The sequence below is a fragment of the Salvelinus namaycush genome, chromosome 38 (genome assembly GCF_016432855.1).
Source record: "Salvelinus namaycush isolate Seneca chromosome 38, SaNama_1.0, whole genome shotgun sequence".
Classification (NCBI taxonomy): domain Eukaryota; kingdom Metazoa; phylum Chordata; class Actinopteri; order Salmoniformes; family Salmonidae; genus Salvelinus; species Salvelinus namaycush.
Genome location: NC_052344.1, coordinates 10825625 through 10897713, shown reverse-complemented (window position 1 = coordinate 10897713; position 72089 = coordinate 10825625). Strand labels below are relative to the sequence as shown.

The 72089-nt window shown below is 45.5% G+C and overlaps 2 protein-coding genes across 3 annotated transcripts in view; both read right to left on the bottom strand.

The window, feature by feature from the left end:
• Nucleotides 1-31933: 31933 nt before the first annotated feature.
• LOC120031823 (cadherin-like and PC-esterase domain-containing protein 1) lies at nucleotides 31934-67442 on the bottom strand. The gene is made up of 9 exons (XM_038977643.1): nucleotides 67125-67442; nucleotides 49579-49756; nucleotides 41749-41846; nucleotides 41020-41101; nucleotides 38851-38935; nucleotides 38546-38702; nucleotides 34041-34171; nucleotides 33868-33943; nucleotides 31934-32239 (listed from the first exon to the last, which is right to left on the bottom strand). The coding sequence occupies exons 1-9, from the start codon at nucleotides 67419-67421 to the stop codon at nucleotides 32051-32053; spliced, it is 1293 nt and encodes a 430-aa protein (XP_038833571.1). The 5' UTR covers nucleotides 67422-67442; the 3' UTR covers nucleotides 31934-32050.
• Nucleotides 67443-71473: 4031 nt separating this feature from the next.
• Nucleotides 71474-72089, bottom strand: part of LOC120032051 (inhibitor of growth protein 3-like) — a 6260-nt gene continuing 5644 nt past the window's right edge. For both annotated transcript variants that reach the window (XM_038977983.1, XM_038977984.1), the window contains one exon: nucleotides 71474-72089. This exon is cut by the window's right edge and continues 341 nt beyond it. The gene's annotated coding sequence lies outside the window, so the exon portion shown is untranslated.

Sequence of the window (72089 nt, the reverse complement as noted above, 5' to 3'; positions counted from 1 at the left end):
GGCCAGTGACCCTGTTTCCCCCTAATGGGTGGTGAGGCGGCCAGTGACCCTGTTTCCCCCTAATGGGCGGTGAGGCGGTCAGTGACCCTGTTTCCCCCTAATGGGCGGTGAGGCGGCCAGTGACCCTGTTTCCCCCTAATGGGCGGTGAGGCGGTCAGTGACCCTGTTTCCCCCTAATGGGCGGTGAGGCAGCCAGTGACCCTGTTTCCCCCTAATGGGCGGTGAGGCAGCCAGTGACCCTGTTTCCCCCTAATAGGCGGTGAGGCGGCCAGTGACCCTGTTTCCCCCTAATGGGCGGTGAGGCAGCCAGTGACCCTGTTTCCCCCTAATGGGCGGTGAGGCAGCCAGTGACCCTGTTTCCCCCTAATGGGCGGTGAGGCAGCCAGTGACCCTGTTTCCCCCTAATGGGCGGTGAGGCGGCCAGTGACCCTGTTTCCCCCTAATGAGGATTCCATCTGTAGCCCTTTATACTCGTACCCGTATACAGGTTGAAAATGGCAGATTTGGGCACTGAGAAGCGCCTAAATTGGAACATTGTGGCTGTACATGATGTCAGACCTCAGGCTCTGTCCTTCAAAGCGCTGTATGGGTTTTGACTGACAGCCATTCTGAACTTGAGCACCTCATGCGACAAGAAGTTGCCCCCGTCCCTCCTGCTAAATGGGCAACTTTTGCAAATATTTTGTTGTCTGAGTGAGGGAAATGCTTTAAATTAAGAGGACTCATTGTATTTTGAAAGACTTTGAGGATTATAATAAATACCGATTTGATGTCATACAAGCCAAACACCTGTGAGTCTAAATGTGCACTTCACATTTCCATATCATAAAACTCATGTCATAACTCATGTCGATGTTTATGACCACTACGTTTGATGCACAGTTAGTTACAAGATGACCTGACGTCATACCCTGGGTTGTTCTGAACAGAATGCACGCATTCCAAAGGGCAGTGTTCCAAACAAAACAACTACAGGTGTTCTTGATCTAGTTCAGACTATTATCAGATTTCTTTATCTACAAATGTGGCCAAAAGTACAGTAAATGTAAAATGCACACACAATCAACAGTGTAATGTTTGGATTCAGTCTTGGTGAACTGTTGTGTCCTCAATTTTGGTCTAATAATTTCCCCGTAATCTCAAAACTGATCCCTTTCAATTGCTACCATGGTTATGCATATGCTTTTCATCATTCTCCCGTAAGAAACATTTACATGTAGCCATATTCATATCGGACAATTCCCACGGGTGTAAATGGCTAAAGAGCATTTCATATAACCTGTCATCAATAGGATTTGATCAGATGCTATTAGGCTGTAATCCCATATCCGTCATGCTAAACCCCCAATATTCCATAGGTCTTTCTGGTCTCCCCACCGTATCCCAACAACAGAAGGAAAATGCTGAACGGTCACGTACACTTAGACAAGTATTCTCTGGCAGACTAGTTGTTTTCTTGCCCTAAACACTGCACAACATCCATTTTTGTCTAATAGTGTGCATTGTATTGGTTTTTGTTATTCGTTTCTTGTGAGAGAGGGGTTAAGAACGAAAGGGTAGAGTATTTTCTGGCTAGAATACTGTTTTCACTTCTACCCTAGTTGAAGTATGTACGCCATTCATTTCATAAATGTTGGCATGTTAACAAGACTGCTGCCTGCCATCCGAGGAAATGTTATTTGAGTTCTTGTGGAAAATGACATTTTACTCTCCGGTGTGGGAATGAATGGGAGGAGGGAGGACGAGTGAGAGAGTGGAATATTCAACACATTAGAGAATCACACACACACACACACACACACACACACACACACACACACACACACACACACACACACACACACACACACACACACACACACACACACATCCCTGTATTGCTTACTACTTCCCTAAGCATGCATCTGATCAAACCAGCCTCTCTGATGCACCGTAGCCCTCACAAACCATTGGCTGTCCAATCAAAATGAATCACAGGTCACTATGTAACTGTTGAACACTTGGTCTTGAAGACATAAACAACTCTTGTTAGAGTGACATTGATTAGACCATAGGAGTAGACCTTACATCGCCAAGTCACCAGTGCAGACAGATAGAGTAACCAAGAACCACGCCACAGAACGTGAGAGGATGCAGGTTCCACTAGGTTCCATCCAGGGCCCTGGGTGTTCATGTCTACCTCCCTCTGAGCTTCCCAGATGTCTTCTGATCGCACTCCCAGTGGTCCAAGCGGGAGAGGGGAATCCTACCACCAGTCACTCACGGAAGAGGACTATCAAAGAATTTATGGGATGAATACCATCTAGTTTGTCATATCATGTGATTGTAATGACAGGGAAAATTGCTGTGGGACATGCTAGAGAAAAATCCGGACTTCTGAGAAGTTTGTTGTATGTACACCAGTCTCCAGCCACTCTAAACATCAAAGTCGAGCATATAAAAATATCTAGCAATATCCCAAAGGAGATATGGGATGTCACATGAATAGAGCTATAGGACTAGGAGATCATCACGCACGCACGCGCGCACACACACACACACACACACACACACACACACACACACACACACACACAGACACAGACACAGACACAGACACAGACACAGACACAGACACAGACACAGACACACACACACACACACACACACACACACACACACACTGCAGTATAACAGTCTTTCAGAATGGATGTGGTTAGCCATCAGATAAGAGATCCTTATTACACACAGAGGAAATGAGAAGAGTTCTGAACTGACAGCTCTAACGCTCAGACGTCTACCCAGAACCACAGAGTAGCCGCCGCAACATGATACACACACACACATTTATTACCACACACACATCCTTATCAATCAGTGACCCGCTAACCCACACACACACACACACACACACACACACACACACACACACACACACACACACACACACACACACACACACACACACACACACACACACACACACACACACACACCCCTGTATTGCTTACTACTTCCCTAAGCATGCATCTGATCAAACCAGCCTCTCTGATGCACCGTAGCCCTCACAAACCATTGGCTGTCCAATCAAAATGAATCACAGGTCACTATGTAACTGTTGAACACTTGGTCTTGAAGACATAAACAACTCTTGTTAGAGTGACATTGATTAGACCATAGGAGTAGACCTTACATCGCCAAGTCACCAGTGCAGACAGATAGAGTAACCAAGAACCACGCCACAGAACGTGAGAGGATGCAGGTTCCACTAGGTTCCATCCAGGGCCCTGGGTGTTCATGTCTACCTCCCTCTGAGCTTCCCAGATGTCTTCTGATCGCACTCCCAGTGGTCCAAGCGGGAGAGGGGAATCCTACCACCAGTCACTCACGGAAGAGGACTATCAAAGAATTTATGGGATGAATACCATCTAGTTTGTCATATCATGTGATTGTAATGACAGGGAAAATTGCTGTGGGACATGCTAGAGAAAAATCCGGACTTCTGAGAAGTTTGTTGTATGTACACCAGTCTCCAGCCACTCTAAACATCAAAGTCGAGCATATAAAAATATCTAGCAATATCCCAAAGGAGATATGGGATGTCACATGAATAGAGCTATAGGACTAGGAGATCATCACGCACGCACACACACACACACACACACACACACACACACACACACACACACACACACACACACACACACACACACACACACACACACACACACACACACACACACACACACACACACACACACACACACATACACACACACACACACACTGCAGTATAACAGTCTTTCAGAATGGATGTGGTTAGCCATCAGATAAGAGATCCTTATTACACACAGAGGAAATGAGAAGAGTTCTGAACTGACAGCTCTAACGCTCAGACGTCTACCCAGAACCACAGAGTAGCCGCCGCAACATGATACACACACACACATTTATTACCACACACACATCCTTATCAATCAGTGACCCGCTAACCCACACACACACACACACACACACACACACACACACACACACACACACACACACACACACTGCAGTATAACAGTCTTTCAGAATGGATGTGGTTAGCCATCAGATAAGAGATCCTTATTACACACAGAGGAAATGAGAAGAGTTCTGAACTGACAGCTCTAACGCTCAGACGTCTACCCAGAACCACAGAGTAGCCGCCGCAACATGATACACACACACACATTTATTACCACACACACATCCTTATCAATCAGTGACCCGCTAACACACACACACACACACACACACACACACACACACACACACACACACACACACACACACACACACACACACACACACACACACACACACACACACACACACACACACACACACACACACACACACACACACACACACACACACACACACACACACACACACACAGTTCTCCTGCTCTCCTCCTCTCACCAAGGGGCAGAGTAAAACCTGTACAATGCATCACACTGGAATGTATGAACAAACGTATACAACAAAATCATTATAAAGACATGAAGACCTTTTGGTAGGATGTCCTTTGATGGCACTATGAAGTACATGAGACAGAGTGCCAAGTCAAAAGGGGAAAGAAACCCAGCTCGATCCCAGAGGAAACAATGGTCAGCCAATCTGGAATGGTCTACCACACAGCGATATCCACACTGCCAAATGTTCAATCACTTGCAGCTCACAAGGACTTTTCCCAGCCTCTCAGCGCAGTCAGTGTAAGATATGTACGCAGATTCCTAGAAGTACAATCACAAGTGCGCAAGAATGTTACAGATTTAAATTCAGGAAATTTGAAGGGGGATAAAAAACTGTTTCAATTCCAAACTGTTTCAAATTCCATGCCTTCTGTTTCTATGGGAAAACATAGAACATAGGTTATTAATCTATATCAATTCCCAACTCTCAGCCTGAAAGCTCTCTGCTATATAGAGGAAATTTGAACCTTCAGAGCCACCATATGGCCATCAGGAGACTTTACTACCAATCACATAAACGAATACATCTTCTAATAATGATTATGTGGTCAATTAAAGTAAATTCTAACCACACAATCTTTCCTCTACATCCACAACAACAACCATGATGTAACCTGGCAACAGAGTGACCTCGGGAAACCGCAGGCTGAGAGGACCAGTCCCTATGACTGTGTAAAGATCATCAGAGTTAACATGAGCGTTAGCCGCAAGCACTAGCTCGTACTAAGTGAAATGGAGCCACGAGAGCACTATTGATCCACTGCAGTGAGGACCAGAACTGGAGAACCTGGGAAACAGTCCAGGACTGAGTCATCCCAACCCAGAGGTTCAACAAGGGTTTGTTTGTGTCAGGTATTAAACTTCATCTGGTATTGTACTGGTTTTCTGGGACTCAGATCTGGCCAATGGTTAGGCAGTCCAGTTCTTATGGGCAGCCCATTGCAAGCTTTGTTATGGTTAGGAGTGTGCAGAAAAAGACACAGAGAGACAAAGACAGGAACAAAGAGACATAGAAATCGAGATGGAGAGACAGGAATAAAGACAGAGAGGAAGAGGATTAAAGTGAGAGAGAGAAGTCTTGGTAAGTCTTAGTGAGCCAGTCAGTCAGTAGTAGACAGCCCAAACTCAGAGAAGGACATTCAAATCGGTGCGTTGTAATGGCGGGAGAACCAAATGAACAGTGACTGGTGTGGATAATGGTACAGTTATTTCAACATGCACCCATAATTGGGCTGCCGCAACCACAAACGAGAGACGAAGGGCCGTGATTAGGAGTCCCATAGGGCGGCCGGGGTAGGCCGTCATTGTAAATAAGAATTTGTTCTTAACTGACTTGCCAAGTTAAAGGTTAAATTAAAAAAATGATTAAAAAAAATTACTTAAATGAAACCCCTGATTGGGCGCGAGCGTAGAGCTGCATTTACTAGATCATACACCCCCTTTTCTCTTAAACAGAGCCAGCTACTAATGCCAGCAGCTGGATAAAGTCCCAAACACATCTGTAAAGGTTTAACAGCAGTAGGATTCTATGTTTTTACCGTTCCAAATCAATGTTTACAGATCTGCACTTAACAGAGTCGGGAGTGTATATGGGAAATATTTCCCATAAGGTTGAGTTACTACACTGATTGAGTGATGATTATATCCTATAAGGTTGAGTTACTACACTGATTAGTGGTGATTAAAGGTGGAAACAGAGACTTGTGGAGAATTGGAGGGAATATGTAGCGCTGTTATTCATATTTGGGTGATTCTCGGTGTGATTGCCAGGGATATGCCTGCTGCTGAACAGTATTCCACAGTCCACACCGCCACATTGGACATGCTTGGCGTTACCATAGAGACGTGTAAAAGCAAAAGAGCGATATTTACGCTTTGGTGAGAGGGAGGATTTTCTTGGCACACGCAGGGCCTAAACATTCCATCACTGTCTAAGACCTCAGATATTCCATTATAAGCAAAAGTTCTGAGATGTGTACTGTTATTTTTTGTGATTTAAATTGTATTTTGTCATTTTTACCGATTTGTGTACCTGATAGACATTGAAGCTTGTGTATGTTCATTGTAACGAGAGCTATAGGTTTTGGCTAGTCAAAGTGAGATAATTCATACGTAAGTTATTGACTGGTTAAATTAGGTTGTCATGGGCTCCATTTACATTGGGATAGAACACACACAGAAACAAATGCACACATTTCCGATAACCAGTTTAAAACATCGTTTATAGGGCCTTTGGAGGAACCGCAGAACCCCGCTCTGGGTGGGGGGGGGGGGGGGGGGACGGGGACGCCCAGACATCCACCCTCTGATCAGAACAACAGTACACAGCTCATTACCAGTTTACAATACCACCCAGAAACAATGTCTAATGAGGAAACAGACGCATACAGGACCATATGCAGAGGTGTGTGTGCTCAGTGTGAATGAGAGAGCGAGAGCGAGCGAGAGAGAGAGGCAGACAGAATCGCAGAGAAACAAGGGGGAGTCAGATGGAGAGAGAGGGGGTTAGCAGAAAGAGAGAGTGAGATGGATGCTGAACAAGAGGCTAGAGGCTAAGGGAAGAGGGTATGAAGTAAAGATTGAGAGTCTGTGAGTGTTATGTCAGCTAATGTACAAGTGACCTCAAGTACTACTGTATAATCAAACTGCAAGGTAAAACAAAATGCATAGCACAGCTGGAAATCCAATCATGTGATAGCCTACCCTCTGTGTGTGTGTGTGTGTGTGTGTGTGTGTGTGTGTGTGTGTGTGTGTGTGTGTGTGTGTGTGTGTGTGTGTGTGTGTGTGTGTGTGTGTGTGTGTGTGTGCCCACATTTGTGTGCGAACATACATGCATGTGTGTTTATATGCTTGTTAATGTGCCTTAAAACTCAAGTGTGTTTTCCTATGTGATAATGTGCATTACACTGTACAAGTCACTCTCCCTGCCAACACAATCCACACACACATCTTATCATTATGGTTTCCCTCCACTAAGAGCTGGCCTCGCTTCTTCTCAGACGACATTCCCATTTCCCTGGGCCAGGAACGCTGCCGGGGACACCACCAGGAATAACAGAGCTCCAGGAGGGACGCCATAAAGCCTAACTGCTCCATCATGACCGGAGATCTGTCATGTCCTCATGACAACCAGGACAACCATCCCCGTAAAATAAAAAAACAGTATTTAACTGTGTAACAGCAAGGAGGTCCATGCATTGATCCAGAGGGGAAACAGGGGAAACATGGGAAAGAGAAATAGTGAGAGAGTGATGGAGCGAGAGAAAGACAGAGGGTGAGAGGAACAGAGGGGTGAGAGAAGAGGGAAGACAGAGGGTTGTGTTCGTTCCTGGATGATGATGTTAGGAAAGTTCCGGTTTTGGGAATCCTGTGGTTGCCAGGTAAGCGATATTCCCAAGTTAGGATATTCCCTCATAGACAGGTGCTGGGAGAGTTGGAGGAGCGGAAAATTAAGTCAGGACAGTGGGAATGTGGGCGTTGCCAAGTTTACATAAGTCTTGCTCTCTGGACCTCAATGTGCCCCCCAGTCACGAGGAAACACACCGTTACAACGATGACCTTCATGGACCAGACAACCTATTGCCTGTGTGTGTGCGTGCATACGTGAGGTAGTAGGTACAGAACCAGTCAAAAGTTTGGCCACACCTACTCATTACAGGGTTTTTCTTTATTTGTACTATTTTCTACATTGTAGAATAATAGTGAAGTCTTTAAAACTATGAAATAACACATATGCAAATCATGTAGTAACCACAAAAGTCTACTATATTTTATATTTGCGATTGTTCAAAGTAGCCACCCTTTGACTTAATGACAGCTTCGCACACCCTTGACATTCTCCCAACCAGCTTCATGAGGTAGTCACCTGGAATGTATTTCAATTAACAGGTGTGCCTTGTTAAAAGTTAATTTGTGGAATTTCTTTCCTTCTTAATGCGTTTGAGTGAATCAGTTGTGTTGTGACAAGCTCGTTGAAATGAGTAGACCAAGGCGCAGCGTGAATAGAGTTCCACATATTTTTTATAAACTGAAACTCACCAAAACAAAACAATAAAGCATAAACGAAACGTGAAGCTACTGGTGTGCACTCAGGCAACTCAATGTAGACAAGATCCCCCCCAAAAAAATTAGGAAAGATGGCTACCTAAATATGATCCCCAATCAGAGACAACGATAAACAGCTGCCTCTGATTGGGAACCATATCAGGCCACCATAGAAATACAAAACACCTAGATGACCCACCCAAGTCACTATCACGCCCCAACCAACACAGAAAATAAACAGCTTACTATGGTCAGAGCGTGACAGTAGGGTTGGTATACAGAAGATAGCCCTATTTGGTAGAAGACCAAGTCCATATTATGGCAAGAACAGCTCAAATAAGCAAAGAGAAATGACAGTCCATCATTACTTTAAGACATGAAGGTCAGTCAATCTGGGAAATGTCAAGAACTTTGAAAGTGTCTTCAAGTGCAGTTGCAAAAACCATCAAGTGCTATGATGAAACTGGCTCTCATGAGAACCACCACAGGAAAGGAAGACCCAGAGTTACCTCTGATGCAGAGGATAAGTTAGAGTTACCAGCCTCAGAAATTGCAGCCCAAATAAATGCTTCAGAGTTCAAGTAACAGACACATCTCAACATCAACTGTTCAGAGGAGACTACGTGAATCAGGCCTTCATGGTCAAATTGCTGCAAAGAAACCACTACTAAACGACACAAATAAGAAAAGACTTGCTAGGCCCAAGAGACACGAGCAATGGACATTGGACCGGTGGAAATCTGTCCTTTGGTCTGATGAGTCCAAATTCTAGATTTTTGGTTCCAAACTCTGTGTCTTTGTGAGACGCAGAGTAGGTGAACAGATGATCTCTGCATGTGTAGTTCCCACCATGAAGCATGGAGGAGGAGGTGTGATGGTGCTTTGCTGGTGACACTGTGATTTATTTAGAATTCAAGGTACACTTAAACAGCATGACTAGCACAGCATACTACAGCGATACGCCATCCCATCTGGTTTGCGGATAGTGGAACTATCATTTGTTTTTCAACTGGACAATGACCCAACCCACCTCCAGGCTGTGTAAGGGCTATTTGACCAATAAGGAGAGTGATGGAGTGCTGCATCAGATGACCTGGCCTCCACAATCACCCGACAGTTTGGGAATAGTTGGACCCCAGAATGAAGGAAAACAGCTCAGCATATGTGGGAACTCCTTCAAGACTGTTGGAAAAACATGCCAGATGAAGCTGGTTGAGAGAATGCCAAGAGTGAGCAAAGCTGTCATTAAGGCAAAGGGTACAATGCAGAAAATAGTAAAAATAAAGAAAAACCCTTGAATGAGTTGGTGTGTCCAAACTTTTGACTGGTACTGTACCTCTAGTTGCTTCAATCTTTCTCTGTATCTTCTAAATATCTTTACGTACTAATAGGTTAGAGCAGCTGTAGGGCTCTATGAGGGGATGACCGTGGGTGTTAACCCCTCGCCCTGAATCACAGACCCCTAAATCATCCCACCCAGACTGGCCCTGTCAACGGCAACGAAACACAGCCCTGACACACACACACACACACACACACACACACACACACACACACACACACACACACACACACACACACACACACACACACACACACACACACACACACACACACACACACACACACACACACACACACACACACACACACACACACACACACACAGAGAGAGAGAGAAGCTAGAAAGGCAAGTGGTAGAGACAGAGAGGAGGGTTTCAACATACACAGGGTAACAGGGGGCAAGAGTGGGGGAGTCCTCTAACCCAACAAAGTTATTTACCCCCTAAAAGATAAAAGGACCAAACCATTTAATGAATGTTTCTTAGAATGTCTATCACCCCTCACCCTCTCTGACTGATCAAACCAGATCAAACGCAGCAGCAGCGATTATTTTTATTGGACTGAGGGAGTTTTAATGAGAAGACCCGTCTCCCCCTCTTCCCTCCGTCTCCCCCCTCCCTCCCTCAGCTCCCGTATGAGAACACGGCGGGGCGCATAAAGTCAGCCATTGTCTGAGTGAAGTGGCACACTCCTGGGTTGAGCGAGGGAGGAGAGGGGTGGAGGGGGGGGGGTAACAGAGCCAGCTTCTGTGGATCAGCTCTGGGACTGGGCCTCGGTGGAATTCACAGCTGCAGCACATCAAAGAGCCAGACTCCCACCAAGACCCCCTGACAACAACACCAGGAAATCAATGCTTAGTTTCCCTCTATGCGACGGGATACGGATAGGTGTGGAGACCAGGGTTGGGAAACTGGGACAGAGCCGTGATCTCGCCTGTGTTGATGGAATGGGAAGTGGAGGGTTGAATGAGACGGTAATGGAATAAACTGAACACGTGTCCAGCCATAACAGTGGACATATAAAGATATAAAACTATGTGTGGAAGGGCAGTCCTCCTTCTGTAGTAACAGAAAGTGCTCCTGGTTGGACTTTCTCACTGGTGAGTGCACCAGTCCTAATAAGTGAGGCATGGCTGGTCATAGAACACCAGCGTTGTGAAGTCAATACAGACGGAGGATAGGATACGAGACAAGGAAGCTACTCTAGACTATTGAGATCCACCCTCAGCCAGTTACCCATTCCCACCTGTGGCTATCAACATAGCTAGATAACCAAGCAGCATCAGACAGCCAGACAGCCTGCTGAACACTGAAGCCCTGAGCCTTCACATGATAGCACTTCAAAAGCCCCACACGCCACATCAATAGAGGCCCTGTTCTAGGGCCCAATTCTCCTGTCCCCCATGTAGGATGAGTGGACACTATCTCTCTCATTCTCTCTCACTGACCCACAGAGGAAGAGAGTGAACGACTAGAATTTGAGCGGAAGAGGGGAGCAGATGAGATAGTAGTTGTTATCAGAGCGTGGTTGCCAGTGACATGGAAAGGGAAAGGGGGGATACCTAGTCAGTAGTACAACTGAATGCATTCAACTGAAATGTGTCTTCCGCACCGCATTTAACCCAGAGAGGTACGGGGGGCTTCCCTTATCGACATTCACGTCTTCGGCGCCCGGGGAACAGTGGGTTAACTGCCTCGCTCATGGGCAGAACAATATAATTTTTACCTTGTCAGCTCGGGGATTCGACACTGGCCAACGCTCTAATGCATGGCAGATCGATGGACAGGGCAGGTTGCAGAGCAGAGAAACCTGTGTCGGAGGTCAACGAAAACACCATCACCTCAGAGAAAGTGTAAAATACAAAAAGGCACATGAAAACAGCAGGACAAGACAAAGTGCAACATTGCACAAAGCAGAGAACCACATATCGGTCTTTCGGAGTTCCACACACGTTGACAACCCCTCAGTTGAAACACTATTTTGCACAGCGTATGTGTTGTGCAACTCTGAGTGGCGCATTGGAGGGTTACATCAGCTTAAGAGGATGAGCAACCACATCTGAAATATCCCTCAGTAAGAACATAATACTATGGATTTCCTGTCCTATGGGTGGAACACATAAATGTGGGGACTTGTGGTACGGAGAGGGAGTTTATACTGGGTTTGCCCTGGGGTCACATTGCTAACGACTACACCAGGCCCTCTCACCAATTAGCCCTCGTTATTCCCAAAACACGACATAAGGCTTTGTCCGATGTGATTTAAATCATGGTTTTGTACGTTTGACACTAAATACATTCCATCACTGTCTTCATGATATCCCCTCTTTAAATCATCTATTTTATAAGAGCAACATCAAGCAAGAACCAAAACACTCCTCAATATGGTGAACACGAAGGCCCTTTTCTCACTGCTGTGCCTCAGCTGGTCTAATTGACAGGTGATGCATTCAGGTCACTTTGATTTGGAAAGTCCCTAACCTGTGTTTCAAAATAAATAAAGAGAGGGGCAGGATGGTGATATTAGAGAGGGTGGGGCCAGGGGTACTGGGAGAGAATGAGGGAAATGGGAACGTGCTCCGGCATTAAAATAATTCCTCTCCTTTGCCACTCTCCTCTCTGATCCCTTAATGGTTTCCACACCATGGCTCACATGAGGGGGTGTGGTGGTGGTGTGAAACTGCCTGATTTGTGAATATATGTCTGAGCATGAATGTATGTGTGTGTGCGCGCGAGTGTGTGTGTGTGGTGAAGCACAGAGCTGTGAGAGCACTCTCATGGTCTCTGGGTGTTTCTCACACTGACTTCAGGACAGAAGGAAAGCATGAAGCCTCTAGCCTTGTTATCCCCCAGACCACCCGGACTGGCCCAAGTCTTCCTATCTATACTCTGCCACAATCTCTCAGTGTGAGTGAGTGAGTGAGTGAGTGAGTGAGTGAGTGAGTGAGTGAGTGAGTGAGTGAGTGAGTGAGTGAGTGAGTGAGTGAGTGAGTGAGAGAGTGAGAGAGAGAGTGAGAGAGAGAGAGAGAGAGAGAGAGGACAAATCAAATCATCCTAACACAGATAAACAGAGGTCTTAAGTCACAAAGACAGATCAAGCGGTCTGCCCAGGAAGGATGCTGAGAAGACTCCATCACATGAAGGATGAGAGGAATGGAGGGATGAGGGAGGAAGAGAGGGGATACAGGGAGGAAGGGGTTCTAGGAGCCTCTGAACCTCTATCCAAATGGGGTGTCCTACAGGACAGAGAGAGGGAACTTACTGTAGCTCACCTTCCATTCATATACAGTCACCTACTAAATTATTGGCACCCTTGATAAAGATGAGCAAAAAATAAATAATAGAAATCCGGAGCTATATTATATGTTCGGGGAAAAAATGGCACACATGTTGACCCACACCCTTCCTTTCATCCCAGTGCAAGATGATACAGCTGGGTGTAGGAGTAGGATGGGTTGGGGTCACAGGGTTATGTGTGATGTGTGTCAGCAGCATTCCATTCGTTCATACACCCTGTCCCAAATCAGCCTCGAGCATGTCTGATAGTAACCCTTCCTGACTGGTGGCTGTTGGATGAGATAGAAGAATTGGACGGTGGTTGTGATTCCCTTTAGGCTCTGAGTCAAAACAGATTACATTCATTACAATGATGATGATTAATATATCTAATGTGGATATTACAGTCACCTCCAAAATGATTGGCATTCTTGATAAAGACGATCAAAAACAATACTGTATTAAATAAATAATACAAATACTGAGCTATATTGAATGCTAAAAAACACACTTTGGAAAATTAGAGGTATATTATTTTATACTAATCCAATTGCTCAGAGTAAAGGATTTTGTTTAAAAAGTAATAAAACAAATTCTCAAAAAGAATTCCTGAAGATTATTATAAATACATGTTTTATTTTTAAAAAATGTTTAAAGATCATCTCAGTTTAAGGAACTGTATTGTGGCCTTCCATGGCTTCCTGTTTCACTGGGGTATAAAAATTAGGAAATACGCAAATAAAATCCATTTGTAATCCATCACCATGTTTCATAAATCAGGCAATGGGTACAAAAATAGCTACAGTTGAAGTTGGATGTTTACATACATTTAGGTTGGAGTCATTAAAACAAATTTTTCAACCACTCAACACATTTCTTGTTAACAAACTACAGTTTTGCCAAATCGGTTAGGACATCTAATTTGACAAAAGTAATTTTTTCAAGAATTGCTTACAGACAGATTATTTAACTTATATTTCACTGTATCACAATTCCAGTGGGTCATAAGTTTACATACACTAGGTTGACTGTGCCTTTAAACAGCTTGGAAAATTCCAGAAAATGGTGTCATGGCTTTAGAAGCTTCTGATAGGCTAATTGACATCATTTGAGTCAATTGGAGGTGTACCTGTGGATGTAATTCAAGGCCTACCTTCAAACTCAGTGCCTCTTTGCTTGACATCATGGGAAAATCAAAAGAAATCAGCCAAGACCTCAGAAAAAAAATGGTAGACCTCCACAAGTCTGGTTCATCCTTGGGAGCAATTTCCAAACGCCTGAAGGTACCACATTCATCTGTACAAACAATAGTACGCAAGTATAAACACCATGGGACCACGCAGCCGTCATACCGCTCAGGAAGGAGACGCGTTTTGTCTCCTAGAGATGAATGTACTTTGGTGCGAAAAGTGCAAATAAATCCCAGAACAACAGGACCTTGTGACGATGCTGGAGGAAACTGGTACAAAAGTATCTATATCCACAGTGAAACGAGTCCTATATCGACATAACCTGAAAGGCCACTCAGCAAGGAAGAAGCCACTGCTCCAAACCCGCCATCAAAAAGCCAGACTACGGTTTGCAACTGCACATGGGGACAAAGATCGTACTTTTTGGAGAAATGTCCTCTGGTCTGATGAAACAAAAATAGAACTGTTTGGCCATAATGACCATCGTTATGTTTGGAGGAAAAAGGGGTAGGCTTGCAAGCCGAAGAACACCATCTCAACCTTGAAGCACGGAGGTGGCAGCATCATGTTGTGGTGGTTCTTTGCTGCAAGAGGGACTGGTGCACTTCACAAAATAGATGGCATCATGAGGCAGGAAAATTATATATTGAAGCAACATCTCAAGACATCAGTCAGGAAGTTAAAGCTTGGTCGCAAATGGTTCTTCCAACTGGACAATGACCCTAAGCATACTTCCAAAGTTGTGGCAAAATGGCCTAAGGACAACAAAGTCAAGGTATTGGAGTGGCCATCACAAAGCCCTGACCTCAATCCTATAGAAAATGTGTGGGCAGAACTGAAAAAGCGTGTGCGAGCAAGGAGGCCTACAAACCTGACTCAGTTACACCAGCCCTGTCAGGAGGAATGGGCCAAAATCCACCCAACTTATTGTAGGAAGCTTTTGTAAGGCTACCCGAAACGTTTGACCCAAGTTAAACAATTTAAAGGCAATGCTACCAAATACTAATTGAGTGTATGTAAACTTCTGACATACTGGGAATGTGATGAAAGAAATAAAAGCTGAAATAAATAATTCTCTCTATTATTATTCTGACATTTCACATTCTTAAAATAAAGTGGTGATCCTAACTGACCTAAGACAGGGAATTTTTAATAGGATTAAATGTCAGGAATTGTGAAAAACTGAGTTTAAATGTATTTGGCTAAGGTGTATGTAAACTTCCGACTTCAACTGTATTTATTTACCACTTACCACTATTAGGACAATAATTAATACGTTTAAAACCACTGGAAATGAAGTGTTGCTCGCAACTTGGGGTCACCAAGTATCCAAATCCACAATTAGACTCAAGTTTGCTAAACGGCATTGGCACTTGGATTGGAACCAGGTGCTATGGTCAGATGAGAGGACAATAGAGGAATTTGGCCACAGAAACCAATGGTGATGTATATGCAGAATTTATTTATTAATTTATTTTTATTTCACCTTTATTTAACCAGGTAGGCAAGTTGAGAACAAGTTCTCATTTACAATTGCGACCTGGCCAAGATAAAGCAAAGCAGTTCGACACATACAACAACACAGAGTTGCACATGGAATAAAACAAACATACAGTGAATAATACAGTAGAAAAATAAGTCTATATACAATGTGAGCAAATGAGATGAGATAAGGGAGGTAAAGGCAAAAAAGGCCATGGTGGCAAAGTAAATACAATATAGCAAGTAAAACACTGGAATGGTAGATTTGCAGTGAAAGAATGTGCAAAGTAGAAATAGAAATAATGGGGTGCAAAGGAGCAAAATAAATAAATAAATACAGTAGGGGAAGAGGTAGTTGTTTGGGCTAAATTATAGATGGGCTATGTACAGGTGCAGTAATCTGTGAGCTGCTTTGACAGCTGTTGCCTAAAGCTAGTGAGGGAGTTAAGTGTTTCCAGTTTCAGAGATTTTTGTAGTTCGTTCCAGTCATTGGCAGCAGAGAACTGGAAGGAGAGGCGGCCAAAGGAGGAATTGGTTTTGGGGGTGACCAGAGAGATATACCTGCTGGAGCGCGTGCTACAGGTGGGTGCTGCTATGGTGACCAGTGAGCTGAGATAAGGGGGGACTTTACCTAGCAGGGTCTTGTAGATGACCTGGAGCCAGTGGGTTTGGCGACGAGTATGAAGCGAGGGTCAGCCAACGAGAGCGTACAGGCCGCATTGGTGGGTAGTATATGGGGCTTTGGTGACAAAACGGATGGCACTGTGATAGACTGCATCCAATTTATTGAGTAGGGTATTGGAGGCTATTTTGTAAATGACATCGCTGAAGTCGAGGATCGGTAGGATGGTCAGTTTTACGAGGGTATGTTTGGCAGCATGAGTGAAGGATGCTTTGTTGCGAAATAGGAAGCCAATTCTAGAAGCCAATTCTAGGAAACCAATTCTACTTTGGATTGGAGATGTTTGATGTGAGTCTGGAAGGAGAGTTTACAGTCTAACCAGACACCTAGGTATTTGTAGTTGTCCACATATTCAAGTCAGAACCGTCCAGAGTAGTGATGCTGGACGGGCGGGCAGGTGCAGGCAGCGATCGGTTGAATAGCATGCATTTAGTTTTACTTGTATTGAAGAGCAGTTGGAGGCCACGGAAGGAGAGTTGTATGGCATTGAAGCTCGTCTGGAGGGTTGTTAACACAGTGTCCAAAGAAGGGCCAGAAGTATACAGAATGGTGTCGTCTGCGTAGAGTTGTATCAGAGACTCACCAGCAGCAAGAGCGACATCATTGATGTACTGTATACAGAGAAGAGAGTCGGCCCAAGAATTGAACCCTGTGGCACTCCCATAGAGACTGCCAGAGGCCCGGACAACAGGCCCTCTGATTTGACACACTGAACTCTATCAGAGAAGTAGTTGGTGAACCAGGCGAGGCAATAATTTGAGAAACCAAGGCTATCGAGTCTGCCGATGAGGATGTGGGGATTGACAGAGTCGAAAGCCTTGGCCAGGTCAATGAATACGGCTGCACAGTATTGTTTCTTATCGATGGCGGTTAAGATATCGTTTAGGACCTTCAGCGTGGCTGAGGTACACCCATGACCAGCTCTGAAACCAGATTGCATAGCGGAGAAGGTGCGGTGGGATTCGAAATGGTGGGTAATCTGTTTGTTGACTTGTCTTTCGAAGACCTTAGAAAGGCAGGGTAGGATAGATATAGGTCTGTAGCAGTTTGGGTCAAGAGTGTCGCCCCCTTTGAAGAGGGGGATGACCGCAGCTGCTTTCCAATCTTTGGGAATCTCAGACGACACAAAAGAGAGTTTGAACAGGCTAGTAATAGGGGTTGCAACAATTTCGGCAGATAATTTTAGAAAGAAAGGGTCCAGATTGTCTAGCCCGGCTGATTTGTAGGGGTCCAGATTTTGCAGCTCTTTCAGAACATCAGCTGACTGGATTTGGGAGAAGGAGAAATAGGGAAGGCTTGGGCGAGTTGCTGTGGGGGGTGCAGTGCTGTTGACCGGGGTAGGGGTAGCGAGGTGGAAAGCATGGCCAGCCGTAGAAAAATGCTTATTGAAATTCTCAATTATAGTGGATTTATGGGTGGTGACAGAGTTTCCTATCCTCAGTGCATTGGGCAGCTGGGAGGAGGTGTTCTTATTCTCCATGGACTTTACAGTGTCCCAGAACTTTTTTGAGTTTGTGTTGCAGTAAGCAAATTTCTGCTTGAAAAAGCTAGCCTTGGCTTTTCTAACTGCCTGTGTATATTGGTTTCTAACTTCCCTGAAAAGTTGCATATCACGGGGGCTGTTCGATGCTAATGCAGAACGCCATAGGATGTTTTTATCTTGGTTAAGGGCAGTCAGGTCTAGGGAGAACCAAGGGCTATATCTGTTCCTGGTTCTAAATTTCTTGAATGGGGCATGCTTGTTTAAGATGGTGAGGGAGGCATTTTTTTAAATAACCAGGCATCCTCTACTGACGGGATGAGGTCAATATCCTTCCAGGATACCTGGGCCAGGTCGATTAGAAAAGGCCTGCTCGCTGAAGTGTTTCAGGGAGCGTTTGACAGTGATGAGTGGAGGTCGTTTGACCGCTGACCCATTACGGATGCAGGGAATGAGGCAGTAATCGCTGAGATCTTGGTTGAAAACAGCAGAGGTGTATTTAGAGTGCAAGTTGGTTAGGATGATATCTATGAGGGTGCCCGTGTTTACGGCTTTGGGGTGGTACCTGGTAGGTTCATTGATAATTTGTGTGAGATTGAGGGCATCAAGCTTAGATTGTAGGATGGCTGGGGTGTTAATGCAACCGCTGTGTCAGATTTCAAAAAAACTTTATGGAAAAAGCAAACCATGCAATAATCTGAGTACGGCGCTCAGACGATAAATCAAGCCAAACAGATATCTGCCATGTTGGAGTCAACAGAAGTCAGAAATAGCATTATAAATATTCACTTACCTTTGATGATCTTCATCAGAATGCACTCCCAGGAATCACAGTTCCACAATAAATGTTTGATTTGTTCGATAAAGGTCATCATTTATGTCCAAATAGCTCCTTTTTGTTAGCACGTTTAGCCCAGTATTCCAAATTCATGAGGCGCGAGCACTAGGTCCAGACAAAAAGTCAAAAAGTTCCGTTACAGTCCGTAGAAACATGTCAAACGAAGTATAAAATCAATCTTTAGGATGTTTTTAACATAAATCTTCAACAATGTTCCAACCGGAGAATTCCTTTGTCTGTAGAAATGCAATGGAACGCAAGCTAACTATCACATGAACGTGCACGGTCAGCTCGTGGCACTCTGGGAGAGACCTTACTCAATCCCCTCTCATTCGCCCCCACTTCACAGTAGAAGCATCAAACAAGGTTCTAAAGACTGTTGACATCTAGTGGAAGCCTTAGGAAGTGCAATATGACCCTATTTCCACTGTATCTTCGATAAGCAAAGAGTTGAAAAACTACAAATCTCAGATTTCCCACTTCCTGGTTGGATTTCTTCTCAGGTTTTTGCCTGCCATATGAGTTCTCTTATACTCACAGACATCATTCAAACCGTTTTAGAAACTTCAGAATGTGTTCTATCCAAATCTACCAATACTATGCATATCCTAGCATCTGGGCCTGAGTAGTAGCAGGCAGTTTACTCTGGGCACGCTTTTCATCCGGACGTGAAAATACTGCCCCTACCCCAAAGAAGTTAAGCATGTCCAAGTTTAGGTCACGTAGCAGCACGAGCTCGGAAGATAGATGGGGGGCAATCAGTTCACATATGGTGTCCAGAGCACAGCATTATGAAATCTACCAAGTACCAGGACATTTTTGCAAAGAACCTGGTTGCCTCTGCCAGGAGGCTGAAACTTGGCCGTAAGTGGATCTTCCAGCAAGACAATAACCCCAAGCACACATCAAAATCCACAAAGAAAGCTCCCTCCCAATGTGTTTCATAAACATTTTAGAAAAAGGGGGTGGTCTATAGCAGGCGGCAACGGTGAGAGACTTGTTTTTAGAGAGGTGGATTTAAAAAAAAGTAGAATTCAAATTGTTTGTGTACAGACCTGGATAGTAGGACAGAACTCTGCAGGCTATCTCTGCAGTAGATTGCAACACCACCCCCTTTGGCCGTTCTATCTTGTCTGAAAATGTTGTAGTTAGGGATGGAGATTTCAGAGTTTTTGGTGGTCTTCCTAAGCCAGGATTCAGACACGGCTAGGACATCCGGGTTGGCAGAGAGTGCTAAAGCAGTGAATAAAACAAACTTAGGGAGGAGGCTTCTAATGTTAACATCCATGAAACCAAGGCTATTACGGTTACAGAAGTCATCAAAAGAGAGCGCCTGGGGAATAGGAGTGGAGCTAGGCACTGCAGGGCCTGGATTCACCTCTACATCACCAGAGGAACAGAGGAGTAGAATAAGGGTACGGCTAAAAGCTATGAGAATTGGTCGTCTAGGACATCTGGAACAGAGAGTAAAAGGAGCAGGTTTCTGGGGGCGATAAAATAGCTTCAAGGTATAATGCACAGACAAAGGTATGGTAGGATGTGAATACAGTGGAGGTAAACCTAGGCATTGAGTGATGATGAGAGAGATGTTGTCTCTAGAAACATCATTGAAACCAGGTGATGTCATCGCATGTGTGGGTGGTGGAACTGAAAGGTCAGATAAGGTATAATGAGCAGGGCTAGAGGCTCTACAGTGAAATAAGGCAACAAACACTAACCAGAACAGCAATGGACAAGGCATATTGACATTAAGGAGAGGCATGCTTAGCCGAGTGATCATAAAGGTCTAGTGAGTAGTGAGGTTGGTTGGGGTCACAACAATTCAGACAGCTAGCCGGGCCATGGGTAGCAAGCTGGCAGAGGATGGAGGTCTGTTTTTAGCCACCTTGTGCATTTCCGTCGGTAGATTAGTGGGGTTCCGTGTGGTAGAGGGGACCAATCCAATTGGCAAAATAGATATAGTTATAGTGACCCAAGAAAATGGTCCGATAGACCTATTCAGATAGCAGCCGACGATTAGCGGGCCGCAGATGGGCGTTCAGGTTACGCCGCGACGGAGGGTGCCAGTTGGATAACTCCCACGGGCAGATAACGTCGGTAGTACAGTCGTGAAGGCCCGGTGGGGCTCCGTATCGGCAGTAAAACGGGTCCGGATAGGTGATTGTAGCCCAGGAGTGGCTGATGGATCTCTTCAGCTGGTTAGCTCCGGAATAATTGATGTTTGCTCCGGACCGACGTCAGCCAATAGTCACTCGGATAGCAGCTAGCTAGCTGCAAGATCCAGGTGTAAATGTCCACAGCTTGCGGTAGAAATCCGGGGATATGGAGAGAAAATAGGTCCGGTATGCTCTGGTCTGAGTCGCGTTGTACAAAACTGGCGATAGCTTTTCGAGCTAAAGGATAGCTGATGACCGCCAAAGGAATAACCTCATACCTACTGTAAAATATGGTGGTGCATCGTTGATGTTATGGGGATATTTTTCTTCACTGGTCCTGGGGCATCTGTTAAGCATTATGAAATCTACCAAGTACCAGGACATTTTTGCAAAGAACCTGGTTGCCTCTGCCAGGAGGCTGAAACTTGGCCGTAAGTGGATCTTCCAGCAAGACAATAACCCCAAGCACACATCAAAATCCACAAAGAAAGCTCCCTCCCAATGTGTTTCATAAACATTTTAGAAAAAGGCTCAGTGCCATTATCCTCGCAAGGGGAGGGTGAATAAAGCATTGAAAACTGGGGTGTCAATAATTTTGATACCTTTCTTTTTAGAAGAAAAAAAGATTACTTGCAAAAAAATTATCTCTGAGTAATTGTATTACTATAACATAATAGTATTATTACTAAAAAATAATACTATAAAATATTAATCCCAAATGTTTTTGAGGATTCAATATAGCTTTTATACATGGTATTAGACATAGTATTAGACATACACACACACACACACACACACACACACACACACACACACACACACACACACACACACACACACACACACACACACACACACACACACACACACACACACACACACACACACACACACACACACACACACACACACACACACAACCCTGTGACCCCAACCCATCATACGCCTACACCCAGCAGTATCACACTGAGATGAAAGGAGGACGAAGGGTGTGTGTCTATTCCTCCGCAACGACCTTGTTCCCAAGACGAGTAAAACACCTGTAACCTTTACCCCCCTCGCACCCCCCACCGAAGGGGTCACCAGCTGTGTGGGTGTGCATATGTGTTTAAGTGAGGGTATCAGCTGTGGTGGGGTATGATCAATGAGTTAGAATGAGGTACAGTGGACAATGTAGGGCGGTTCACACAGTGTGTTTGCCCAGACCCAGACACCTTGTAGTAACCCTGAGGAAGCATGGGGAGGACAACCGTAGCAACACTCCCAACACCAAGGACACAAAGCTGGCATACCAGCCCCACACACACAATTACAAAGGGACAAATTCTATCCTATATATAATACAGTGTGAGGATGTGCATGTGTCAATGAGAGAGAGAGAGAGAAAGAAGGAGAGAAAGAAAGAAAGAAAGAAAGAAAGAAAGAAAGAAAGAAAGAAAGAAAGAAGAAAGAAAGTAGAGAGAAAGTAGGAAACAGAGAGGGTGTCAGATGTTTACCAACACTCATGAGGAATTAGTGACAGTTAGACACATAATTAACATTAATCTCACAGGCCTACAGCAAATAGCACCAGGAAAGTATTGGTGAACAATTTGTCAAGGATTCAGTATGTTTTTCCTCTTTTCTCTCGTTTGCTTCTGACCATAAACAGGACCACATGTTCTATGGGAGAGGATGGTTTATGCCTGCTGGGATGTGAGGACTGCTCGGTGACCACAATAACAATTTGGGAGACAGTCAGCTCTTCCCAATGGACCATAACAACCCCAGCCCTCACACTACCAGCAGGGGAGAACCATCAGGAGCTGTTATGAGCTGTGTGTGTGTATTTATATAGTATGTGTGTGTCCATATGAGGCTCAGAGGTGGTTGCCCGTGTGTGTAAGTATGTATGCATGTTTGAAGCATCATAGGGGAGAGTGGGGTAAATTGAGCCAAAGGGGTAAGTTAAGCCACCCTTGTTTCTAGGAAACCATACACAAAATTAATAATTTCACCAAATATTTAGGAAGAGGTCATCATTTCATGGAGTCTGAAGGGAAAAACCAGATGGGAAAAGAGGTAAGCAAGTTAGGTAAAAAAAAAAAACTGATTTTCACCAAATTAAAATAATTTATCATGTTGGCCGTTCCATGACGCTTTTATTTAAGCCAAAGTAGATAATTTTAAGATTGCTCTATACATCAGTTTGGTTCTCTATAAGCTTCAATACGAGATCCTAAACCTAGCATGAAAGTGCATCCTTGTATTTGTGTGGGCTAATATAGTCCAAATGTTTGCCTTAGGGTAAGTTGAGCCAATGGCCATGGGGTCAGTTGAGCCAATGGTTGAGCCAATGGCAAGTAGAGCACATTTACCTATTTTCTTGTAATGGAAGGCATTATCACTGGGATATGAGGTAACACCAGGGCCTATGTTAAACGTGTATTTTAGGTGTGTTAAAAGATGGTTAAAATGATTAAAAGACAAAGTGATTGTGATTCAGTACAGAGATTTGTAGGCGGCTTAATTTACCCTGCCCCGCGGCTCAATTTGCCCCATAAGTTGTACCAAGAGACCACTTTTTGGGGACAAGCTATGTTTTCAAAACTGTAATGTTAACATGAATTTGTAATATTTCCAGGGAGACACAACATCCTAAAATCTATGTAGATATCATTGTTAGAAATAATACTGAACATAAATAATTGACTTAACTTACCCCACTGTCCCCAACTATTTCTATCACTGTAATGTCCAGAAATGCTCCTCCTCTTAACGGCTCATATCCCTGCATTGATTGGTCAGTTAAGGGTCCGCTCCATCAACCCTGCCCCGCCCCGGGACACTGCCCCATCGCCACCCTCATACCCAAGACACATCAGGAGATAGGGAGGGAGGTTTGGAGAAGAGTTAAAGGAGGGGGGGTCAGGTGAGGGGGAGACAGAGCGTCCTGGACCACATCCCAAATCAAACTCTTACTGGGGTGTGAAAGCTCAAATATAGCCCCTGACACAGGAACTCATGGGAACATCAGACCCTCTCAATCCCTTTACGGCTCCCGCCGACCCCGCTCCTCCACATTCCAACGGTAATCTGGAAAATACCGGCTTCGAAATATCAACCAACCGTATCTCGACACGGCTGCTGCTCCACTGCCTCCCGACGCCATTCGCGGCCGTAACCGACACTAAACTTTACACAGACCAGCCACGAAGGCTCCCTCGGCGAAACCCAACCGCCGACATGACAAATGCTGTAAAAACAAAGGAACCGCACCGTTCCTTCTCCACCGAATGAATTGATTTTCCTTTGTTTACATGCTATGAAACTTGTGTTGGGTGCCAGACCAACATTGCTCATAAAAGGAAACACTTCACATGCTCTGGGAATTGAAACCATGGCTCTGTAAAAGTCAATAGTGCGTCTCATTTGAATATGGTATGGGATAATAGGGAAATTGTATTTTGTGTTCCTCTGACGTGGTCCTCCAGTAAAGTCAGTGAACCCCAGACAGGAAGTCACTCTTGGTTAACTTGATGGGGAACATGAAGTCCCACTAACCTTACATTTTTACCTTGTTTTACTCATAATGGAGAAGGAAACAAAACACATCTTAGAGTGCTGATCTAGGATCAGTTCCCCCCTATCCATATACAGTTATTCATTATAATCTCAAACTAAACACTGATCCTCTATCAGCACTCCTACTCTGAGACTTTGTGAATATGGGCCCAGGTCTCTGACAGTGCTTGTCCATCTGTGAGTGTATGGTAGTGCGTTACAAGCGTGTAGAAACACCCTGTCCGCACCACGTACCTGCACGAAGCCACACATCACATGCTCCCCAAACATGGGCAGGCTGGGCCGGCTCTCGCGGTACATGTGCAGAGTGTATATTGTCATGACGACGGGCTCGGGCTCTGTGGCGGTCGACTCGTCCGTCACTAGGATGTTGATTATGCTGTTGCCCAGGCCGACCGGGTAGTTTGCCGTTCTGTGGAAAAACAGAAGCAGAGCTTCTCAGAAACAATGTCCAGGGAGGTCCAGGGAGACGAAACACACATAAGTACAAGCACACACACAGAGCGGAGAGATGAAAACACACACACACAGGATGGTGAGAGAGAGGACAGGGGGCTGAGGGAGATTATACAATCATTCCTAAATGTCACATTTAGCGCTATCTGTGTGTGTGTGTCTGTCTGTCTGTCTGTCTGTTTGTCTGTTTGTCTGTGTGTGTGTGTGTGTGTGTGCGTCTGTCTGTCAGAGGTCAATCCTCTGACCCCAGTGCTACTGAGTCTAATGGGTGCTATTCAGGGATTGGCTGCCGAGATCAAAGCTGCAGACATAAGAAACAGAGTTCTACAATCACACAGAGTAGAACTCAGAATGACATGGAAACATCCCCTGACCAAAACACCACGGACTGAAAACACACATACCCAGAATTCAGATGCTATAACTAACTTACATCTATATTATAGACCTGAAGACTGGGCAGGTGTAAGTGTAACTGATGTGAAATGGCTAGCTAGTTAGCGGTGGTGCGCGCTAGCAGCCTTTCAGTCGGTGACGTCACTTGCTCTGAGACCTTGAAGTAGTGGTTCCCCTTGCTCTGCAAGGGCCGCAGCCTCTGTGGATCGATGGGTAACGATGCTTCGTGGGTACCTTCAGTATGAAAGGGCTTGTTGGAGATCTAACTATATGACTGCTAACACCTACCATCTCACCGAATGTGACCCACGATACATTTGAAAGCCCAGCTTGTGACTCACAGGGTGAAAGGTCATGGCTGGGAGGGTCTCACCTAGGTCCTCTGTGCTCGTCCAGGTGTATGTGACAGGCTGGGCTGATGGGCTCAGGGCGGAGGCGTAGGGTCACCACGTCAAAGGGGACCTCAGCACGGTAGTCCTTCACCCAGGGACTGAAGGGGGGGCTGAGGGTCAGAGGGGGGTCTGTGTACAGTTGTCTGAGGTGGGGGTCCACACAACGCTCTGATACACACCACAGGGAGAGAGAGAGAGAGAGAGAGAACGGATTATACACAGGTAAAAAGGCTTGCACACGTCACACCGTACGTGGACCTAGCGTTCATCTGCCGATCGTTCAGCGCGCTGTGTTTTAGGGACCACCCTCTGTAGTTTTCATGCGACTGTACATGCAAAATTGGAGCGCACTCTAAATTACGTTCAGAGGTGTTAAGTACTCTCGGCCAGCAAACGCCATTGGTGTGTCTGAGCCCAAAGATATTCAGAATACTGTTCATATTTAACCATCAGAAGGAGCATCAAAGAACAAAGATGGTTATCTAAAACATGCATGCTCAGTGTGTGTGTGTGTGTGTGTGTGTGTGTGTGTGTGTGTGTGTGTGTGTGTGTGTGTGTGTGTGTGTGTGTGTGTGTGTGTGTGTGTGTGTGTGTGTGTGTACGCGCTTATTATCCCCATTCAAAGGGATTAAAGTTAAAGACATTCACACCAAAACACACACACACACAATAATGTAATGGGAGGATAAAATGTTAATACACATAGGGGAATGTTAATAACAAGGCCACACGTGTTGAGCACAAGCCCAGAGAATGCTCTCTTTCTGTGGAGGCAATTGACTCTGGTGTGTGCCAACCTCAAGCAGTTTGCACATTCAGGGGGCACAGTATAGGGCCACCTACCCACCCTACCAGCCCAAATTAATATTTTACCTCGAACACTGCAGCAGCGTAATATTTTACCTCGAACACTGCAGCAGAAGCAAGCTCCTTCTCTGCTCTTGTTTGCGTGAGGCTACATCAAGTTTCCCAGGGAAGCTGTGAAGCGAGGGTGAAGCTGTGAACCCAGCTGTAGCCAATTGCATGATTGTGTTCATGAGTCTGTTATTACAGAATGTGAAACAATGTTGTGTATGTTAACTATTGCTAACTATTGCATGATTGTGTTCATGAGGTGTATGTTTACTGCTTTCATTAAATCATGTATGGCTAAAAATATTGTTATGGCCTAAAATACATGTTGATCATATGGGCAGAATATTGTAGCCTAGGCCTATTTAAATTCGTTAATATGGGTATATAAAGTGTGGTGCCTTGAAAGCGCCTCAGCTATAGCATTTGTTTGTCTGAAATGGTACAGTATGGCTTTTTAAATGCCGCCACTAAACCTTCTCTGGAGATAGTTTCAAGCGCCACTGAACGGCCATACTTGTCGGTAGGGGAATGCCGCTTCTGAAGCGGGGCTAAAGTCCATCACTAGGCAACCAAAACTGTCAATCAAATTGCCTCGAGCTCCCTGCAAGCAGCCTGCCTCTCTGCTGACTGCGCGCAGACCACTCACTCATAAAAAGTACTTTGAAATTCGTTAAATACAATGACTTTTAGCGGAAAGAAAACACATCTACCCTACCATTATTCCGCCATACAAAGCAAAAAGGCAGTAACTGCTCATTTGGTTGAAAATTAGTTAATGTAATTTTTTATACATTAAATACATGCTTAATATTGTGGACACGTATACTCCCTCTATTGTATTGCGTTTGGGAGAAAATGTGGGTCATATTAAGAGTAACTGCATAAAGTTACTGTGAAACTAAGGTAAATAAAGCAATTTTTCTCAGTTCCACGATATGCTAGGTAGAGCAATATTGTTGTCAGGCAAACAATACCGAACATTGTATGCCCGAGGAAAATTTTACTACCTGAAAAGGTACAGGATGCTTCTGATGCGGCACTGTTTTTTTATATTGTCTGAAAGGTTATAAATTGTTGCGATCGACCCGTTACTGTAAAGGCGTCATATGTATGAAAATTGTTCGGTTAACTTGGAGATAATGCCGTCAGTGAGGGTTATGCGATAAGGATTTATTTGCGGTCTGTTGTTCCAGTTTGTTGGTGTAGCTTTCATGCGCCGGGATATCTTTTCCACGTGCAGAGGATAACTTCGGATTCCATTGCCTTGTTCTGCTCCTCTGAGAATATGAATAATGAGGGTAGCAGTGAAAGATTATTTTAAGCAGAATATTTGGATTATTAGCATAAGAAAGACTTGCAATTCGATTGCTGGACTGTCATAGCCATCCATCCAATCTTTTTTTAATTGAAATGTCGGCCTTTTACGAGATCAATTTTTTCTGCATTAAATGTTTTATTTTCATAACTGAACAAAATGAGTTATGCTATAACCTACAGATAACATTCTGCTCATATGAACACATTTATTTTAGGCCATATAAAGAAAAGCTATGCATGATGTAATGGCAAGGATCAAACAGAAACATTGTTTCACATTCTTTAATAAAATACTCGAACAGAAATAGGCTATATAGCTGGCTTAACAGTTTCCCTGCCAAATAGGCCTATAAGGAAACTAGATGTATATCGACAACGTTGAGTGAGCGAGAGGGTCTGTGCTCGGGGTAGTACCTTCCACAAACAGTTTTGCTCAGCAAAAAGACATGTAAGCCTCCCAGGTGTGGAGCTCTGGTGAACTCAGAGCGTCACATTTCCAACCATTGAGATATACAGCATTCTAATTCCAATCCATTTCTATGCATCCTGTTGGTGAGGTGCTCCAGAGCCAATCAATTAGCCGACACCTGAGCAGCACCTCACCTCTGTCTCCAGGGAGGTCCTGGGAGCCTGAGTGTTGGTCCCACCCGGTCTGTGTCTCTGCCTCGTTGGTCCTATGGGAAACATGGAAGACTGTCATTATTTAGAAAATAAATGTCCCATTGGAACAGGGATTGATTGACATCCACTCAGTCATTCTGAGGACTTTCCTTGCAATAAAAAAAAACAAGAGTGATGACAGACTTTAAGCCCTCTAATAAAATGACCTTTTTATAAGTATTTCAAGCACATTCACAGTCTCACACAAACCAACTGCACAAATATGGATATAGTAAAAACACACATATGGTGATCACACACACACACACACACACACACACACACACACACACACACACACACACACACACACACTTTCCTGGCCAGCGTCAACATTCCAATTGGTTTCCTTCTGGCCTATACGAGGTCCAGAGGTGATTATCAACACTTGTTCTAACCCTCACCCAATCAAAGTAAACTATACTGGCTGTTCTCCAGACACTCCCTTTTCTCTAGCCTGATAAACTCTCAATTTTCTTCTTCTCTAGGACGTCATTGTAAATAAGAATTTGTTCTTAACTGACTTGCCTAGTTAAATAAAGGTTAAATAAAAAATGTATCCTCCACCCCTGTTTCCTCCATTTCCCACATCCAGCACCCTGTTCCCCCTTCCAGTCCTCTTCCAAACCCTTCCATCACCAACCCTTCCTCTACCCCTTACCATCCCCATTCCTCTACTACCTCCCATTCTTTCTTCCCATCATCCTCATCATTTCACCTGGTTCCCTGCCCCTGAGCGTGCTACATGCTCCTAGCTCCGTGCTCAGCACCAGAAGTCCACCCAGCCCGAGGGCAGAGGGAGGCTGTGTTCTGAGTTCCAGCAGCCCAGCTCCGTTCCACAGCCATGGGAAGGATGGGAGGCCGGATGGGGCCCGCCAGTGGAGCCAGCACCCAGCCAAGCAGGGATTTAACCTAATTATGTTCCAGTCCGAGTGGAATGGGCATGAAGCTCCTCTCTCCCGCTACAGCCAGACTAACGTACATGTGCCAGGGGCTTAATGAAGGGATGCTTAGGGGAGGTTGGGGAACGAAAAAGATCCTTAAATTCAGCCAAGCTTTATTCCCCCCAAGACCAGTCATTTGTCTGTTCAATTGTTTGGTCTATCCTTTCCAAATATACGGAGAGTAAGACAACACCAAGGGGGTAGAGCAAGGTAACAGAACCTCATGTGAACTGATTGACGTGTGTGTGTGTGTGTGTGTGTGTGTGTGTGTGTGTGTGTGTGTGCGCACGCTTGTGCTCACCTGTAAGTCTGGTTCCTCTGCTCTGTATAATGAGAACAGATTCTGTCCAACAATGCTGAGAAATGTCGCCCACTCCCAGACTCCTCTGCTCTAGGGAACGATCGAAACAGAAAGTCTTGGATAGGAGAGCGCTGTGGAGAAGCTGCGGGATAAAGCTGGATATAGACAGGTTTTCAGTTAATGGGAATACAGACACTCTAAATAACATGATTACAATCTGGAACCACTAAGTGTTCTGTAGCATTGACTACATTATGCTTTACAATTAGTCTGGTTATATTCTATACAGTGCATTCAGAAAGGTCTCAGACTCCTTCCCCTTTTCCACATTTTATTACGTTACAGCCTTATTCCAAAATGGATTAAATCAATGTTTCCCCTCATCAATCTACACACAATACCCCATAATGACAAAGCGAAAACAGGTTTTTAGAAATGTTTGCAAATGTATTACAAATAAAAAACTGAAAAACCTTATTTACATAAGTATTTAGACCCTTTGCTATGAGACTCAAAATTGAGCTCAGGTGCATCCTGTTTCCATTGATCATCCTTGAGATGTTTCTACAACTTGATTGGAGTCCACCTGTGGTAAATTCAATTGATTGGACATGATTTGGAAAGGCACACACAGATGTCTATATAAGGTCCCACAGTTACCAGTGCATATCAGAGCAAAAACCAAGCCATGAACTCGAAGGAATTGTCCGTAGAGTTCCGAGACAGGATTGTGTCGAGGCACAGATCTGGGGAAGGGTACCAAAACATGTCTGCATCATTGAAGGTCTTCAAGAACACAGTGGCCTCCACCATTCTTTAATGGAATAAGTTTTGAACCACCAAGACTCTTCCTAGAGCTGGACACCTGGCTAAACTGAGCAATCAGGGGAGAAGTGCCTTGGTCAGGGAGGTGACCAAGAACCCGATGGTCACTCTGACAGAACTCCGGAGTTCCTCTGTGGAGATGGGAGAACCTTCCAGAAGGACAACCATCTCTGCAGCACTCCACCAATCAGGCCTTTATGGTAGTGGCTAGACGGAAGCCACTCCTCAGTAAAAGGCACATGACAGCCCGCTTGGAGTTTGCCAAAAGGCACCTAACGGACTCAGACCATGAGAAATAAGATTCTCTGGTCTGATGAAACAAAAATTGAACTCTTTGGCCTGAATGACAAGCGTTACATCTGGAGGAAACCAGGCACCGCTCATCACCTGGCCAATACCATCCCTACAGTGAAGCATGGTGGTGGCAGCATCATGCTGTGGAGATGTTTTTCAGCGGCAGGGACTGGGAGACTCTTCAGGATCGAGGGAAAGATGAACAAAGCAAAGTACAGAGAGATCCTTGATGAAAACCTGCTCCAGAGCGCTTAGGACCTCAGACTGGGGCAAAGATTTACCTTCTAACAGGACAACGACCCTTCCAACAGGACCGTACGCACACAGCCAAGACAACACAGGACTGGCTTTGGGACAAGTCTCTGAATGTCATTTGATTGGCCCAGCCAGAGCGCGGACTTGAACCCGATCAAACATCTCTGGAAAGACCAGAAAATAGCTGTGCAGCGACGCTCCCCATCCAACCTGACAGAGCTTGAGAGGATCTGCAGAGAAGAATGGGAGAAACTCCCCAAATACAGGTGTGCCAAGCTTGTAGCGTCATACCCAAGAAGACTCGAGGCTGTAATCGCTGCCAAAGGTGCTTCAACAAAGTACAGAGTAAAGGGTCTGAATACTTATGTAAATGTGATATTTCAGTTTTAAATGTTTAATACATTTGCACAAATTTCTAAAAACCTGTTTTTGCTTTGTCATTATGGGGTATTGTGTGTAGATTGATGAGGGGAAAAAACTATTTAATCCATTTTCGAATAAGGCTGTAACATAACAAAATGTTGAAGTGAAGGGGTCTGAATACTTTCCGAATGCACTGTAACAGAGACTAATGTGGAATAGAGGTTTACGAGTTCAAATGGCCCTGGTGTCCTCAGCTGACGGAGGAACTGGAGGAGGAGGAGAGTCTGGTGTGCTGGCAGACAGAGACCGTATATCCCCCCACATCCACCATACTGACCAGAAACACACAAAACAAATTGTGAAGGTTAATGGAATTACGATATCCATACAACTTTCTCTCTCAAATTGTCATGTTAAAAGGAGTCCATCGTCATTGCCCTCATAGTATTGTGTGCTTTATTAAGTTAAACAGTTGTTTAGTACCCTCTGTTCATCGTCTGTCTCGGTGTGTGAAGGGCTCTTCCGTCTGGCCTGTCCACTGTGTGCTGGGAGCAGGAAGAGAAGAGCATCTTCCAGGATGAACTCTTTTGTGATCTGTCCGTCAAACACTGGGTCCCTCAGCCCATCAAAGTGCAGGTCAGTCTCAGCCTTTCAGACAGAGATTAAGGGAAACTTTTAGCAATGGCTTTCATTAAAGGAACTGTACTGAAAGTAAGCACGTTCTGCCACCTAGTGGATATATGAGTTATCTTAATACTGTAGGAAACGTATAAATGGGTGACAACACAATGACCTGCTCCCTTCCCTCTACCCTGACTCACACTTAGAGGTATGAACGTATTGGAGAGGTGTAAGCACTGAGGGGAATTCAAGGAAGGAATTAGTCACATTGAACCGAGACATGTTGGTCTTCCTAAGATCAGTACATGGAACAGGCTATACAGCCGACAGAAGGAAATATCATCATGTGTATTGATGGCTTGGGTTATAAGAGTGGAACCAATGGACACCATGTTTGGAATCTGGAAAAAGGGGAAGGAATCTTTGGGTCAAACCAATTACAACACTTCAAGGGAGGCCCTTTAAGTGTAATGGTTTTTATAACTGTGACTAGTTGTATCACTCAGCAGTGTGCATGCATGGGTATGTGCGTGTGTGAGTGCACATGTGTGTTTGTATGCAACCCACATATATGCAGCACAACAGCTAAAATACTGACTCTCTCTTCTCTGCTCAACTCGGAAGTTACACTACATGACCGAACGTATGTGGACACCTGCCCTGAGGTCAGGGCTTTGTGCATGCCAGTCAAGTTCTTCCACACCGATCTCAACAAACCATTTCTGTATGGACCTCGCTTTGTGCACATTGTCATGCTGAAACAGGAAAGGGCCTTCCCCAAACCGTTGCCACAAAGTTAGAAGCACAGAATCGTCTAGAATGTCATTGTATGCTGTAGTGTTAAGATTTCACTTCACTGGAACTAAGGGGCCTAACCCAAACCATGAAAAGCAGCCCCAGTCCATTATTCCTCCTCCACCAAACTTTACAGTTGGCACTATGCATTGGGGCATGTAGCGTTCTCCTGGCATCCGCCAAACCCAGATTCGTTCGTCGGACTGCCAGATGGTAAAGCGTGATTCATCACTCCAATGGCGGCGAGCTTTACACCACCCAGCCAACGGGGTAAACTTAGGCTTGTGTGCTTTTTCTCGGCCATGGAAACCCATTTGTTTCCAGAGGCCGTTTGGAACTCAGTAGTGAGTGTCGCAAATGAGGACAGACGATTTTTACGCGCTACGCGCTTCAGCACTCGACGGCCCCGTTCTGTGAGCTTGTGTGACCTACCACTTCGCGGCTGAGCCGTTGTTGCTCTTAGGAGTTTCCACTTCACAATAACAGCACTTACAGTTGACTGGGGCAGCTCTAGCAGGGCAGACATTTGACGAACTGACTTGTTGGAAAGGTGGCATCCTATGACGGTGCCAAATTGAAAGTCACTGAGCTCTTCAGTAAGGCCATTCTACTGCCAATGTTTGTCTATGGAGATTGCATGGCGGTGTGCTCAACCTGTCAGAAACGTGTGTGGCTGAAATACCCAAATCCACTCATTTGAAGGGGTGTCCATGTACCTTTTTATATATTTTGTATGTTGCTGTCTTTGAATGTTGCTAGTATCACAGTCTTATGGCGCCACCTAGTGACTACTCCAAAAAAACATCAGTAGAGAGCGGCTACAGTAGCAATGTGCCGACCCAGCAATAACCCCCTCTTACCTTCACTATGACAGGTAGAAGGGAACCATTGAACTGGAGAGTGAATGTCATCAGCTGGAAACACAGGAGACACCACCTACAGGAGAAACAGTCACATAGACTAGTGACAAATCAGAATGACGCACAGAGATTAATAATTGAACAGTTGTGAAGTTGATCCGAGGCTGGCTAACCTGTGCCGAGAGCTAGGCTCCTCATTGGTCAATGCTGCCGCCCTCAACACCTGACCTATGACCTCCTTCACCTGGTCCAATGCCTCGTGGGACGCAACAGGACCCAGCTGCTGGAGAAGAAAGGGCTTGAGCTGAGAGAGGGAGATGAAGAGAAGGAGAAAGCGAGGGTGAAAAAAAGAAAGACAGAAAGAGAGAGAGAGAAAAAGAGAAAAAGCGATAGAGAAAGAGAGAGGGGGGATAAAGAAGATAGAAAAGTTTTGTCAGTTAAAAAAGTCTGAAGAAGTTAAAGACTGTACCCAGCAGAGTTGGATAGATTACAACTTAATTATAACACCTCAATATCAGTCAAGGCAATAACTGATTTGCGCTCTTTTGGAGAGATTCCATGTAAATGTAATATTTAAAAGGAATTGATCACTTGCTACGCAATGCTGCGGCAAAATAAACACGTAATACTCTGTTCCAACAGGTGGCGGTAATTGTCCACATTCACTAATCCACAACCCCAGCTTTGATATGACAGAAGAAAACGCCAACCACTCTCACTCTCAGTCCCATCACATATTACATCTAATAGATCTAATCAGGTTAGATTACATTTCATCTGACAGAGACAGATTTCATTTGAGATAATCCCAATAGGGTGCCAGTGAGTGACGGTTGGACAGGGTTGGGAATCAAGTATTACAGTGCTCAAATCCGAAGCATGTGGTGTGGTTGGCTAGTCCACAACAACACATGCACTGGCATACACGCACGCACGCACGCACGAACAAACACACACACTGAACAATATTAACAGGGCCTTTTAAAAAGGGACTGGGAGTCTCCGGAGACAACAACATCATAAGGGCAGTAGGATCAGGACGTTCAGAGCTCCAGATATTTGGCATGGTTTTGGTCATCTGGTGACACAGCTAGTGTGAGTTTCAGAGACACGTAGGAGATGTCAACGAGAGGTTAACTAGTCAGAAGAGATATGAGATTGGATAAGAGTCGGTAGTACAGCCTCCCGGGTGGCGCAGTGGTCTAAGGCACTGCATTGCAGTGCTAGCTGTGCCACCAGAGATTCTGGGTTTGAGCCCAGGCTCTGTCGCAGCTGGCCGCGACCGGGAGGCCTATGGGGGGGGGCGCACAATTGGCCCAGCGTCGTCCGAGTTAGGGAGGGTTTGGCCGGCAGGGATATCCTTGTGTCATCGCGCACTAGCGACTCCTGTGGCGGGCTGGGCGCAGTGCACGCTGACCAGGTGTACGGTGTTTCCTCTGACACATTGGTGTGGCTGGCTTCCGGGTTGGATGTGCATTGTGTTAAGAAGCAGTGCGGCTTGGCTTGGTTTCGGTGGTGTTCCGGAGGATGCATGGCTCTCGACCTTCGCCTCTCCCGAGTCCGTACGGGAGTTGCAGCGATGAGACAAGACAGTAACTACCAATTGGATACCATGAAATTGAGGAGAAAAAAAAAGAGTCAGTAGTTGATTAGTATAACAGAGTGGAAAGTTGGGTTATTGGAAAGGAACACAATGGTTTACTGTGTTAATGCCAGTTCTCACAGTAGTCTTGTGTGTGTGTTTGCACATGCTCCAATATTTCAGCATGTTTACGACTAAAGAAGCACAAAAACAACATTAGGCCTGAATGTAACTTTAAGAAATAACTGGCGAAAATAAATATCAAAAACATTGTGTTCCATCATAGCTATATATCCAATCTATCCATTATACTGCATGTGTATCCACTTGGTCTGTTTGCAGCACAGTGTGAATTGAAAGCCCTATGCTCATTTAGGAGCAATATGCTAGGAACGCACTTAGCCAGCTACCAGCCTCCACTACACAGCTGTAACAGCCTAATCAACGCCACATAGAGAGAATATGCAACGCAAACATTCTGGAGAGAAGGAAGGAAGAAACACGTTTTCTAAGAGGCGTAGCTCAGTGTATAGCTTGAGATCTCTACTATGTTTACTGTAGGTCCAGCTTTATCAAGAACTCAGGGCTACATTCAATAAAATAGGTTATATATACACTACCGTTCAAAAGTTTGGGGTCACTTCAAAATGTCCTTGTTTTTGAAAGAAAGAAACCCCATTTTTGGAAGAAGTATAGAGGTTCTGAGCATATACACTACGTCTAAGATTCTGGTCGCTGGATCTGACTGGAAACAAACCTGCAAACTCTTTGCTCCATGTACAGGAGAACTGACTGCAGTGTCGTTGGGTTAACCCACATGGCAGAGGTCATTGTGATATACATTACCATTCAAAGGTTTGGGGTCACTTGCTGACCTTCTAGGCAGAGTTGCAAATTAAAAGCCATATCTCAGACTGGCCAATAAAACTAAAAGATTAAGATGGGCAAAAGAACACAGACACTGGACAGAGGAACTCTGCCTAGAAGGCCAGCATCCCGGAGTCGCCTCTTCACTGTTGACATTGAGGCTGGTGTTTTGCGGGTACTATTTAAGGAAGCTGCCAGTTGAGGACTTGTGAGGCGTCTGTTTCTCAAACTAGACACTCTAATGTACTTGTCCTCTTGCTCAGTTGTGCACCGAGCCTCCCACTCCTCTTTCTATTCTGGTTAGAGCCAGTTTGCACTGTTCTGTGAAGGGAGTAGCACACAGCGTTGTACGAGATCTTCAGTTTCTTGGCAATTTCTCGCCAAGGAATAACCTTCATTTCTCAGAACAAGAAAAGACTGACGAGTTTCAGAAGAAAGTTCTTTGTTTGTGGCCATTTTGAGCCTGTAATCAAACCCACAAATGCTGATGCTCCAGATACTCAACTAGTCTAAGAAGGCACGTTTTATTGCTTCTTTAATCAGAACAACAGTTTTCAGTTGTGCTAACATAATTGCAAAAGTGTTTTCTAATGATCAATTAGCCTTTTAAAATGATAAACATGGATTAGCTAACACAACGTGACATTGGAACACAGGAGTGATGGTAGCTGATAATGGGCCTCTGTACGCCTATGTAGATATTCTATTAAAAATCTGCTACAATAGTCATTTACAACATTAACAATGTCTACACTGTACTTCTGATCATTTTGATGTTATTTTAATGGACAAAAACGTGGTTTTCTTTCAAAAACAAGGACATTTCTAAGTGACCCCAAACTTTTGTATATATATATAGTACCAGTCAAAAGTTTGGACACACCTACTCATTCTTTATTTGTACTATTTTCTACATTGTAGAATAATAGTGAAGACATCAAAACGATGAAATAACACATATGGAATCATGTAGCAACCAAAAAAGTGATAAACCGATTCTTCAAAGTAGCCACTCTTTGCCTTGATGACAGCTTTGCACACTCTTGGCATTCTCTCAACCACCTTCATGAGGAATGCTTTATCTAACTGTCTTGAAGGAGTTCCCACATATGCTGAGCACTTGTTGGCTGCTTTTCCTTCACTCGGCGATCCAAACAATCTCAATTGGGTTAAGGTTGGGTGATTGTGGAGGCCAGGTCATCTGATGCAGCACTCCTTCATTCTCCTTGGCCAAATAGCCCTTCACAGCCTGGAGGTGTGTTTGGGTCATTGTCTTGTTGAAAAACAAATGATATTCCCACTAAGTGCAAACCAGATGGGATGGTATATCGCTGCAGAATGCTGTGGTAGCCATGCTGGTTAAGTGTGCCTTGAATTCTAAATAAATCACAGACAGTGTCACCAGCAAAGCACCCTCACACCATCCCCGCACCATCACACCTCCTCCTCCATGCTTCACGGTGGGAACCACACATGCGGAGATCATCCGTTTACCTACTCTGCGTCTCACAAAGACACGGCGGTTGGAACCAAAAATCTCAAATTTGGACTCATCAGCCCAAAGGACAGATTTCCACTGGTCTAATGTCCACTGATCGTGTTTCTTGGCCCAAGCAAGTCTCTTCTTATTATAGTTGTCGTTTAGTAGTGGTTAATTTGGACTGTCGTTTCTCTTTGCTTATTTGAGCTGTTCATGCCATAATATGGACTTGTTTTTTTAACCAAATTTGACTATCTTCGGCATACCACCCCTACCTTGTCACAACACAACTGATTGGCTCAAACACATTACGGACAGAAATTCCATAAATACATTTTTAACAAGGCACACCTGTTAATTGAAATGCATTTCAGGTCATGAAGCTGGTTGAGAGAATGCCAAGAGTGTGCCAAGCTGTCATCAAGGCAAAAGGTGGCTACTTTGAAGAATCTCAAATATATAATACATTTTGATTTGTTAACACTTTTTCAGTTACTACTGTACATGATTCCATATGTTTTATTTCATAGTTTTGATGTCTTCACTATTATTCTAGTAGTAAAAATAAATGAGTAGGTGTGTCCCAAACTTTTGACTGGTACTGTATATATATATATATATATATATATATATATATATATATATATATATATATATATATATATATATATATATATCACATTGAATATAATGCATCTATAACCCCAGATACCTGGTGAACAAATTAGATTGAATAGGGTCCTCAGTACCTGTGTGGTGTGGCTGTCCGTGTCTTCGCTTGTCCTGACCAGGCCCGTGTGATGAAGAAAGGCTGTGAGCGGCGTTACCGAGGTGACCAGGACATAAACTGTTACCGTGGCAACGAGGCCAGGGCTCACCAAGTTAAGTGTGGTGATAGCTGGGTTCCTAAGGGAAGGGAAAACAACAACAACGATAACATTAGCTCAGAAAATCAAACCCATTTATTTCAACGAGCGAATAGAGACACTTGATCATAATTGAGCTGTAAGTTTCGACTAAGGTAAACGTGTTGTTACTGGCAGAGTTGACTGACCAATCACCCTGTGCCACATCACGAACATCTCCCAGCTTGGTGCGGGGCGATCCACAGGCAGATGGATTTATGCGTAATGCCAGCCCTGAAACAAAACACGGTAACAGAGAAACACACACACAAGTGATGACAGACATTAATCTGTACCTAGTGATGACAGAGATGGTTGAATTTAGCATCTATCCTAGACTGTCACGAGGGGTTGACATCAGGGCCGTTATCCGAGGTGGAGTAGAGCAGTTCATTTTTGCTGAGTTTGCATCCCTTGTGCTGGTTATGAGTTATGAAATAGCAGAGCAGCTGTGTGTGTGTCCTTGCCTAATAAGTGTCAACCCCTATACATGCTTCACGTTGCATATCAACAGCCCACTGGGCACAGTCAATTCAACGTCGAATCCACGTTGGTTCAACGTCATTTCATTGAAATGACCTGGAAACAACGTTGATTCAACCAGTGTTTCCCCAGTGGGAGGGAGTGAGAGCGTGTTGTCATTCTCTGGCACTGTACTGCTAATGAAATTCTCCACCGGTGGAAATGTGTAGAGAGAGGCTGTGTGCTCTAAGGCCCAAATCACTATCAGTCCTGGGCTTGATCCCAACTCCTCTCCCATCCCCCGGACTCAAATCACTGGCCAGAGAAGGATTCAAATCCGTTCTACTGGTAATCCACATCCCTCACATATGATATCTGAATCACAATCTAACGTTCAATATTTCCAAGTTCTAATGGAGCTAGACTAAATCTGAAAGACGGAGAAAACCAAACCACACAACACTGTATTCCCTGAAACCACACAACACTGTATTCCCTGAAACCACACAACACTGTATTCCCTGAAACCACACAACACTGTATTCCCTGAAACCACACAACACTGTATTCCCTGAAACCACACAACACTGTATTCCCTGAAACCACACAACACTGTATTCCCTGAAACCACACAACACTGTATTCCCTGAAACCACACAACACTGTATTCCCTGAAACCACACAAAACCCCGAATTAGGCCCAAACCAGGAAACAGACCCCCCTGCCCCTCCTCCTCTCCTCCTGTAACTGGAACATGGCAGTGATTGTTGGTTGTGCCTGCGTCAGTCAGATTCACTCTGCCTTTTGTAAGATAAATGATGTTCTCAAACAAAGGGTGGGCAGAGACCTGGGTCCTGGTCTAAGGAAGAGGGGTGGGGCAGTCAAAAGGACCTGAAGAGGGGCTGTGAGGGGGTCTGCAGAACTTCAAGGTGAAAGAGGGCAATTGAGGAGGAGACACTAGCCTTCAACTGGGACTGCACCAATGTCAACATTTGTGTTGGAGATGAGCCAAAAAGGAAGGACAATATTGTTCTAGAAGTGGGAGACAATCTGTTCTGTACAGGGAAGAGACCTCTAAACAAAGAGTAAAGAGGTAGAGGAGAACACACAGAGGGCCCTCAGTTCCTATCTAAGTCAAGCCCACTGGTTGTCATTATCTTCCTTCTGAGATATAATGAAGATAAGTGCCCTTGACGCCAACCCAAAATATATATTTTTGCCCAAAGCCCCTCTCTCTCTCTCACTCACTCAATCCATCATCTTTATTTTCACGTGGTTCGAACGGAGGACGAATATAACCTGAGATGCATTGGGTCATTATTAAGATTCTCTGAACCGATCGTTACTGTGATTATAAAAGTGCTTTCTTTATTTAGGTCTTCTCAGAAAGCCGAGTTATAGAGAGAGAGCATGTATGAAAGCCCTGCAACCCACTGAACAAAATAAACCACTTATCTTCCCCAAAATTCATCTTCAGCTAATCATCTATGGTTTCCACGGATACAACTTTTAAAAGTACTATAAGTACTTCAATTTATACAAGTTTATACAATTTATACAAGTCTAATTACGTACGGGTCATTTCCATAAAAACGCATCTGTATTTAAACGTCTGCTAGCAACGGCCCAAATCTCTACTTTAAGGAACTCAAAGAGCTCGCCTGAAAACTAAAGGTTGTCTGGAAACAGGTGATGACTCACCTAGGTCGTGTTCATTAGGGTACACAACAGAAAATGTTTTCAACGTTTCTTATTGGACAAGTCTCCACCGTTTCAGTCAGTTTTCTTCAGTTTGGTGCATAATGAGCACGGCCCAGATCTCGTGTATCACTCAGCGCTCCACCTGTAGACTCACCTGCTAGCCGGCTGTCTGTCTGGAAGCGACAGAGCCCGTCCACATCAGAGAAGGCACCCACCAGCCCAGGTATCATGTTGACCTGAGTAGATGACAGATTGGATCCAGTGGATCCAAAAGGCAACAAATTAAAGTTATTGGACTTGTTTGAAGTTGAGGCAAGAGGACAGCCAGGTCCCAGATCTGTTTGTGCTGTCTTGCCGACTCCTATAGACCATAGTACTAGCAACAAACAGACCTGGGACCAGGCTAAGGATGGTCCTATGCGGTCTGATGTTATGGGATGTTAGTGTTATAGGAGGGTGTGTAAAGGAGAGAGGGAGAAGGGAATGTGATGTTTGTTGTTGGAGTTTACTGTGTGTTTTCCTGTCGTGTTTGAACTGAGATCCACCATCTCAGGACAGAGACATTTTCACTGAATTCTTTCTTGGAAGCCGGCTTCCAAAAATATTAGTCCCGGCTTCCAAAGATATTTTCTAGAAGAATCTCTGGGTGGATCTGATAACACATGGATATTAGAAAGAAACTGTGGGTCGTTAGGGGATCAGGCTTCACTGCTGGGGTTTGAGGAGACAGTGTTACACCAATATGAAAACTACACAACCATCAAACCCATGTCGGTCAACATTCTGACATGGGGTAACATTCCCACATAGGTCACCAACGTTCCCATATGAGACGACCTTCCAGTTGAGCATTCCCGTACAGTGTGTGTGTAGCTGGTCTCACCCTCTGATGGGGCTGCAGATGGGAGAAGGACACTCTCCTCAGACAACTCTTCTCCGAACCGCTCAGACACACCAACACACTCCACTCCACACTGCCACCTGGGAGTGAGGGAGAGGGGGAAAGCAGAGGGAACGAATAACAGATCAGTAAGCATCTTGTACAAATAAATGAAGCTTTGAAACCATACCAAATACAGTGCTCCAACTGTGTGAGGTAGAGAGAGAGAGAGAGAGAGAGAGAGACAGAGAGACAGAGAGACAGAGAGGCAGAGAGAAACGGAAATAACAGAAATCGAGAGAGAGAGAGAAACATCTGGTAGCGATTGTACAGCCAGTATTTGGAGAGGAGAGGAAACGTGGTGGTGCTTTTGGCCAGAACCATGGCTGTTTTGGTCTCAGTGTTCTGAAGCATTGAGAATGGGAGGAAGTGACTTAACAGCTATTATGGCAGCCTAGAGATGAATGGATAGCAAGAACTTAACCTTTGTGTGTGTGTGTGTGTGTGTGTGTGTGTGTGTGTGTGTGTGTGTGTGTGTGTGTGTGTGTGTGTGTGTGTGTGTGTGTGTGTGTGTGTGTGTGTGTGTGTGTGTGTGTGTGTGTGTGTGTGTGTGTGTGTGTGTGTGTATATATATAGACATATACACACACCTACCTCTGTGTCTGTATACAGAGAGAGATTAAGTGTGTGTAGTGTTCTTTGTAACCTATAATCATTGCTTTCAAGTCCTGCAACAGCTCCCATATGTTTGAGTTGACCCTGATACTGCCAACACACACACACACACACACACACACACACACACCACACACACACCACACACACCACACACACCACACACACACACCACACACACACACACCACACACACACAAAACCTGGAATTTAGTGATTTTAGGGGCAAGACCATTTGGCCTTCAAGAGGTGCTCAATCTGCCAGGGCACCAAGGCCATCTGCTTGGGCACAAAGGCCATCTGCTAGGGCACCAAGGCCATCTGCTAGGGCACCAATGCCATCTGCTAGGGCACCAAGGCCATTAACCAAAATAGCCAATGACATTTATTTAAAAAAGTGTATACTTAGCCTAGGCTATTGCCTGTCATGTCCAGATTGATGCTGACATGAGGGAGGCACCTGAAAATGTAACCATACTGTAAATGAGACTTAATTATATATTGATATATATGAGTGGAGGCTCCTCAGAGGATGATGGGGAGGACCAACCTCCTCAGTGACATTTCATAAAAATAAAAATAGTGAAACATTAAAAGAGTCATCATTTGCAGGTAAAACTATACTAAATATATTAATATGTCACCAAATAATTGATTAAAATACACTGTTTTGCAATGAAGGTGTACAAGTAACTTCAACAGCAATGTCTGGGGTAGCACCATGGTGTAGCCGGGAAGACAGCTAGCTTCCATCCTCCTCTGGCTACATTGACTTCAATACAAAACCTAGGAGGCTCGTAAGCCTCACCCCCTTCCATAGACATACATGGTAATTATGACCACTTCCGGAGGACGTCCTCCAACCAATCTAAGCTTTTGCAGTATGAACTGACATGTTGTCCATTCAATCATAGGATTAGGATCAGAGAATGAACATAGTGTGTTGTATTGGGATTGTGCCACAGAGCATTATGGGGGTTCTATGTGTTAAGAAGTTTGCTGACATTGTTGGATAGAGATTAAGAGTGAAGAGTGATAGTTGAGCATTTTTTTTATATTATTCAATTCAAATTAGTTTTTTCAAATTACAGGAGACGGAGGAGGTATATTATTTAAAATATTCTTGGTTTTAGAACTTTATTTTTGTGTCCAGTTAGTGCAATTTATTTAAATTTGCCTTGTTAACTTTAGTAGCAAGTAGCAGTAGCTAGCTAGCTAGCAGCATGAGCGTGCAGTTTTCTCTGCCAGAATGAATAACGCTACCGAAAATGTTGTGGACTTTTTGTTGAAGAACCCCTTTCATTCTCTATGGTACACGGAAAAGGTGAGACTTAAAACCGAGGGTGGACCTCTGATCAGTTTCATGGCGAAGGATGAAAAGGTGAGGGTGTTCAATATCAATTGGTATCAAAAGTATAGCTGGTTAACAGGGAGCCTTTCATCAAGCCACCTGCTGGCCCTGCCTGTATTGCTGGCCCTGCCTGTATTGCTGGCCCTGCCTGTATTGCTGGCCCTGCCTGTATTGCTGGCCCTGCCTGTATTGCTGGCCCTGCCTGTATTGCTGGCCCTGCCTGTATTGCTGGCCCTGCCTGTATTGCTGGCCTTGCCTGATTTTTGGAAAGTCTGAGCCTTGGTCGAAACAGTGACCTGAAGAACATCGATCGTTCAGCTAAACAGCAAAACATAAGCAGGTAGCATATAAATGCCCATATCAGACTCAAGTTTCTGGGAAAAAGCTGCATCGATGTAATGGACATATTCATACTGTGCAACACAACGGGAAAGTAAGAAGAAACAGGGATGTATCACTGCAATTTTGGGCATGCAAGAATGAGCTTTTAGGGGACACGACGAGAGGGAAAGTTCCATTAACAAGGGCAACTACAAGGAGCTTGCAGAGGTAATACCACGTTATGATGTGTTACTTACTGAACATATGGAACTTTCTACTGTCTTTGCTTGGTTGTCGAAATCAATTCAGAATGATTTGATAGCTTCCATCGCATCATCCATTAAAAGTGAGATTAAAAGAGAGGTGGATGCAGTGCTGTTTTTTGCATGGCAAATGGACGAAACCACAGACATCAGCTGTCTTTCACAGTTGTTAGTTACCGTCAGGTATGTGAATGATCAGGGCTTTATTCAGGAACGTATCTTGGGCTACTTTGATCTGTCAAGTTGGCGAGATGCGCAGTCTGTGTTTGACTTTGTGAATTCTTTGATGTCTGAGTTCATGGAGAAACTTGATATCCAAACCTATGAAGGTGCTGCTGTAATGGCTTCTGACTTAAACGGCCTACAGGCAAACCGGCTCAATTTAATTCAGAGTCAGAGCACCAATTTCATTCCCAATGTTAAGGCTGGATGTGCATGCTTGCCAAAAAACGCACCAACATGTTGGAATTTCACTTCTAGAATTGTAAAAAGCTATGCGCAACTGAAGGACACATTCACCCATATCACAGAGCACCCTACCATGGATGATGATACTGTGTCATGTGCAGATGGGTTCAAGGCAAAGCTGGAAGATGTTGATTTTATTTTTTTACTTCTAACTTTTGAGGAGATATTTGCTCTCACAGATGTTGTGTTTGACATAGTGCAGCAGCAAGCCATGGATGTAGCCTACTGTAAGAGAATAATAGAGAATCTGTCAAGAAGAATGGAGGAGCACAAGTCTGATGTAGCATTCCGTGCCATATATGAGAAGGCAGCAAGCATGACAGGGGATCCAGAGATCATGCACAGGAGGAAGCGTCGGCAGGACACTCAGGATGTAAGGCACACCTACAAGTCACTGTATGACTCAATTCATGATCACATCAAGTCTCAGATAGGACAGAGGTACAAAAGCCTGGACATCATGTGATTCCTGGAGTTGTTAGATGGTAGTACATTTGATTCATTCAAGAGAAAATTTGGTGCTGCCATAGAGTTACATTAGAAGTGCCCATCCAAGAAGGCTCAAGGTCATTGGCCACAGATAAAATGACGTAAAATCACGATATATGTACCGTAGCTCTGATTGGATTGAGCATGTCACCATCATACTTTCAAAATCTTAGCTAGCAGTCAATATCATGAAGCAAGTTGACAACCTACTGGCAAATCCTTTTCAATCCTTGTCAAATGAAGAGAAATAATGAAGAGAAATTATATATAAAACGGATCGGTGATCATCGGCTATTGGACATAAACATTACACAACAAGTTGGAAATCGCAAATTCAACAATGAGTGGTTTGGAAGGAATCAGTGGCTAACTGCAGGCATTTCAAAGCAATCACTAGCCTGATATTCACTGGAATGGGTGCATGGTCCAAGTCTGGGTTTAAGGGTCTCTTTTTCAAGCTTAAAAGGATAAACATTCAACATTGGCCATGCTGTCAATCTAGCATGATTTCTGCCGCGCTCAAAACAACTGGAAACTTGGAACTGAGAAATCTTAGACTTCAAGACACAAGACAAAAAAACTAGCTCCGAGTGGGAAAATGTCTTTTGAATGGTCATCAAACTCCGAATTCTAAGTCAGAAACTCGGGCCTCTTTCTAGAGCTCTGACCTGAAGATCACTCACGTCATGATTCAACCTTGTTTTTTTCCGAGTTCCCAGTTGTCTTGAAAGCACCATAAATCCAGAGAATGCCACACTTTGATGATAAAAATGTGTCACAAAGGACCGCCGTGCCATCTTCCTGTTCAAGTGAGCACAGCACAACAACGTGAGTCCAAAATTATTTCTTGTATGCTGCTGCATGAATGATGTAATATGCCAGGGACATATACATAATGTAGCTAAGAAAGTAATACTAAGTGTATGTTGTGTAATAAGCTGTTAGTAGCCCATATGCCTAACTCTAATAATTTGCTCCTTTTTCCCCTCATAACTTAGTCTACTGTTCTGACTTGCTGGTGCACATTTAGCCTATAGCCTGTTTTAGAAAAATGTCATCATCAAATATTGTAAAAGCTTTCATTGTCTGCTTATATGCCCCCTTTATTTATCCTACGGTTCTGACTTGGTGAACAGGGAGAATACTGTAAGAACGGCCCATGTTCTGAATTCTGTCGCTGTACATTTCTAAAGTGCTGAACAAATAGTTATATTAACTACATCCGTCCTAGCTCGCTTATTAATGTCTTAATCGAATTTACGGATTGCCTCGTCGTCCCCTTATACCATAGTTTGTGCATCTCAATTATCAGTAGAAACCACATTTTTTTAAGCAAGTTAGCCATATCAGCTAGGTTTTTTTTAAAGGCAGTAAATGAGGCTGATTGAACTGTTTTGTTGGCAGACACGGCTCCGCTGAAAGCCAAGTGTAGCAGTGGTAAGGTGTTGGGACTGCTGTTGGGACTCTGCTGTTTGGACAGCTTTATGTAGGCCCTAACAGTTTGTGGTCACCATTTGACACCGTTATAGTGCAATTAATGTATTGTTTAGTGTTGTGTTGTGGCTTTGCTGGCATGCATCGAAAACATTTTGGGGGGAGTTTGCCCCACCAAGATGTACATGCTAAAATCGCCATTGCCAATATAATGTCAACTTTTGGACTATGGGGGATAGTAGATTGACATAGGGTAGTGTTTTTGCTGTTCCTTAGGCCTACTCATATTGTTGGCTGACGAAAAGTAACATCTTCAATATGCGCCTCGGAATTTGATAAGAAAGACGCGCTGTTGCATCCGCAAAGTGTCTGTCTTCACTTGTAGCCTACTTTGGAGCTGTGATGCCTGTGAGAAGGACCCTTTCACGGGCATTGACTAATAAGAATTGAGATATCTGAGAGAGTCATGTGAGTGAGAGGTGCTTCGGAGTAGGCTACGGCGATTGGCAGCCGGGAGAAGGGAATTCTAATTATTATATTCAGCCTAAGGGCACAACGGCCACTTTGGCCACAAGGGATACATTTTCTCCCTAACAAGGGGGCATCGACAGCCATGGCCGCCGATGCCATCAGGGAATTCAAGCCCTGACACACAAGCACGCACAGTCTGCTGGGAGACTGAAAAGGCCCTCAGAGAAAACAACAACAGTAACAGTAAAAGCCAATCTCTGTCTCTCTGTTTGGGTTGGTTTGAGTAAACAGGAAATGATTGGCTCCCTCTAATCTGATGCATTCGACCCAATAACAGACTAATACAATTAGGGCTCATCAAATTAAAGATCTGGACTCGTTCTTCCAGGAACCCTACCCTTTCATTCCAGTACGCTCCAGTTTTTAAGCCCTGATGTAGATCGGACAAATCCATTATATGGGAGACAGGGCTGGAACTTTCTGTCACACACGTAGCCTACCGTGGCAATGACACAGGCAGTGTCCCAATATTGTTAAATTGCCCCATTCCTTGTCTCCTTTATAAGCAAAGGGAAAGCAATATCCCAATACTCTTAAACATTCCCCATTCCTTGTCTCCTTTATAAGCAAAGGCCACCCCTGCTAATGACACAGGCATATCCCAATACTCTTAAACATTCCCCATTCCTTGTCTCCTCTTTCCATCATAAATACGCACACGTGCAAGGACTGAATATGACGCTTTTATAGGACACTTTTAGGACACAGTCCTAAAGACATTTACCAGGCCCATGCTATTCAGTTTCTGGGCTGGTAAAGTCATTAAGGGTGTTGCTGTTTACCTAACGACCTGCTGGGTTCTTTGATCAGGGTGACCAGAGCCCCAGTGTGGTCTACAGGCTGACCTGTCAATCATCACACTGATGGGGTGAGTGACAGCTGGGCGTTCTGACTCACAGAGCCTGACCCCTGGGACCTGGCGATACTCTCCTCTTGATAGTAAACCACAGGAGACACACACACACACACACACACACACACAGGAACATAACACACATAAATAGAGGCACATGCACACACACCGAAACACAAATGTGTGTGTGTACACACACACACACACACACACACACACACACACACACACACACACACACACACACACACACACACACACACACACACACACACACACACACACACACAGCTAATCCTTGGGACTATCCTTACTAGTAGAGCAGTGATTTATGACCCTGAATGACAAGGGTAGTTTAAACATCTGGTCTCCTATAAGTGTCCCCTCTCTATCGCTCTCCCCCCCTCTGCCTTCCAGCTGAACTATTCACATGGCACTTCTGTGCTGAGCACCAAGGATTTTCCAGTAGCATCCTTCACTGGGTCACTGGAAAACCATTCTCCTTTTCCTACTACATACACACTCACACAGAGGGAGAGATTACAGAGAAAGTAATGAAATAAGGCAAGAAGGAAATTTGGCCTTATTCCTCACAGTCTTTTTCTGCAATAAATCAACCTTATTTTGGCTGACTGGGATGGGTGTGTATAGTCGAAGGCGGTGTCGGCAGAAGGGAGGATAGTGAGCCCTACAAACAGCTCCACCCTCCAGGACAGTAAACCCAGCAGGGGGTGCAGACCAGGCCCTACAGACCAGGCTTTATAGCTGTTAACCCTTTAACCTCTTCCCACCCACCTGCCTGGCCAGAGCAGCAGGCCTTTCTCACACACACACCTCTGTTAACCCTTCTCTAATGCCTGTCTGTACGTCATCAGTGACTGGAATACGGCCATGCGCGTGTGTGTGTGTATGCGCGCAAGTCACTTGCCTGGGGACAAATAGCTAGTGAATGAAACCATTGTGTGTATACTTCCTTTCTCCTCACTTGACGAGGTGAAGCACATGTACATGGAATAAGTGAATAATTGTTTGTGTATGTGTGCAGGCACAGACTGTACCATACAGCATTCTTATGTTATTTATCTATTTATCTATCAGCTTCTACCTCTCTGGGACCCTTTCCACCCATTCCTTGCCTCTCATCCCTCTCCACGATCCCTCCCTCGCTCTCTGCTTCTCTCCGCCCATCCTTCCTCCCCCACTCCCTCCGTCTTAACTGTAAAACCTGCTCACCTCTCTTTATCTTACCCTGATCTCCCCATCCTGCATCTCTCTTTATCCTTCTTCCCCTCTTTCCTCCCTCTCCTCCCTATTTTCTTCCACCTTCTCTCTCACCACTCTCGCTCACTGCTGTCTTTTCTCAGTGTTAGCTGATGCTGTTGAAAAACCTTTCCCTTCACCCTCCATCTCTCTGTCCTTCTCTCCATCCCTCCCTCCCTCCATCTCACCGCTGTTGTGTCTCAGGGCGGTGTTGGTCTCGGCGTATCGGGACAGGCTGACCTCGTAGCCTCGCTGCTCCAGGATCCGCTGGAACAGTTGGACCTCCGTATCCGCGGCTACGTGCTGACCCGTCAACACCACGGCTTGTGTGACCCACCCAGCCTGGTTCTGATTGGACCCCTTGACCTGAGGAAGAGGAGGGAAAGATGAATGTCAACCTCAACACATAGAGAGGTCACTCCAACCACCAACAACATTGCTGTATATTTATAAGCAATACAAACAAAGACCGTACAGACAGTCCATGAAGCCAAGACTGATCATTTCCTGGCAATTCATATGGAACTTTTTCTAATTTCAATCCTATTTGTATTACCGGCACTTAAACAATGCCACCATAAACGATTGAAACGGGCATCAAAACAGTGAACAGAACAGCCCTAGAGCACTAGGGAGTAGAGCCTGAGCCAAACAAGCTTAAACCCTTAGCGAGCGAGAGAGAAACCAGTTGTGAAGGGTTAGGCTGACAGAGACACATGAAAGCTCTGTAGCTGCTCAGCTCGCTCTGTTTACACAACTCTGGGCTGGATACGCTGGATAAGGATAGCAGCAGGATCAAACTGTCATGGCTGGGGCAGGGGTGAAGGTAGGGAGGGGAGATGGAGGGTAGGAGAGAGGGAGAAAAAGTTAATCTCCTTTGGTAAGGAGAGGGAGGGCAGTTTTCACTATATCATTTCTGAAGTAGAAGGACTTTTCTTTCAGAACTGTTCATCCCTCCCTCTCCGTTGCCTGCTCATTCATTTGTATCTCTATCAAGTCTCTTCCTCTCTCTTATCCCTTGCTCCTTTTCATTTGATCTCTCTCTCTCCAGTCTTTCTATCTCTCTTGCTCTCTAGTTGTCCCCCCCGCTCTCTCTCTCTTCTCCCTTTAAATCACTCGCTCCAGTCTTTCTCTCTCCATACCATTCCTGTCCAGTCTCTCTATTTTCTCTCTTTCGTTCCTCTCGTTCTTCCGAGGCCTGTGGTGGCGTGGCCTGTAAACGTTTCCATCTGGGAGCTGCAGGACACATCAGAGGGAATGTCACAAGACCCCCATAACTACAACCAGTCTCTCTCTCTCTCCCCTCCCATCCCCCTCCAACCAGCTCCGCAGAATCCTTTCCACCCTCCAATACACCCACACCCACTCTCTCCACCCTCCAATACATACACACCCACAGTGCCCTCCTCTCTCCACCCTCCAATCAACATACACCCACACCCCCTCCTCTCTCCACCCTCCAATACACACGCTCCCTCCTCCATCCTCTCTTCCCCCAGATACTAATCTCAAACATGCAATTATTCCACAGTGCTCATCCTGCTGCCTCCCTGCCTGCCAATCCACCATGGCCCAGTTCAGACACAAACATTATTATTTCATTAGGAGATTCCCCAAATTGTTAGCCTAGGCCTAGAACTAGACCTCTTTCTGTCCTCTTCAATTTTTCTTCCTCTCCCTCGCTCCCTTTCTCCCTGAGTAATAACAAATACACTCCATCACCCCTCTCCTCTCTTCTTCCTCCAGCAAGGAAGGAGCGAGTTTACAGTTGGCCCATAACACAGAGTGAAATATTAGAATAATATTACCTTGATAAGCGGGGAATCGAATCAAGGTGTTTATACAACAGAGGCAATCCTCTGAGCAGCGCACCTTCAATATAATCTGCAGCCGAGAGGGACTCATATTAAATACACTCATAAACAGTTTATTTGGCAGAGTGAGAACCACTGCTGGGGAAATTATGTTTGTATTGATTATACTGTTTTGGTATACACAGCACACAGCCATGAGCTCAGGTTTACCGAGGAAATTGCTTCCACTTTTTCATTTGGTAACTGATTTGATGAGCAAAGAAGTTTTTAATCAATACTGCATAATGCCTCTTTGCACGTACTGAAATAGTATTGTGAATACAGACGATTGATGATTTATTAAAAGTTGAGTTTTCCAATGGTGAACAAACTATTTACTAATGGTTTCTAATGAGTTAACAAGCAGCCCTTAAAATGAAGTGTTCTCCATGTTTTCTAAAATGACCTAATCTGCCAGTGCTGACATCACCAACGAGAAAAAAACCTGACCCCGCCCCTCATCCCCATAACAACCCTGTGACAGACAGTGGAGCACCTCTAGCAGACAGAGGGGCAGTATGATTGAGTGTACAGTAGTTAGTATGTGTTGAATCCCAGTATCCCAGATTTAGTCATATATTAATAGACCTACTATCTTTAACAGTCCTGGCTGACTGGGCCCGACCTATGATCCTTCCCAACAGGTCACGCTCTCTGGTCCTTCTAGTGGTTAGAGCGTTGGGCCAGTAACCGAAAGGTAAAAATCTGTCGTTCTGCCCCTTAGCAAGGCAGTTAACCCACTGTTCCCCGGGCACCGAAGATGTGGATGTCAAAATTAGGCAGCCCTCCGCACCTTTCTGATTCAGAGGGGTTGGGTTAAATGCTGAAGACACATTTCAGTTGAAGGCATTCAGTTGTACAACTGACTAGGTATTGTCACGTCCGTCGTATGAATCGGACCAAGGCGCAGCGTTGTATGCGTACATTCTATATTTATTAGAAGAATGAACACTGAACAAACTAACAAAACAACAAAACAAACCGTGAAGCTAATATGAATAGTGCAGACAGGCAACTAAACATAGAACAAGAACCCACAAACACAAAAGGGAAAATGGCTACCTAAATATGATCCCCAATCAGAGACAACGATAAACAGCTGCCTCTGATTGGGAACCATATCAGGCCACCATAGACATACAAATTATCCAGACCTACAAAACCCCTAGACATACAAAAACCCTAGATAATACAAAAACTAGCATACCCACCCTTGTCACACCCTGACCTAACCAAAATATAAAGAAAACAGAGATATCTAAGGTCAGAGCGTGATAGGTATCCCCCTTTCCTTTTCCCTTCCACCCCATGGCAACCACCAGGCCATAGCCGCGGGAAGTAGGGGAGCTGAGGGTGCTGCAGAACCCCCTGAAAAATCTGAATGAAAACATTTGGCACCAAAACGTACAGCAACCCCTCCCTCAAACTACTTCCAGTGGCTATGCCCCTGGCAACCGCTCTGATGCTAGCAGACATATGGTTATGGTGAACATCGTCACCTTAACCCCTCGCTCCAGTCCAGATGATGAAGACCCATACACACAGTACGTGAACACACTACCAAACCAATTGTGACGCTAAACTTGACCCCAGACCACAAGACTTCAACATCGTCCACATCCTCCCCCAAATGCATTACTCAATAGAGTTTATTGGCTTGAATATGACGTACAGCCAGGTTATGCCCCACATTCTCTGCCACCACTGCTGAAATATGAACGCAACAGAGTGATGTGATGTCACAGCAGTTTTTTTGGATGGTCACATGGGAACTGGGTGGTGCTCTGCTCTGGGTTGGTTTCCAGACATTTTAACCCCAGCCTTCCACGACAATAGTAACTACACTGAAACTGTTAGTAAATATGGGGAAAGACAGCTTTCAATGGACTGAGAGTACTACAATAGTTATGAGTGATTCACATGATCTCAGCAGCCCATACAAATCAAAGCGTTTCCATACGACCGTGAAAAGTCAACCCACATAAATCTCCCCTGGGTTCACTTCACATACCACATCCAGTGTGTGATAGCTAGCCCTCTGAGGTGGGTCTGTTAACCGTGCGCTATAATGACCATGTTTCCCTCCATCCGTGGAGAGACGGAGGAATGCAGAGGGTTAATGGGCCTTGCACTCGTTTAGAAGGAAAATAAATGTGTGAAAGTTTAGCTGTCTGGGGAGAGGGAGGAGAGAGAGGGGGAGAGAGGAAGAGAGGGAGAGATGGGGAATTAGGGGACAGGAGGGCGAGCCAAAAGGAGAAAGGCCTGTTTGTGTGAGACTGCAGGGGAGTCTGGAGAGACCGAGGCTGGCTGTATAAGCCCCGGTTCTGGCCCTGTCTGTGTGTTAGTATTCATCTGGGTTTGGAGGGCCTGTTTGGTCATGCACTACCATGCTGCTTCTCTGCTTGGTTACTGGTGAAGGATCTGCCAAATAGGCTTTTCTTCTGTTCTCTACTCCTCTCTTTTATTCTCACAGTCATTCTCTCCCTGCCTCCATTTCTCATCCCTCACTCTTTTCTTCCTCCACTCCCTCTGACCCTCTGTCAAAATATCCATCTGAGCCCTTCATTGCCCCGTCTTTCTGGCTCTCTTTCCCACTCTCTCCTTCCATCCCTAACCTTCTCTCTCGGTGACAGGATGTGGCTTAGTCTTACCACTGGCTCCATGGGTAGAGTTCAGTGTGTCTGAGAGGCCCAGGGTTATAAATACTCCCATCTCAGCCATGCACACAGAGACAGACAGAGAAACAGATATACAGCCCACTGGCAATATATAGACACCCCTTCCATGACTCATATCACCCAGTCACATCCAAGGCGAAACACCCATATGCAGGGGGTCTGCAAAATGCATATCCCCCTATCCCATACAAGTCACATTCAATACATTGAGTAAGACATCTTGTTCTAAGTTGAGAGCAGTCAAAACAAATCAGAAAGTCATCCTTCAATCACAACAAAAGCACATTTTACATAACTAAATAAGTAGTTAAAACATAACCGAAAGCTACATGCATAATGAATCAATGTACCCATTTTAAACATGTATCCATACGCAACTTGAGCATACTTCCTTATCACCACATTACCTTACAAACAATACCGCCTATTCTATACTCACAGTTGAAATACCTAACCGACAAGGCATTAACCTATATCAAATATAAACATCGTCTTACACATTGGCTGGCTACTAAACATCCATTCCAAAGAGTGGTGAAGCATGCAGGGATCATACATTTACAATACAGACCTCGGACAAGAACTATGGGTAAACATTGGAGACAAACTGTACATGCTCTTAAAACTGCCCTACTGTACTGTAAAGTAATACACACATCAGGCAGGTGGGACGAGCTGTCTAAAATCATCTCCAGAATTCCAAGTATTTGTCTCCATCCTTCCTACAGTACAGTAATATGGTGCAGGTGTCTCCATCCTTCCTCAGTACAGTAATATGGTGCAGGTGTCTCCATCCTTCCTCAGTACAGTAATATGGTGCAGGTGTCTCCATCCTTCCTCAGTACAGTAATATGGTGCAGGTGTCTCCATCCTTCCTCAGTACAGTAATATGGTGCAGGTGTCTCCATCCTTCCTCAGTACAGTAATATGGTGCAGGTGTCTTCATCCTTCTCAGTACAGTAATATGGTGCAGGTGTCTTCATCCTTCCTCAGTACAGTAATATGGTGCAGGTGTCTCCATCCTTCCTCGGTACAGTAATATGGTGCAGGTGTCTCCATCCTTCCTCAGTACAGTGATATGGTGCAGGTGTCTCCATCCTTCCTCAGTACAGTAATATGGTGCAGGTGTCTCCATCCTTCCTCAGTACAGTAATATGGTGCAGGTGTCTCCATCCTTCCTCAGTACAGTAATATGGTGCAGGTGTCTCCATCCTTCCTCAGTACAGTAATATGGTGCAGGTGTCTCCATCCTTCTTCAGTACAGTAATATGGTGCAGGTGTCTTCATCCTTCCTCAGTACAGTAATATGATGCAGGTGTCTCCATCCTTCCTCAGTACAGTAATATGGTGCAGGTGTCTTCATCCTTCCTCAGTACAGTAATATGATGCAGGTGTCTCCATCCTTCCTCAGTACAGTAATATGGTGCAGGTGTCTCCATCCTTCCTCAGTACAGTAATATGGTGCAGGTGTCTTCATCCTTCCTCAGTACAGTAATAGGGTGCAGGTGTCTCCATCCTTCCTCAGTACAGTAATATGGTGCAGGTGTCTCCATCCTTCCTCAGTACAGTAATATGGTGCAGGTGTCTCCATCCTTCCTCAGTACAGTAATATGGTGCAGGTGTCTCATCCTTCCTCAGTACAGTAATATGGTGCAGGTGTCTCCATCCTTCCTCAGTACAGTAATATGGTGCAGGTGTCTCCATCCTTCCTCAGTACAGTAATAGGGTGCAGGTGTCTCCATCCTTCCTCAGTACAGTAATATGGTGCAGGTGTCTCCATCCTTCCTCAGTACAGTAATATGGTGCAGGTGTCTCCATCCTTCCTCAGTACAGTAATATGGTGCAGGTGTCTCATCCTTCCTCAGTACAGTAATATGGTGCAGGTGTCTCCATCCTTCCTCAGTACAGTAATATGGTGCAGGTGTCTCCATCCTTCCTCAGTACAGTAATATGGTGCAGGTGTCTCCATCCTTCCTCAGTACAGTAATATGGTGCAGGTGTCTCCATCCTTCCTACAGTACAGTAATATGGTGCAGGTGTCTCCATTCTTCCTCGGTACAGTAATATGGTGCAGGTGTCTTCATCCTTCCTCAGTACAGTAATATGGTGCAGGTGTCTCCATCCTTCCTCAGTACAGTAATATGGTGCAGGTGTCTCCATCCTTCCTCAGTACAGTAATATGGTGCAGGTGTCTTCATCCTTCCTCAGTACAGTAATATGGTGCAGGTGTCTCCATCCTTCCTCAGTACAGTAATATGGTGCAGGTGTCTCCATCCTTCCTCAGTACAGTAATATGGTGCAGGTGTCTTCATCCTTCCTCAGTACAGTAATATGGTGCAGGTGTCTCCATCCTTCCTCAGTACAGTAATATGGTGCAGGTGTCTCCATCCTTCCTCAGTACAGTAATATGGTGCAGGTGTCTTCATCCTTCCTCAGTACAGTAATATGGTGCAGGTGTCTCCATCCTTCCTCAGTACAGTAATATGGTGCAGGTGTCTTCATCCTTCCTCAGTACAGTAATATGGTGCAGGTGTCTCCATCCTTCCTCAGTACAGTAATATGGTGCAGGTGTCTCCATCCTTCCTCAGTACAGTAATATGGTGCAGGTGTCTCCATCCTTCCTCAGTACAGTAATATGGTGCAGGTGTCTTCATCCTTCCTCAGTACAGTAATATGGTGCAGGTGTCTCCATCCTTCCTCAGTACAGTAATATGGTGCAGGTGTCTCCATCCTTCCTCAGTACAGTAATATGGTGCAGGTGTCTTCATCCTTCCTCAGTACAGTAATATGGTGCAGGTGTCTCCATCCTTCCTCAGTACAGTAATATGGTGCAGGTGTCTCCATCCTTCTTCAGTACAGTAATATGGTGCAGGTGTCTCCATCCTTCCTCAGTACAGTAATATGGTGCAGGTGTCTCCATCCTTCCTCAGTACAGTAATATGGTGCAGGTGTCTCCATCCTTCCTCAGTACAGTAATATGGTGCAGGTGTCTCCATCCTTCCTCAGTACAGTAATATGGTGCAGGTGTCTCCATCCTTCCTCAGTACAGTAATATGGTGCAGGTGTCTCCATCCTTCCTCAGTACAGTAATATGATGCAGGTGTCTCCATCCTTCCTCAGTACAGTAATATGGTGCAGGTGTCTCCATCCTTCCTCAGTACAGTAATATGGTGCAGGTGTCTCCATCCTTCCTCAGTACAGTAATATGGTGCAGGTGTCTCCATCCTTCCTCAGTACAGTAATATGGTGCAGGTGTCTCCATCCTTCCTCAGTACAGTAATATGGTGCAGGTGTCTCCATCCTTCCTCAGTACAGTAATATGGTGCAGGTGTCTCCATCCTTCTTCAGTACAGTAATATGGTGCAGGTGTCTCCATCCTTCCTCAGTACAGTAATATGGTGCAGGTGTCTCATTCTTCTTCAGTACAGTAATATGGTGCAGGTGTCTCCATCCTTCCTCAGTACAGTAATATGGTGCAGGTGTCTCCATCCTTCCTCAGTACAGTAATATGGTGCAGGTGTCTTCATCCTTCCTCAGTACAGTAATATGATGCAGGTGTCTCCATCCTTCCTCAGTACAGTAATATGGTGCAGGTGTCTCATTCTTCTTCAGTACAGTAATATGGTGCAGGTGTCTCCATCCTTCCTCAGTACAGTAATATGGTGCAGGTGTCTCCATCCTTCCTCAGTACAGTAATATGGTGCAGGTGTCTCCATCCTTCCTCAGTACAGTAATATGGTGCAGGTGTCTCCATCCTTCCTACAGTACAGTAATATGGTGCAGGTGTCTCCATTCTTCCTCGGTACAGTAATATGGTGCAGGTGTCTCCATCCTTCCTCAGTACAGTAATATGGTGCAGGTGTCTCCATCCTTCCTCAGTACAGTAATATGGTGCAGGTGTCTCCATCCTTCCTCAGTACAGTAATATGGTGCAGGTGTCTCCATCCTTCCTCAGTACAGTAATATGGTGCAGGTGTCTCCATCCTTCCTCAGTACAGTAATATGATGCAGGTGTCTCCATCCTTCCTCAGTACAGTAATATGGTGCAGGTGTCTCCATCCTTCCTCAGTACAGTAATATGGTGCAGGTGTCTCCATCCTTCCTCAGTACAGTAATATGGTGCAGGTGTCTCCATCCTTCCTCAGTACAGTAATATGGTGCAGGTGTCTCCATCCTTCCTCAGTACAGTAATATGGTGCAGGTGTCTCCATCCTTCCTCAGTACAGTAATATGGTGCAGGTGTCTCCATCCTTCTTCAGTACAGTAATATGGTGCAGGTGTCTCCATCCTTCCTCAGTACAGTAATATGGTGCAGGTGTCTCATTCTTCTTCAGTACAGTAATATGGTGCAGGTGTCTCCATCCTTCCTCAGTACAGTAATATGGTGCAGGTGTCTCCATCCTTCCTCAGTACAGTAATATGGTGCAGGTGTCTTCATCCTTCCTCAGTACAGTAATATGATGCAGGTGTCTCCATCCTTCCTCAGTACAGTAATATGGTGCAGGTGTCTCATTCTTCTTCAGTACAGTAATATGGTGCAGGTGTCTCCATCCTTCCTCAGTACAGTAATATGGTGCAGGTGTCTCCATCCTTCCTCAGTACAGTAATATGGTGCAGGTGTCTCCATCCTTCCTCAGTACAGTAATATGGTGCAGGTGTCTCCATCCTTCCTACAGTACAGTAATATGGTGCAGGTGTCTCCATTCTTCCTCGGTACAGTAATATGGTGCAGGTGTCTCCATCCTTCCTCAGTACAGTAATATGGTGCAGGTGTCTTCATCCTTCCTCAGTACAGTAATATGGTGCAGGTGTCTCCATCCTTCCTCAGTACAGTAATATGGTGCAGGTGTCTCCATCCTTCTTCAGTACAGTAATATGGTGCAGGTGTCTCCATCCTTCCTCAGTACAGTAATATGGTGCAGGTGTCTCCATCCTTCCTCAGTACAGTAATATGATGCAGGTGTCTCCATCCTTCCTCAGTACAGTAATATGGTGCAGGTGTCTCCATCCTTCCTACAGTACAGTAATATGGTGCAGGTGTCTCCATCCTTCCTCAGTACAGTAATATGGTGCAGGTGTCTCCATCCTTCTTCAGTACAGTAATATGGTGCAGGTGTCTCCATCCTTCCTCAGTACAGTAATATGATGCAGGTGTCTCCATCCTTCCTCAGTACAGTAATATGGTGCAGGTGTCTCATTCTTCCTCAGTACAGTAATATGGTGCAGGTGTCTCCATCCTTCCTCAGTACAGTAATATGGTGCAGCTGTCTCCATTCTTCCTCAGTACAGTAATATGGTGCAGGTGTCTCCATCTTTCCTCAGTACAGTAATATGGTGCAGGTGTCTCCATCCTTCCTACAGTACAGTAATATGGTGTAGGTGTCTCCATCCTTCCTCAGTACAGTAATATGGTGCAGGTGTCTCCATCCTTCCTCAGTACAGTAATATGGTGCAGGTGTCTCCATCCTTCCTCAGTACAGTAATATGGTGCAGTTTACTCCTAGCCTTCTATCAGTATCATCAACTGAGGAGTTTCCTTCATATGCTACCACTTCTATTGCTGCTAGCAGTCCATTCAATTTAGATTAGTGATCATTTAGAAAAGGTACCAAGTAGAGGACTAATTAACAGTATTGGGACCTAGCCATTAGAGTACACCAGGGGAGGCTCCTCAAAGGAGGAAGGGAATGACCATCCTCCTCAGTGAACTTCATAAAGATAAAAATTGTAAAACATTTTTAAAAAGTATAACTTTTTTTAGATAAAACTATACAAAATATAATCACGTCACCAAATAATTGATTAAAACACTATTTTGTAATGGTCTTCAGTAGCCTCAACATCACTCTGTAAGGTAGCACCATGGTGTAGCCGGAGGACAGCTAGCTTCCGTCCTCCTCTGGGTACTTTGACTTCAAAACAAAACCTAGGAGGCTCATGGTTCTCACCCCCTTCCATAGACTTACACAGTAATTATGACAACTTCCGGAGGACGTCCTACAACCTATCAGAGATCTTGCAGCATGAACTGAAATGTTGTCCACCCAATCAAAGGATCAGAGAATTAATTTAGTACTGAAAACATAAGCTACAATAAAATATGGTGAGTCGATGATTCAAAGAGAGAGAAAGACAATAGTTGAACAGTTTCGAACAAATACATTTCTTCCAAAATGAAGGAGAAGCGAGAGAGAAATTGAGAGAGATTGTAATTTTTTTTCACTTTCAGTTTCACTTACTTAGCTAACAAATGTTTAGCCTCCTCAAACACCCTGCCCAAACAGAGGTATGCTATGTTAGCTAGCTGGCTATGACTATCCAACACAACACTGGAACGGTTCCAAGTCAAGGTATGTTTTTAAAACTAATTTATTGCAACAGACGCCGGCTGGTGTAAGTGCTAAACTACTTACTGACTGTACTCTAACGTTACTGCATGATTGCAGCAGGTTTACTAACGCGTTAGTTCTATTAGCTATGTTGACTATGACGTTACTTTAGCTAATATGGTGACAATGATGCAGGATGTGTGTAGCGGTTATGACATGGTTTGGCTTGTAAAGTTTTTTTGCCTGGTCACATACAGCTGATGTGTTGTGCATTGAAGTCCAAAAGCGAAGGGACAAGGTGAGAGGAGGAGAGTGCATAGATGCTAGAAGGAATACAACGTGGCTGCTATGAAAGTGAACTGTGTTTACATGTGATCAGGGGTATATTCATTCCGCCAATTCTGTTGAAAAACATTTCTTAAACGGAAGCAAACGGAACCAAATGGGGATAAACATACCTGAATGTCCAATTGAAACTCTCATTTGCAACTGTTGGACTAATGATTACACCCTAGATTAGCTAGATGCAGGCAAGAGTTTGCAAGACGGTACTGAATGTATCACCTCAAAATTTTCTCTTGACCTGTGTGCACATATGTTGTAAACTTTCATTCATAGGCTCTCTCATGATGGGTATAGGGAAAATTCTAGTATCATATAGTAGCCTAAACCTATTGCTGTTACATTGAACTAGGTGAATGGAATATGAATGACAGTCATCCAATATGTTGTAATAGAAATAAGGCCATGCTCATGAAAAATGATAAATGATAAATGATACTGACCACCACTGGAGTAGGTACACACATGGGCAGACATCCATCCCAGCACCCTAACTGACTCCCTGACGCTACCATTCCAGCACCCTAACTGACTCCCTGACTCTACCATCCTAGCGCCCTAACTGACTCCCTGACCCTACCATCCCAGAACCCTAACTGACTCCCTGACTCTACCATCCCAGCACCCTAACTGACTCCCTGACTCTACCATCCTAGCGCCCTAACTGACTCCCTGACCATAACATCCCAGCACCCTAACTGACTCCCTGACCCTACCATCCCAGAACCCTAACTGACTCCCTGACCCTACCACCCCAGCACCCTAACTGACTCCCTGACTCTACCATCCCAGCACCCTAACTGACTCCCTGACTCTACCATCCCAGCACCCTAACTGACTCCCTGACTCTACCATCCTAGCGCCCTAACTGACTCCCTGACCATAACATCCCAGCACCCTAACTGACTCCCTGACCCTACCACCCCAGCACCCTAACTGACTCCCTGACTCTACCATCCTAGCGCCCTAACTGACTCCCTGACCCTACCATCCCAGCGCCCTAACTGACTCCCTGACCCTACCACCCCAGCACCCTAACTGACTCCCTGACTCTACCATCCCAGCACCCTAACTGACTCCCTGACTCTACCATCCCAGCACCCTAACTGACTCCCTGACTCTACCATCCTAGCACCCTAACTGACTCCCTGACTCTACCATCCCAGCACCCTAACTGACTCCCTGACTCTACCATCCCAGCACCCTAACTGACTCCCTGACTCTACCATCCCAGCACCCTAACTGACTCCCTGACTCTACCATCCCAGCACCCTAACTGACTCCCTGACTCTACCATCCTAGCACCCTAACTGACTCCCTGACTCTACCATCCCAGCACCCTAACTGACTCCCTGACTCTACCATCCCAGCACCCTAACTGACTCCCTGACTCTACCATCCTAGCACCCTAACTGACTCCCTGACTCTACCATCCCAGCACCCTAACTGACTCCCTGACTCTACCATCCTAGCGCCCTAACTGACTCCCTGACCCTACCATCCTAGCGCCCTAACTGACTCCCTGACTCTACCATCCCAGCACCCTAACTGACTCCCTGACCCTACCATCCCAGAACCCTAACTGACTCCCTGATCCTACCATCCCAGCACCCTAACTGACTCCCTGACTCTACCATCCCAGAACCCTAACTGACTCCCTGACCATAACATCCCAGCACCCTAACTGACTCCCTGACCATAACATCCCAGCACCCTAACTGACTCCCTGACCCTACCATCCCAGCACCCTAACTGACTCCCTGACCCTACCATCCCAGCGCCCTAACTGACTCCCTGACCATAACATCCCAGCACCCTAACTGACTCCCTGACCATAACATCCCAGCACCCTAACTGACTCCCTGATCCTACCATGCCAGCACCCTAACTGACTCCCTGACCCTACCATCCCAGCACCCTAACTGACTCCCTGACCCTACCACCCCAGCACCCTAACTGACTCCCTGACTCTACCATCCTAGCACCCTAACTGACTCCCTGACCCTACCACCCCAGCACCCTAACTGACTCCCTGACTCTACCATCCTAGCGCCCTAACTGACTCCCTGACTCTACCACCCTAGCGCCCTAACTGACTCCCTGATTCTACCATCCCAGCACCCTAACTGACTCCCTGACCCTACCACCCCAGCACCCTAACTGACTCCCTGACTCTACCATCCTAGCGCCCTAACTGACTCCCTGACTCTACCACCCTAGCGCCCTAACTGACTCCCTGACTCTACCATCCTAGCGCCCTAACTGACTCCCTGACTCTACCACCCTAGCACCCTAACTGACTCCCTGACTCTACCATCCTAGCACCCTAACTGACTCCCTGACCCTACCACCCCAGCACCCTAACTGACTCCCTGACCCTACCACCCCAGCACCCTAACTGACTCCCTGACTCTACCATCCCAGCACCCTAACTGACTCCCTGACTCTACCATCCCAGCACCCTAACTGACTCCCTGACTCTACCACCCCAGCACCCTAACTGACTCCCTGACCCTACCACCCCAGCACCCTAACTGACTCCCTGACCCTACCACCCCAGCACCCTAACTGACTCCCTGACCCTACCACCCCAGCACCCTAACTGACTCCCTGACCCTACCATCCCAGCACCCTAACTGACTCCCTGACTCTACCATCCCAGCACCCTAACTGACTCCCTGACTCTACCATCCCAGCACCCTAACTGACTCCCTGACTCTACCACCCCAGAACCCTAACTGACTCCCTGACTCTACCACCCCAGCACCCTAACTGACTCCCTGACTCTACCATCCCAGCACCCTAACTGACTCCCTGACTCTACCATCCCAGCACCCTAACTGACTCCCTGACTCTACCATCCCAGCACCCTAACTGACTCCCTGACTCTACCACCCCAGCACCCTAACCCTACCACCCCAGAACCCTAACTGACTCCCTGACTCTACCACCCCAGCACCCTAACTGACTCCCTGACCCTACCACCCCAGCACCCTAACTGACTCCCTGACTCTACCACCCCAGCACCCTAACTGACTCCCTGACTCTACCACCCCAGCACCCTAACTGACTCCCTGATCCTACCATCCCAGCACCCTAACTGACTCCCTGACCCTACCATCCCAGCACCCTAACTGACTCCCTGACCCTACCACCCCAGCACCCTAACTGACTCCCTGACTCTACCATCCTAGCACCCTAACTGACTCCCTGACCCTACCACCCCAGCACCCTAACTGACTCCCTGATCTTACCATCCCAGCACCCTAACTGACTCCCTGACCCTACCACCCCAGCACCCTAACTGACTCCCTGATCCTACCATCCCAGCACCCTAACTGACTCCCTGACCCTACCACCCCAGCACCCTAACTGACTCCCTGATCCTACCATCCCAGCACCCTAACTGACTCCCTGATCCTACCATCCCAGCACCCTAACTGACTCCCTGACTCTACCATCCCAGCGCCCTAACTGACTCCCTGACTCTACCATCCCAGCACCCTAACTGACTCCCTGACCCTACCACCCCAGCACCCTAACTGACTCCCTGACTCTACCACCCCAGCACCCTAACTGACTCCCTGACCCTACCACCCCAGCACCCTAACTGACTCCCTGATCCTACCATCCCAGCACCCTAACTGACTCCCTGACCCTACCACCCCAGCACCCTAACTGACTCCCTGATCCTACCATCCCAGCACCCTAACTGACTCCCTGATCCTACCATCCCAGCACCCTAACTGACTCCCTGACCCTACCATCCCAGCACCCTAACTGACTCCCTGATCCTACCATCCCAGCACCCTAACTGACTCCCTGACCCTACCACCCCAGCACCCTAACTGACTCCCTGATCCTACCACCCCAGCACCCTAACTGACTCCCTGACCCTACCACCCCAGCACCCTAACTGACTCCCTGACTCTACCATCCTAGCACCCTAACTGACTCCCTGACCCTACCACCCCAGCACCCTAACTGACTCCCTGACTCTACCATCCTAGCACCCTAACTGACTCCCTGATCCTACCACCCCAGCACCCTAACTGACTCCCTGACCCTACCACCCCAGCACCCTAACTGACTCCCTGACTCTACCATCCTAGCACCCTAACTGACTCCCTGACCCTACCACCCCAGCACCCTAACTGACTCCCTGACTCTACCATCCTAGCACCCTAACTGACTCTCGGACTCTGTGACCTTCTCCGAGCTTAGAGAGTCTGGTTAGTGCCAGTGGTCAAATGCTGGAACCTCCTCCCATACACACTTTCAGCCAATCAGTGTCAAAACAGCAAACAAGCATCCAGATCTTTCCGGCAGGGGTTCCACTCTGAACACCACCAATCTTTCTGGCAGGGGTTCCACTCTGAACACCACCACATATGTGCTCCACACATATGTGGTGAGTTTGAATGCCGCTCTGATGGGAGTACCAGTGCCATTGAATCCCAGCATGTATGTGTGTGCGAGTGAGGCTGCGTTCCATGGCTTTTTGATCCCTGATCCTGCTGTGTTCCTGCCTCCTGCCCTGGGACTGAATGGGGCTGTCAGAGTCTGGAAGAGACTCAAAGGGGATAAAGCGCTGGAAGATCACATTCCGTAACTCTGATCTAACACTTCCTACTGGCCTACTGCTGGAGCACTCACCCCGCTAGCACCCCTGGAAAGCCTGGGACAGCCATACACAGGTGCTGACTGCATACACACGCACATGGACACACACTCACACACACGCATTGCAAACCTATAACACAAACACCCTTGCCAAAATGCCCCATCCCTAACAACTCTCCAGCAATTCCAATCACCATCCAGCCCCAGACAGATAAAATACTGAACACCCCATACACACAGTGTGAAGCTAGTCATTATGACATGCCACAGAGGGTAACAGGCATAAACACTACAGTGGCAGGGCTTTTGTAACGATGGCTCTAGACATGCCAACCCCCCCCCCCCCCCAGTCACACTCAATGTCAAAGGACAGAGTACTTTGAGTATTATGAGAGGGGAAATAAGGGCAACGTAATGGCTCAGACATCAAACTTCTGATTCACAATAAGTCCAACATTCAGAACTGTTCGGGTTGTTTCTAGAACTCGGAGTTGCACTCAACAGCTAAACTGAGGCAGTGTGTCTGTGGTGGGTAACAAATTTGGCTGTGACAGCTCGCTTTCTCCCTGTCAACCACATAGTCAACAAGTCCAACAGACTGCCTCTCTCTGTCTGTCTCCCTCTCTATATCTCTCTCAACACTATCCCTCCTTCTCCCCCCTCTCCTTGTTTATTTATTATGTTCTTCCTCTCCAAGTGGCCAAGACAACCTGAGAGAAGGAAAAGTATGACCTAATAGAACAACTGTTCCAGGAACAATTTCCAAATTTAGCCCATAATGGTAAAGGTTAGAAGTGGGTAAGTAGAGCTGATCTAGAATCAGATGTTAGAGGTAGATGGTAACCAGAGAGCTGTGTGGTGACCTGAGGTGCTAGCAGCTGATCTATGGCAGCGGTCAATCTTGTCTGAATACAACACACACTTCCTGAAAGACTGGAAAGCAAACACAGTAACAGTGGGATTACCAGAAAATACTCTCACAATTACAGAGCAGTCTGTCATCCAATTGTGTTACCCAAATGCACCTATGACACACATATGCACAAACACACACTGTTAGTCTTTGTCACACATTCATACACACGCTCTAGCTAGCCCAAACAATGTCAACGAAGGCTATAATGGTCAAGGCATAGGCAATATTTGAGGCAGCTGGGTAATAAATACATTTAAATCCCTCATGTTTGGTTTACCTCAGATTATGTCAGCTGTCATTTTATGGATGCATGAGAGCTGTCAAAGGATGGCTTTCAGACAACGAATCACTTAAAATAACCCGGGAAATTGATATGCAACCTTGTTTTTCTAAAGGTTCATACAGGTGTCAATCATCGGTGTGGAGCGAAGAGCTCGCATTAAATAAAGCCGCGCCCGGGATACTTCTAGAGCACATGTCCAGCTGACCAATGGGCATTGAGCCTCGAGCTCCAAGCACGCTCACCTAAATACCTCAACACTAATATCCATAGCAAAAAAACGGTTCACTATTCTTAAGCAGTTTACGATACTTGTTAGTTATATAGGCTGACAACTAAATTACAATAGGCTCAACCTGTTAGTTATATAGGCTGAGCCAAGGAGTCAGCATCCAATAATGTTGTTGTTAGGCTTGAAGCTAAGGTTGTTGCTCATTAAAGTTAATGAAACTCAGACGGTGTTTTGAGCCCAAAGACAAAACACCGGCTGCATAGAGAGACATACAACCATTGCATGCAACTAACACAGCACTGTTTAAAGCCTATACCCATGTGTTTTGATGATGAAATGTCCTTTCCCATTGTGGGATGGAACAAAGCTTATCCTTGAATCTTCAATATTCAAGGTTCATCACAAGTGCAAGTAGGCTACCTAAAGCACAGGACAAAAATTGGACAATAGACAAGTGCAATTCTATCATAAGCCCACTTACATATCTGTCCCTTTCCAAAGCCTCCAGGGTAGAAATAAGCCTCGCAGGGTCCTGCAGAAGTTCATCAAATACCTCCAACGCTCCAGTCATCGTTGACTTGTTGCCTTCATCAGCCGCGGGTGGGTCGCCTTTGAACCGACTCCGTGCCACCATCAGGGTCTGGTAGAAAAGACACACCGCGACCCCTAGGAGCAATAACCGTCCAGAGCAATAACTGCGGCGGAGCGTCCAGAGCCGCCGAAGAAACATCCCCGTTTCACTCCCAACTTTGCTGGCAGAAGAATAAAGGCATACCATGTGGGAAGATATTTAGACTATTTCTTCTCCGCGTCCCACTCAGACCTCACACCACTCTGGCCGCTCTCCCGGCCGGATAGAAGGAACACAGAGCAGCGGGGCTATCTGTAGAAACACGCACTTCAGGAATACACAAAGACCTGGAACATTGTGCCGCATTTTATCTTTCAAATATGACCTGGTTGGTATTTCAGAGGAGGGTCCACGGTGTCCAATAATCGTCACTGTGGCAAACTCGAGTGTTGATTTGTGAGCTGGAACAAACAAACAAAACCTTTTCCCCAAAGTTGTTATTCCGTTATTCGTGAGAATGAAGTTAGATCAAAGTGAGCCACAGTCCAACTTTCACATCCTAGAACACTATGGAGTTCAGAGAGAGATGGGGAAAGTTTTCACTCTCGCTTCCTTTGGGGAAGAGTGCCCCTCAGATGATTAAAAACATTATCGAGAAGCAGAACATCATGACTGTGGCTAGATCAGACTCTGCTATTGCGCGCAGTCAGAAAACTGCCATTCCCATCCACAACCAAAGGCAGGACGCATGAAAACATCCCGTCAGACACAGATAGAGCCAAACTGAAGTTAGAAAAATGAAGAACTTCACCAATACTTCAGACCCTGAAATAGGTTACAGACCACAAAGAGGGTTTCCACTATATACGGAGCGCTGGCCGCGCACCGGGGGGTGACTTCACCTGGTTTGGGTTAGGCTACTCTGATAAAAAAGTAAACAGTAGCCGAACTTCCTTTCCGTGCGGACGGCTGGATTACAGTGTCACACACAGGGCTACTGGTTCCCAAAATTAAAACTCCCTCGGGTAAAGAAAAAAATAAGTGGAGTTTATACCATAGATCCGTTTCAACTGGATAGTTGAGGAGTACTTGTAAAGTAACGGTTTTGAAATTCCACGATGTACACGGAGCGGTCTAAATGCGCACACATGCCTCCTCGGTTGGGGTCGAGGTATTCCCCCCTCATTCCAAATTGTGGTAAAAGACAGGGCTCACTCTTTGCTATTTGTGGCACACACACCAGTCCTCCCTTGGCTCATTATTTAGAGAAAGGAGTTGGAGCCCTGCTTTGTTTCAGTCAAATGTGGTGAGAGAGAGGCTATTGAAAATGTTCCCTTTTAGAGCAAGGGCTGAAAACATTTTCCCTTTATTTGGTGAAGTTGTAAGTTCTCCAAGACACCCCAGGTTCCTTCTAAAAAATATAGCTATTATGGCAGTTTTGTATATAACAAAAAAAGTGTATGCAATCAATAACCACATTTGGTACAAGCAAATCCCCTTGTGTGTGAGGGCTGCAAAACTGCTGGTTTTCATTACTCTCATCGAATCAGGGAAGGATTTAGACCTGGGACACCATGCAGGTGAGCTGACTCATGGTAAATCAGTGGCATTCATTAATACATTTCCTGCCAAATAAAGAAAAACAGCAGTACATCAGCCCTTAAGGACATGATTGAATAGCCCTGTTAGTACTGCATTTGTTGAGAGGTCAAATGCAATGTTAATGGGACGAGCAGGTCATCATTAAAAAACAGCGGTGTAATGGGTTAACAGCTTACTTCATTATTTGATGTTTAAAAAAAATAATCTAGACCACCTTTACCCCATACACAGAGATGATTTCAAAGCTATCCCTTGCCCTTCATTTGGCAAATCTGAACATAATTCTATCCTCCTGATTCCTACTTACAAGCAAAAACTAAAGCAGGAAGTATCAGTGACTTGCTCAATACGGAAGTGGTCAGATAACGCAGATGCTAAGCTACCGGACTGTATTGCTAGCACAGACTGGAATATGTTCCGGGACTCATCCGATGGCATTGAGGCGTATACCACATCAGTCACCGGATTCATCAATAAGTGCATCGATGACGTTGTCCCCAGTGACCGTACGTACATATCCCAACCAGAAGCCGTGTATTACAGGCAACATCCGAACTGAGCTAAAGGGTAGAGCTGCCGCTTTCAAGGAGCGGGACTATAACCCGGACGCTTATAAGAAATCCCTCTATGCCCTCCGACGAACCATCAAACAGGCAAAGCGTAAACACAGGACTAACATTGAATCCTACTACACCGGCCCCGACGCTCGTCGGATGTGGCAGGGCTTGCAAACTATTATGAACTACAAAGGGAAGCCCAGCCGCGAGCTGCCCAGTGACACAAGCGTACCAGACGAGCTAAATTACTTCTATCGCGCTTCGAGGCAAGCAACACTGAAGCATGCATGAGAGCACCAGCTGTTCCGGACGACTGTGTGATCACGCTCGCCGTAGCCGATGTGAGTAAGACCTTTAAACAGGTCAACATTCCCAAGGCCACAGAGCCAGATGGATTACCAGGAAGTGTACTCCGAGCATACACTTTACTGACATGTTCAACCTGTCCCTGTCCGAGTCTGTAATACCAATATGTTTCAAGCAGACCACAATAGTCCCTGCGCCCAAGAATACCAAGGTAACCTGCCTAAATGACTACCGACCCGTAGCACGTCTGTAGCAATGAAGTGCTATGAAAGGCTGGTCATGGCGCACATCAACACCATCATCCCAGAAATCCTAGACCCATTTCGATTTGCATACCACCCCAACAGATCTACAGATGACGTCATCTTTATTGCACTCAACACTGCCCTTTCCCACCTGGACAAAAGGAACACCTACGTGAGAATGCTGTTCATTGACTACAGCTCAGCGTGCAACACCATAATACCCTCAAAGCTCATCACTAAGCTAAGGACCCTGGGACTAAACACCTCCCTAGGCAACAACACATCTACCACGCTGATCCTCAACACGGGGGGCCTTCAGGTGTGCGTGCTTAGTCCACTCTTGTACTCCCTGTTCACCCATGACTGCGTGGCCAAGCACGACTCCAACACCATCATTAAGTTTGCCGACGACACAACGATGGAAGGCCTGATCACAGACAACGATGAGACAGCCTATAGGGAGGTCAGAGAGCTGGAAGTGTGGTGCCAGGATAACAACCTCTCCCTCAACATGATCAAGACAAAGGGGATGATCGTGGACTACAGGAAACGGAGGGCCGAGCACACCCCCATTCTCATCGATGGGGCTGTAGTGGAGTAGGCTGAGAGCTTCAAGTTCCTTGGTGTCCACATCACCAACAAACTATCATGGTCCAAGACAGCCGTGAACACCAAGACAGCCGTGAAGAGGGCATGACAACACCTATTCCCCCTCAGGAGACTGAAAAGATTTGACATGGGTCTTCAGATCCTCAAAAAGTTATACAGCTGCATCATCGAGAGCATCCTGACTGGTTGCATTACTGCCTGCTATGGCAACTGCTCGGCCTCCGAGCGCAAGGCACTACAGAGGGTAGTGCGTACGACCCAGTACGTCACTGGGGCCAAGCTTCCTGCCATCCAGGACCTCTACACCAGGCGGTGTCAGAGGAAGGCCCTAAACATTGCCAAAGACTCCAGCCACCCTAGTCATAGACTGTTCTCTCTGCTAGTCTATGCTTCTACCCCCAAGCCATAAGACTGCTGAACAGCTAATCAAATGGCTACCCAGACTATTTTCATTGACCCCCCCCTTTTTTTAATGCTGCTGCTACTCGCTGTTTATTATCTATACATAGTCACTTTACCACTACCTTCATGTACATATTACCTCGACTATCTTGTACCCCCACACATTGACGGTACTGGTACCCCCTGTATATAGCCTCGTTATTGTTGCTGTTTTTAAAAGTTTTTTTATTTAGTTCATTTTTTTCTTAAATCTCCATTGTTGGTTAAGGGCTTGCATTTCACAGTAAGGTTGTATTCGGCACGTGCAACAATTTATTTGGTAAATTTTGCAACAGTATAACATTTGTGTCGGTACAACACTTATAAAGCAATCAGTCCACATTGTAAGCCTGCTGTGAATCAAAACATTGGTGATTCAACAGCCATCTACATTTTGATTGTGTAGTCAAATACAATGGATACCTAGAGCTATGAAGTGCTACAGTTTGATCAAGAAGAGAGGCCATCGTTGACAGACGAAACCAGGAAACACGTGAAATACCAAAAGAACTTGATCACTTTATTGGATTTGTTTTTCTCTACATCTCTGGAAACTTTTACACACCATCTCAGTACAGAATGACTAGTGACACATACACACGCACATACAGAAACACTTACACTCACAGACATACACGCTTCAGTTACGACTGATCTTACACTATACATTCCGAACTCTTCAGCTTTACAGGACTCAACGGTGGAGGGCCACTCATATGCATCCATACTTTACCTGAAATGACCACCGTCCCAATCATCACCCTCATATTTTCAAAGTCATAGTTGCGTCTCATCAATTCGTTTCAGAATTCAAATTAAAACTTGTAGAGGGGTTGGGTTTTGTAGTCCAATAAACACCCATGGACTACATTTCCCAGTCTGTGTAATTTTACTGTAATGAGCACTTCTTGTTGCAGCCGTGCTTGGAAGCAGGAGGGGGGGAGGGGTGTGGCCCTTCCTGTCACAAAGGGAAAGGCGAGGAATGTCTGATGAATGGGGGAGAGAAGGGGTGCACCGAGGCTAAACATTCAGGAGGGGGACAATGGACACCCAACCAGGGGGTGCGGTTTCAGGAAGTCTTGGCTCGTTTTGATTTTCCAGTCAGGTGTCTCATC

Bases quoted from the DNA above. Each gene is read 5' to 3' on its own strand.
- LOC120031823 (XM_038977643.1), bottom strand. From the start codon at position 67,421: ATGGTATGCCTTTATTCTTCTGCCAGCAAAGTTGGGAGTGAAACGGGG. The intron at 38,936-41,019 runs GTGAGTCTACAG...GTTTTGTTTCAG, and splicing joins GACAGACAGCCGGCTAGCAG to GGCTGGCATTACGCATAAAT. The intron at 38,703-38,850 runs GTCAGTCAACTC...CCCTTCCCTTAG, and splicing joins GATGTGGCACAGGGTGATTG to GAACCCAGCTATCACCACAC.